Source organism: Triticum dicoccoides, chromosome 2A, assembly GCF_002162155.2.
Source record: "Triticum dicoccoides isolate Atlit2015 ecotype Zavitan chromosome 2A, WEW_v2.0, whole genome shotgun sequence".
Classification (NCBI taxonomy): domain Eukaryota; kingdom Viridiplantae; phylum Streptophyta; class Magnoliopsida; order Poales; family Poaceae; genus Triticum; species Triticum dicoccoides.
The window spans coordinates 544,786,316-544,855,016 of record NC_041382.1 but is presented as its reverse complement, the minus strand read 5'-3'; the positions used below and the strand labels follow the sequence as shown (position 1 = coordinate 544,855,016).

The following is a 68,701-nucleotide window of genomic DNA, read 5'->3' as shown; positions in this document are numbered from 1 at the left end:
CTCCACCCTCGTGGGCCTCCTGTTGCTCCACCGACGTACTTCTTCCTCCTATATATACCCACGTACCCCCAAACGATCAGATACGGAGCCAAAACCCTAATTCCACTGCCGTAACTTTCTGTATCCATGAGATCCCATCTTGGGGCCTATTCCGAAGCTCCGCCGGAGGGGGCATCGATCACGGAGGGCTTCTAAATCAACACCATAGCCTCTCCGATGAAGTGTGAGTAGTTCACTTCAGACCTATGGGTCCATAGTTAGTAGCTAGATGGCTTCTTCTCTCTTTTTGGATTTCAATACAATGTTCTCCCCCTCCCTTGTGGAAATCTATTCGATGTAATCTTCTTTTTGCGGTGTGTTTGTTGAGACCGATGAATTGTGGGTTTATGATCAAGTCTATCTATGAATAATATTTGAATCTTCTCTGAATTCTTTTATGTATGATTGGTTATCTTTGCAAGTCGCTTCGAATTATCAATTTGGTTTGGACTACTAGATTGATCTTTCTTGCAATGGGAGAATTGCTTAGCTTTGGGTTCAATCTTGTGGTGTCCTTTCCCGGTGATAGTAAGGGCAGCAAGGCATGTATTGTATTGTTGCCATCGAGGATAACAAGCTGGGGTTTTCTTCATATTGCATGAGTTTATCCCTCTACATCATGTCATCTTGCTTAAGGCGTTACTCTATTTTTAACTTAATACTCTAGATGCATGCTGGATAGCGGTCAATGAGTGGAGTAATAGTAGTAGATGCAGGCAGGAGTCGGTCTACTTGTCTCGGACATGATGCCTATATACATGATCATACCTAGATATTCTCATAACTATGCTCAATTCTGTCAATTGCTCAACAGTAATTTGTTCACCCACCGTAGAATACTTATGCTCTCGAGAGAAGCCACTAGTGAAACCTATGGCCCCGGGTCTATCTTTATCATATCAATCTCCTACTACTTAGTTATTTACTTTGCTATTTACTTTTTCTTTATTTTACTTTGCATCTTTATCATAAAAATACCAAGAATATTATCTTATCATATCTATCAGATCTCACTCTCGTAAGTGGCCCTATAGGGATTGACAACCCCTATTTGTGTTGCTTGCGAGGATTTATTTGTTTTGTGCAGGTACGAGGGACTCGCGCGTAGCCTCCTACTGGATTGATACATTGGTTCTCAAAAACTGAGGGAAATACTTATGCTACTTTGCTGGATCATCCCTTCCTCTTCGGGGAAAACCAATGCAGTGCTAAAATAGGTAGCAAGAAGGATTTCTGGCGCCGTTGCCGGGGAGGTTCGCGCAAGTCAAGATTTGACTCCCGATACCAAGCCATTTCTGGTGCCGTTGCCGGGGAGGTTCGCGCAAGTAAAGATTTGACTCCCGACAACGAGCCATTTCTGGCGCCGTTGCCGGGGAGGTCTACGCAAAAGTCAACATACCAAGTACCCATCACATACCCTTATCTCCTGCATTACATTATTTGCCATTTGCCTCTCATTTTCCTCTCCCCCCAATTCACCCTTGCCGTTTTATTCACCCTCTCTCTCTATCCTCCCTCTCTATTTGCCTCTTTTTGTCTGCTGGCTTTTTGTTTGCTTGTGTGTTAGTTTGCTTGTTTGTCGCGATGGCTCAAGATAATACTAAATTGTGTGACTTCACCAATACCAACAACAATGATTTTATTAGCACTCCGATTGCTCCTCTTACCGATGCTGAATCTTGTGAAATTAATACTGCTTTGCTGAATCTTGTCATGAAATATCCGTTCTCCGGCCTTCCTAGTGAAGATGCCGCTACCCATCTAAATAGCTTCATTGATCTGTGTGACATGCAAAAGAATTAAGATGCCTTTATAAAAGCATGTTCTTCTAGTTCCGATGAAAATAATGATGAAGATCTAAAAGTTATTGATGTGTCCCCTATTAAATCTTTGTTTTGCAATATGAATCTTGATAATGATGGGACTAAATATGATCCACCCTTACCTAGAAGGCGTTCCAAGAATTCTGAATCTTTTGATCTTGATGATAAATTTGATAAAAGTGGGATTGAAGAAATTAAAACTCTAGATGTTGCTAAACCCACTATTATGGATTTCAAGGAATTTAACTATGAAAATTGCTATTTGATTGATTGTATTTCCTTGTTATAATCCGTGCTAAATTCTCCTCACACTTATAGTCAAACTAAAGCGTTTACTAAACATATCGTTGATGCCTTGATGCAATCTTATGAAGAAAAACTTGAATTGGAAGTTTCTATCCCTAGAAAACTTTATGATGAGTGGGAACCAACTATTAAAATTAAAATTAAAGATCATGAATGATATGCTTTATGTGATTTGGGTGCTAGTGTTTCCATGATTCCAAAGACTTTGTGTGATTTGTTAGGTTTCCGTGATTTTGATGAGTGCTCTCTAAACTTGCACCTTGCGGATTCCACTATTAAGAAACCTATGGGAAGAATTAATGATGTTCTTATTGTTGCAAATAGGAATTATGTGCTCGTAGATTTTATTGTTCTTGACATAGATTGCAATCCTTCATGTCCTATTATTCTTGGTAGACCTTTCCTTAGAACGATTGGTGCAATTATTGATATGAAGGAAGGAAATATTAGATTCCAATTTCCATTAAGGAAAGGCATGGAACACTTTCCTAGAAAGAAAATTAAATTACCTTATGAATCTATTATGAGAGCCACTTATGGATTGCCTACCAAAGATGGAAATACCTAGATCTATTCTTGCTTGTTATGCCTAGCTAGGGGCGTTAAACGATAGCGCTTGTTGGGAGGCAACCCAATTTTATTTTTATTCCTTAATTTTTGCTCCTGTTTAGTAATAAATAAATTATCTATCCTCTGTTTTGGTTGTGTTTTTTGTGTTTAATTAGTGTTTGTGCCAAGTAGAACCGTTGGGAAGACTTGGGGAAAGTCTTGTTGAACTTGCTGTAAAAAACAGAAACTTTAGCGCTCACGAGAACTGCTGTCATTTTTATTTGGAAAGAGATATTTAGTTAATTATTTTTTCAGATGATTAATAGATAAATTCCTCACGTCCAGAAATTTATTTTAGAATTTTTGGGGTTCCAGATCTTGCGCTAGCTACAGATTACTACAGACTGTTCTGTTTTTGACAGATTCTGTTTTTCGTGTGTTGTTTGCTTATTTTGATGAATCTATGGCTAGTAAATTAGTTTATAAACCATAGAGAAGTTGGAATAAAGTATGTATAACACCCATATAAATAAAGAATGAGTTCGTTACAGTACCTTGAAGTGGTCTTTTGTTTTCTTTCGCTAACGGAGCTCACGAGATTTTCTACTTTAAGTTTTGTGTTGTGAAGTTTTCAAGTTTTGGGTAAAGATTTGATGGATTATGGAACAAGGAGTGGCAAGAGCCTAAGCTTGGGGATGCCCCTGGCACCCCCAAGATAATCTAAGGACACCTAAAAGCCAAAGCTTGGGGATGCCCCGGAAGGCATCCCCTCTTTCGTCTACTTCTATCGGTAACTTTACTTGGAGCTATATTTTTATTTACCACATGATACGTGTTTTGCTTGGAGCGTCTTGTATGATTTGAGTCTTTGCTTATTAGTTTACCACAATCATCCTTGCTGTACACACCTTTTGAGAGAGCCATACATGATTTGGAATTTGTTAGAATACTCTATGTGTTTCGCTTATATCTTTTCAGTTATATAATTTTGCTCTAGTGCTTCACTTATATCTTTTAGAGCACGGTGGTGGATTTGTTTTATAGAAATTATTGATCTCTCATGCTTCACTTAGATTATTTTGAGAGTCTTAATATCATGGTAATTTGCTTAAAACGCTAATATGCTTGGTATGCAAGATTAATAATAAAACTCTCTTATGAGTGTGTTGAATACTATGATAAGTTTGATACTTGATAATTGTTTTGAGATATGGAGATGGTGATATTAAAGTCATGGTAGTTGAGTAGTTGTGAATTTGAGAAATACTTGTGTTGAAGCTTGTGATTCCCGTAGCATGCACGTATGGTGAACCGTTATGTGATGAAGTCGGAGCATGATTTATTTATTGATTGTATTCCTTATGAGTGGCGGTCGGGGACGAGCGATGGTCTTTTCCTACCAATATATCCCCCTAGGAGCATGCGCGTAATACTTTGCTTTGATAACTTGTAGATTTTTGCAATAAGTATATGAGTTCTTTATGACTAATGTTGAGTCCATGGATTATATGCACTCTCACCCTTCCACCTTTGCTAGCCTCTCTAATACCGCGCACCTTTCGTCGGTATCATACACCCACCATATACCTTCCTCAAAATAGCCACCATACCTACCTATTATGGCATTTCCATAGCCATTCCGAGATATATTGCCATGCAACTTTCCACCGTTCCGTTTATGACACACTCCATCATTGTCATATTGCTTAGCATGATCATGTAGTTTACATAGTATTTGTGGCAAAGCCACCGTTCATAATTCATTCATACATGTCACTCATGCATCATTGCATATCCCGGTACACTGCCGGAGGCATTCATATAGAGTCATATTTTTGTTCTAAGTATCGAGTTGTAATTATTGAGTTGTAAGAAAAATAAAAGTGTGATGATCATCATTATTAGAGCATTGTCCCAGTGAGGAAAGGATGATGGAGACTATGATTCCCCCACAAGTCGGGATGAGACTCCAGACGAAAAAAAAGAGAAAGAGAAGAGGCCATAAAAAGAGAAAAGGCCCAAATAAAAATAAAAAAATGAGAGAAAAAGAGAGAAGGGACAATGTTACTATCCTTTTACCACACTTGTCCTTCAAAGTAGCACCATGATCTTCATAGTAGAGAGTCTCTCATGTTATCACTTTCATATACTAGTGGGAATCTTTCATTATAGAACTTGGCTTGTATATTCCAATGATGGGCTTCCTCAAATTTCCCTAGGTCTTCATGAGCAAGCAAGTTGGATGCACACCCACTTAGTTTCTTTTTGAGCTTTCATATACTTATAGCTCTAGTGCATCTGTTGCATGGCAGTCCCTACTCACTCACATTGATATCTATTGATGGGCATCTCCATAGCCCGTTGATATGCCTAGTTGATGTGAGACTATCTTCTCCCTTTTTGTCTTCTCCACAACCACCACTTTATTCCACCTATAGTGTTATATCCTTGGCTCACGCTCATGTATTGCGTGAAGATTGAAAAGGTTTGAGAATGTCAAAAGTATGAAACAATTGCTTGGCTTGTCATCAGGGTTGTGCATGATTTAAATACTTTGTGTGGTGAAGATAGAGCATAGCCAGACTATATGATTTTGTAGGGATAACTTTCTTTAGCCATGTTATTTTGAGAAGACATAATTGCTTTGTTAGTATGCTTGAAGTATTATCATTTTTATGTCAATATGAACTTTTGTCTTGAATCTTTCGGATCTGAATATTCATACCACAATTAAGAAGAATTACATTAAAATTATGCCAAGTAGCACTCCGCATCAAAAAATTTGTTTTTATCATTTACCTACTCGAGGACGAGCGGGAATTAAGCTTGGGGATGCTTGATACGTCTCCAACGTATCTATAATTTTTTATTGCTCCATGCTATATCTACTGTTTTGGACATTATTGGGATTTATTATCCACTTTTATATTACTTTTGGGACTAACCTATTAACCGGAGGCCCAGCCCTGAATTGTTGTTTTTTTGCCTGTTTTAGGGTTTCGAAGAAAAGGAATATCAAACGGAGTCCAAACGGAATGAAACCATCGGGAACGTGATTTTCTCACCGAATACAACTCAGGAGACATGGACCCTACGTCAAGCCAACTAACAGGAAGCCACGAGGTAGGGGGTACGCCTGCCCCCCCCCCCAGGTGCGCCCCCCACGCTCGTGGGCCCCCTGTTGCTCCACCGACGTACTTATTCCTCCTATATATACCCACGTACCCCCAAACGTCAGATACGGAGCCAAAACCCTAATTCCACCGCTGTAACTTTCAGTATCCACGAGATCCCATCTTGGGGCCTGTTCCAGAGCTCCGTCGGAGGGGGCATCGATCACGGAGGGCTTCTACATCAACACCATAGCCTCTCCGATGAAGTGCGAGTAGTTCACTTCGGACCTACGGGTCCATAGTTAGTAGCTAGATGGCGTCTTCTCTCTTTTTGGATTTCAATACAATGTTCTCCCCCTCTCTTGTGGAGATCTATTTGATGTAATCTTCTTTTTGTGGTGTGTTTTTTGAGACCGATGAATTGTGGGTTTATGATCAAGTCTATCTATGAATATTATTTGAATCTTCTCTGAATTCTTTTATGTATGATTGGTTATCTTTGCAAGTCTCTTCAAATTATCAGTTTGGTTTGGCCTACTAGATTGATCTTTCTTGCAATGGGAGAAGTGCTTAGCTTTGGGTTCAATCTTGCAGTGTCCTTTCCCGGTGACAGTAAGGGCAGCAAGACACGTATTGTATTGTTGCCATCGAGGATAACAAGATGGGGTTTTCTTCATATTGCATGAGTCTATCCCTCTACATCATGTCATCTTGCTTAAGGCGTTACTCTGTTTTTAACTTAATACTCTAGATGCATGCTGGATAGCGGTCAATGAGTGGAGTAATAGTAGTAGATGCAGGCAGGAGTCGGTCTACTTGTCTCGGACGTGATGCCTATATACATGATCATACCTAGATATTCTCATAACTATGCTCAATTCTGTCAATTGCTCAACAGTAATTTGTTCACCCACCGTAGAATACTTATGCTCTCAAGAGAAGCCACTAGTGAAACCTATGGCCCCCGGGTCTATCTTTATCATATCAATCTCCTACTACTTAGTTATTTACTTTGCTATTTACTTTGTCTTTATTTTACTTTGCATCTTTATCATAAAAATACCAAAAATATTATCTTATCATATCTATCAGATCTCACTCTCGTCAGTGGCCCTATAGGGATTGACAACCCCTATTTGCGTTGGTTGCGAGGATTTATTTGTTTTGTGTAGGTACGAGGGACTTGCGCGTAGCCTCCTACTGGATTGATACCTTGGTTCTCAAAAACTGAGGGAAATACTTACGCTACTTTGCTGCATCATCCCTTCCTCTTCGGGGAAAACCAACGCAGTGCTAAAAGAGGTAGCAGTCGGACGCCCAAGGACCCCTTAGTCCAGGACTCCCTCAGTGACCCTGCATGAACATGTCTCATGCTTATTCTTGAAGTGAGGCGTTCATCTAAGAAACGGTGAGCACCTGTTTGCTGGTGGCTGCAGGTACATGGAGGTGGACGGGAGCAACGACGCACACCTTTTCTACTACTTCATCCAATCGGAGAAGGACCCCGCGAGAGACCCGCTGGTGTTGTGGCTGCAGGGTGGGCCCGGCTGCTCCGGCCTCTCTGGCATGGTCTTCAAGATGGGTAACTAATTGCCCAGCTACCATACTAGCTAGCTTTGCTTCACACAAGTCACTAAAGCTACGAATTTGGTCTCCAATATATTACTCCTTCCATCTTATAGTATAAGAGCGTTGTTGACACTACACTAATATAAAAAACACTCTTATTTAGAAAACAAGTTAAGACATATTTCATATCACATCACATCTCTCAATTATCTTACATATGCAGCACTTTCATGCATAGTAAAAGAGCCAATAAGAACGCTTTCGTCTTCCAGCCTCTCATCCTTTTTTCAATCACATGGCAGATTCAATTGTGTCCAAATCAAAGTTTTGTATCTATGCTCATTCAACTTTCCGAGCCTAATTGGATGGTTGCATTTTCATAGGTTATATATGTTTTGCAATTGTGTCCAAATCAAACTTCCGATGTTATTTCTACAAAAATCCTACACCTATGAATAACCTACATAAGATTTACAAAATGTACCATGAATTCTCTGCTCTCCAGTCAATTTAATGGTGGATGTGCAAGCCGCAAGGGGAGGGCAGTCGCTAATCCTGTCTCAAGTAATTTCATTTGCAACACATAAGATTTATTGCCTAGAAACTCTATGTAGGTCCAGCATTGCTTTTTTATGATTGAGAACACGGTAGCACTAGACTTAAAAACCATCTTTTTTTAGCATCACTAGACTTGAGGTTTAAAAGTGGGTCTGGGAATGAGAGCTCAAAATAGTCCATTTCAAAAAAAGGAAAAAAACTCAAAATAGTCCTGTACTCGGCACTCTTGCCTCGACCTCTGTTCGAACCAAACCCTCTTACCACCTCTGTTCGAACCGGACTCCCTCCCCAGTCTGGCAGTTCCCCTTCGTATCTCGTCCCTCTTCCGGCCCTAGCGCCGCCACGGCCACGTTGAACCGGCGGAAGCAATCGCAGGACCCTGGCCAGCTGTGGAAGTCGTCGATGTAGAAGATACCCTGGGAGAGCGACAGGGACTCCCCGTCCATTCGTCGCGCCGCCGCGCCGAGGAAAGCGCCCAGCTTGTCTATATCGATGACGGCGTCGAGTCGCAATGACCTCTGTGAGTGATTACCCCCATTGGGCCACACCCGAGCGGGTGCCGCTGAGAATGCCGGAGGCAATGGCGGAGGCTTTGCCGACTGCTTCTGAGTTCTGACACAATCTCTCCAGTTCCGAGAGGCCTTCCTCTGTGATCCTTAACAGGTTCCGTCACATCCTTCGAAAGAAGAAGGAAAGTTGCAGTGATATTCAATCGATCCCAACTACTCCCTTTGTAAAGTAATATAAAAGCGTTTAGATCACTACTTTTAGTGATCTAAACACTCTTATATTAATTTATAGAGGGAGTGCATATTTGTCTGACTTTCCCAAAAGTAGAAAAAAAAGCATATACTCCCTCCGTCTTGTCCCTCAAATGGATGTATCTAGCAAAAAGTTGGTGCTAGATACATCCTTCAGGCACAAGCTTAGGACAAGCTTTTCCGGATGAAGGGAGTATGTGTTATAGTTTTCTGACGCGATACATGCCCACAGTCACTCCTGTGAATGATTAGATATCTAAGTATGCTATACTAGTGTTAAAAACATCTTACATTATGGGACGGAGAAAGTACTTTGTAAGACAATGCGCTAATAATGAATTAAATGTTCATAAGCGTACATGGCCTTCTAGTTTGACGTCCAAGGGTAGGTGGACTCCCTGCCTTGCTCTACCGACCGGGGACATGGACCAAGGTATGGCGCCAATGTTTCTCTTTTTTGTAATCATAACATTTGAAGAAGAATATGCCTAAATATTCTGCCTCCTATTCTTCTTTAAATTTGAACCTCATTGGGCCAAATTGTAGCCCTACCGAGATATCATCTGCTCAGTTTGGGCCTCACATCGGCCCACATCACCGCCCAACTCTGTCACCTCCCTAGCCTCACTACTCAAACAAACTCGGGTCACGCTCAAAAAATGGGCTCGCCCGCGCATTCCCGCCCCCCTTCGTGAATCTCGCTACAAAATTTCCATCTCTGCCCTTGATCACGTAGAAGAATCCAGGCCTCTCTCCCCACCAGAACAACTCACTCGTAAGATCATCATTTCTCTCCTAAAAAGCACCATTCTGGAAAAAATGTCTTACTGGAAATGGCGTGCCGAAGTGTCCCGAGCAATACACGGCGGTGAAAACTCCAAGTTCTTCCACATGTCTGCCTCACAACGGCTTCGTAAAAACAAAATCTTCTCCCTCACACGAGATGGCTCGGTTTTTACCTTGCATCAGCATAAAGCTGACATCCTGCAAGAGTTTTTTGTCATGCTCATCGGCTCTACTGTCACCACGCCTTGGCCTTTTGATCTCACGTCAATCTATCCTCACCCCGTACCTGGCCTTCATGCCCTTGACGCTCAATTCACCAAAGATGAGATCAAATTGGCCTTTTTCCAAATGAACCCACAACCAAGCCCTGGCTCCGATGGTTTCGGCCCCTCCTTCTATAAATCCTTCTGGCCCTCTATCAAACAGGAAATCCTCTCTTTTTTCGCACAATTTCACCAAGGTGTGGCAGAACGGAGCGCCTAAATTGTGCCCACATTGCTCTCCTTCCAAAATCTGCCTCCACAACTTCACATGACGCCTTCAGACCAATATTTTTGCAAAACTGCCCAGTCAAAGTTGTTGCCAAGGTCCTAACTTTGCGCCTCAAACCTTTCATCCCTCATCTCGTCCATGGTAATCAGACCGGTTTCATTATCGGAAGGAACATTGCTGAAAACTATGTCTTTGCAGCAGATCTTATCAGCACTTGTCACTCTCGCAAATGCCCAACCATGATATTCAAACTTGACTTCGGGAAGGCCTTTGATTCAGTTGCTTGGAACGCCCTAGACAAAATTATGGCTGTCCGTGGTTTCTCCCAAACTTTTCATAGTTGGATTCAAAATATTCTCCATACTGGCAAGACTTCCATCCTCCTAAACGGCCTTCCAGGTTGCTGGATTCCATGTAAGAATGGCTTGCGCCAGGGAGACCCGGCCTTTGAAGGAAATATGCCCTAGAGGCAATAATAAAGTTATTATTTATTTCCTTATATCATGATAAATGTTTATTATTCATGCTAGAATTGTATTAACCGGAAACATAATACATGTGTGAATACATAGACAAACAAAGTGTCACTAGTATGCCTCTACTTGACTAGCTCGTTAATCAAAGATGGTTATGTTTCCTAACCATAAACAATGAGTTGTTATTTGATTAACGGGATCACATCATTAAGTGAATGATCTGATTGACATGACCCATTCCATTAGCTTAGCACCCGATCGTTTAGTATGTTGCTATTGCTTTCTTCATGACTTATACATGTTCCTATGACTATGAGATTATGCAACTCCCGTTTGCCAGAGGAACACTTTGTGTGCTACCAAACGTCACAAGGTAACTGGGTGATTATAAAGGAGCTCTACAGGTGTCTCCAAAGGTACATGTTGGGTTGGCGTATTTCGAGATTAGGATTTGTCACTCCGATTGTCGGAGAGGTATCTCTGGGCCCTCTCGGTAATGCACATCACTTAAGCCTTGCAAGCATTGCAACTAATGAGTTAGTTGCGGGATGATGTATTACAGAACGAGTAAAGAGACTTGCTGGTAACGAGGTTGAACTAGGTATTGGGATACCGACGATCGAATCTCGGGCAAGTAACATACCGATGACAAAGGGAACAACGTATGTTGTTATGCGGTCTGACCAATAAAGATCTTCGTAGAATATGTAGGAGCCAATATGGGCATCCAGGTCCCACTATTGGTTATTGACCGGAGACGTGTCTCGGTCATGTCTACATTGTTCTCGAACCCGTAGGGTCCGCATGCTTAAGGTTTCGATGACAGTTATATTATGAGTTTTGATGTACCGAAGGAGTTCGGAGTCCCGGATGAGATCGGGGACATGACGAGGAGTCTCGAAATGGTCGAGACGTAAAGATCAATATATTGGACGACTATATTCGGACATCGGAAAGGTTCCGAGTGATTCGGGTATTTTTCGGAGTACCGGGTAGTTACGGGAGAAGCAATGGGCCTTGATGGGCTTTAGTGGGAAGAGAAAAAAGGGCCAAGGGGCTGCTGCGCCCCCCTCCCCTCTAGTCCGAATTGGACTAGGGAAAAGGGGGCCGTCCACCTCTCCTTCTCCTCCACTTCCTTCTCCCTTCCTCCCCTCTTGGTGGACTCCTACTAGGACTTGGAGTCCTAGTAGGACTCCACATCCTGGCCGCACCAATTGCCTTGGTCGGCCTCCTCCTCCTCCATCCTTTATATACTGAGGCAAGGGGCACCCCATAGACACAAGTTGATCTTCGTGATCGTTCCTTAGCCGTGTGTGGTGCCCCCCTCCACCATATTCCACCTCGGTCATATTGTAGCGGTGCTTAGGCGAAGCTCTGCGACGATAGAACATCAAGATCGTCACCACGCCGTCGTGCTGACGGAACTCCTCCCCGACGCTTTGCTGGATCAGAGCCCGGGGATCGTCATCGAGCTGAACATGTGCCAAGAACTCGGAGGTGCCGGAGTAACGGTGCTTGGATCGGTCGGATCGTGAAGACGTACGACTACATCAACCGCGTTGTCACAACGCTTCCGCTGTCGGTCTACAAGGGTACGTAGATCACACTCTCCCCTCTCGTTGCTATGCATCACCATGATCTTGCGTGTGCGTAGGAAATTTTTTGAAATTACTACGAAACCCAACAGCCTTCCCTACCTCTTCTTAATTGTCGTCAATCTGCTCCAGCAACTTATCCTCTAGAACTCCGATCCCGATCTCCACCACCCCATCTTTACCCACCTGCCCTACCATTCTCCAATACGCCGATGATACGTTGATCATCGCAGCCGCCTCCCCCGCCGCCGTTGTCACACTAAAAAAATCCTTCAGAATTTTGCTCAGGCTACTAGCCTCACCATAAATTTCTCCAAAACCACCCTAGCAACCCTGCACACAAATGAAAACCTAGCTGCCACCACTACACTCGCCATGGACTGCACGCGTGCTCCCCTTCCTCAAACCTACCTTGGACTCCCCCTTGCCCCGACCAAGCCTCCCTCCAATGCCTTCGCCCCGTTGATTGAACGATCCCGAAAACTTCTAACTGGTTGGCGTGCCAAGCTCCTAGACAGAGACGATCGACTCATCCTCATCTCGGCCGTCCTTGACTCCCTCCTTACATACTTTATGTCTGTCTTTTGCATCCCCCCAAAAACCCTAAAAATCATTGATTCCCTGAGAAGATCCTTTTTCTGGGCTGGTGAGGATGCCTGCTCGGGCGCAAAATGCCTGATTGCGTGGAAAAACGTTTGTACACCAAAAAAAATTGGTGGTTTAGGGCTGAAAAATCTACAGGTTCAAAAAATTATCTCCTAATGAAGTTTGCTGTCAAAGCACTCTCATCCATAGAATCACCCTGGCTAGACTGGCTAGACCTACAACACCCCAATGCCCTAGTCTCCTCGGGCCCCCAAACCTCTTTTCTATGCCGCACGATTTCTCAACAAATCCCAACCTTATAGTCAATTTCCTTTGTCTTAACAAACAGTGGAACACACACTTACTTCTGGTTAGACACCTGGCTCACCCCAAAACCCCTAGCTACCACCTACCCACACCTCTTCTCACAATCAACACTACAGCTGGTAAAAGTGGCTAACATCTTGCGTTTCGGTATCGAAACAAACCTCCGTAATCATCTCTCTCTCTCACTGAGGAAATAGAGTTGGTCTCGCTTTTGGCTGTTTTGCAGGACTTCGTGCCTTCGTCAGAGGAAGATCAACGGTTCCTCCTTCAGGGTCATGACTTCTCCACCAAGCAGGCTTACGGCTCCATTATGGCAAGGCCAGAAACGGACCTCATTGCTCCCCTCATCTGGAACACCAAGGCTCCTCACAAGACAAAGATCTTCGCTTGGATTCTCTTCAAAGATCGCCTAAGCACCGCCGTGAATCTTGCCCACAAGAATATAATCTCCTCGGACTTATGCACACGATATGCTATGCTACCGGAAGACTCCATTCACCTCTTCATCACATGCCCCCTCGCCAATAGAATTTGGCATCGAGTTGGTGTTCTGCCACAGGATGATGACCTTAATGAACTATGGGACGTCCCACTACCTCAACACCTGCCCAAGAAAGCATGACCCTTCGTCCTTCTCGCGCTACTCTCCAGCATTTGGGCCGCGCGAAATGACATGCTCTTTAGGAATGTTGATCAATGTTCTGTAATAACAATTAGAAACCTAGTATCAGACTTGGATCTCTGGTCACACCGTTTTGTTGATCCGGGTGACAAGGAGGATGTCTTCTCGTGGCGTACCTATCTCTTTGCACGATGCAACGTGCCTCTGTAATCTGGATCTGCTGTTTCTATAGCCGTTTTGAGCAATATATTCAGGTGGGGGAGCCCCCCCCCCCCCGGTGATTCTCAAAAAAAATGTTGTACATGATTTTCCAGGTGAGCAATGTAATCTTTATTGATAGCCCTACTGGGTCTGGGTTCTCGTACGCCACATCGGAGGAAGGGTTCATATCTAGTGATACCATGGCGGCTAAAAGGCTAGTCATCTTTCTCGAAAAGGTCAGGACCCTTCCAGTTTCCCATGGTACATATGATTTGTGAAAAAATTACTCGGGAGGTGTTTTGTTAGGTATCATACCCAACTACACTTGTAACTCATAAGTTCTCTATAGATTTGTTACTGAAAACCCAATTCATTGACACTTCATACTTTATTTAAACTATGCTTAATGGGCTCTGTCAAAAAGAAAATTGTGCTTAATGTGCCGAATACCTTCAACTGTTTTTTTGGAAATGGAGGCGTACCCCCGGCCTCTGCATCATGGTGATGCATGCAGCCATCTTATTAAAAAGCCTCAAAGGACCACAAAATCATGACCATATTACATCTCGCAAACGGAGCAAAACAAATAAAAAGAAAGTAATCGCTCCAAAATACAACCGGTAAGGCAAAAAGAAGGATAAGCTCCCTAGACTCCAAACCGGTTGAATATAGCCCGTGCTACCATCTCCCACTAGTTGCACCTAGTAACCAAAGACTCCCTGGAGTCCATAGGAGTGAGTAAGGACCATGTACGGATCCATGCGGTAGCTCTGAAAATAACCTGCAAGAAAGTTAAATTGTGTTGTTTGTTAAAAATCAAATCATTTCGACAATTCCATATAGCCCATAAAAGCGCACATATTCCAATCCAAATACGAGCTGCAGTAGTATATTCAAGCCCAGTTAACCATGTTCCAAACAAGGATTCAATATCAACTGGAGGCTTAATGTTGAAAGCTATATGGATGGTTCTCCAAAGCAATTTGGCAAGTGGGCATTCAAGAAATAAGTGCTATATTGTTTCGTCATGATCACAAAAACAACACCGTGAACTACCTACCCATCGCCTTTTGATCAAATTGTCCTTGCCACTACTAGGGAAAAGCCTAGCAGCAACACAGGTTTTAGGCCTATCAGTAGCGCGGGATGATGCACTACTGATAAGGCACTACAGCTAACGTGTAGCAGTGGCGCCTGTCGTCCCACGCTACTGCTATACATGGATAGCAGCAGCGCGCTTTGGTGAAGAGCGCTGCTGATATTATATGCAGCGCTTTTTACAGGGAAGCGCTACTGGTAAGGCGACGCTACTGCTAACTTTGTTCCCCTCGCTACTACTAGTTTTATTAGTTTTTTTCCTGCATATTTGTTTTGTATTTGAATAGGCTTTATACAATAATCTTTAGCATATCATACACATACAAATGTAATCATAGCATATACATACAACTAGTCTCATCAAATCATGTCATCATCATAATCATCATCCAACACAAAGTGGTCTCTCGTTATCATCTCGAAAATAGCGATACAAATCTCGATTACTTGCAACTACATTGTCATCCATCTAAACAATGATATACGCGAGAAGAGCCATCACTTTTAGTGAGAGCGGAACTATGCAGTACATGAGTTCGTATCCCTCTCTCGCATTAGCGTGAACCTAAACTAACTACTGCCCATTGCTCGGAAACCGGAAACCGGTACACCTGGGCCTGACACTCCGGCCACTCGTCGTATATATACTCCCGGCGTAGCACTTCTTCGCCATCGATGATCTATGCACCTGCATCGTCACATTAGTCGATGATATGCAACATATATAGTTGAGCAACAAAAAGAGACAGACATGGCAAAAATAGAAGCAACATATCATAAGTATAAATAACAAAGTTGATCATACCCAAAATGCCCTAACTAGAGTGATCGTCGCTAGTTGTGGAGGACGGTTTAATTACATCACAAATAAAGTTTTGTCATCCATAACTCAAAGTTTCGTCATACAGAAAGTATGGACTAAACGGACACATTGTCATATATCGACAATCACTCCAACATGTCGTGCAATCCATCCAAGTCAAGGAGATAGTCCCCGAGCCTAGCGAAAGGCTTCAGGTCGAGACGCTGAGAGGCTACCCGTGTTCGGACATCTTCCCACAACATTTGTCCTTCTTCGTAGAACATCCCTATTTTTCTGACGACCTCCTTCATGATGATTTGGGTAAGTTCGCGCTGGATGTGATAGAAATCAACTCGAAGTCGACGATCCTCGATATCTCCCATGTTCTTTGCCCATTGCAGAATATGAGCATCGCCGGATGTAGGTGACATGCGAAGGTTCTGGTGATCCCATCTGTACTCCAGCATGTGGTGTAGGACAAAGAATCCATCATTAAGAGAATCACTCGGTTGCTGGATGCAGCAGAAGTCAGTCTTATGGCCGAAGGCGAGCCTGCCGCCCCTTCTCTTCTTGTCCTGGACCTCTCCACCCCGTGCTTCGTAGTAAAACATAGCACTGTCGAGAACATCCTTGATGTGGGTGTAATCCTTTTTGTTAATGTTCTTCGACGAGTCCAAGTAAAGAGCGTGAGAGTATCGGGGGTAGAGGATGATGAGGACGGCGCGCCTGCCGCTGCGCAAAATAAGTACACCTCAAATTAATTAGCCTCCACCGTGCAAATGAATGATTGAAATCGAAGGAAGGATATCCGCGCAGATGACTTACAGGGGATGATAAGGCACGAGAATCGCCTCCTTGTCCTTATTGGCGAGCATGAAATTGACTATGTATTCCCTCGCGTATTCATGGTGCTTTGCGCAGACTCCCAAGAAGTCCTCGTGCATGAAGTACGGGTCAGCGACACAGATATGAGGTATCTGCTCAACCCCGATGATGTAGTTCATGTGCAAGGCATATAGGCGGACAAACGTAAAATCCAGCTTCTTCACATGAAACATGTTGAATATGTAAACGAATAAAAGGAAGAACTTATCCGCGGGGAAGAAGTCGACGTACGACAATTGCGTGGAACGTTAACCACGTAGAGTGGGTATCCTGGATCTTTCGAGGCGATGAGGCATTTCTCTATCCGCAGCACATCGTCATGAAGTCTCCTTAGATCACCGAAACTAGTCCCTAGCGCTGCTGCAGGTAGGATTGGTTGACTGGGGATATGCAATTTATCCGCACCGGGAATATCTACACGATCTTGAACCCGAGGCTGCTGAGGCGGCTGGATCATAGAATCGTCTTTCTTGCCTTTCCTCGGTCTCTTCCTAGGCTTCTTTGCTGGAAGGTCGTCTATAATACGTTGAGCCTCCGGAGGCGGCAATTCAGGCACCGACTCATGACGCTCAAACCCTGAGTAGGCGCCAGTAGAGACATACTGTTGAGTGCCATCGTCATCCTCATCCGCATCCATGGCGATGTCATCAACGACTAATGGAGCCTCTTCCTTACCCCGTCTGCTATCACCCAACCCGACACCCGACGCTAATTGGGTAGGTGGGGTGTTGATGTTCATACCTTGCTGAGGCTGCGTGCTCATGGGTGTGCTCTCGGCCGCCTCCAGACGAAGCAGACTCTTTGGCCACAACAGGACCCACCCATTGCAACAATCACCAAGCCACCACGGGGTCTCGTCGTCATCCCCCTAGTACCAGAGGAGGCAAATTCTCGTGGCCCGGTTTGACACTGGCCACGGAAACCTTGAAGACGTTCGGGGGATCGGCCGGCTGTGGAACAATGGCTCCTTCGACTTCATTATCGTCGCCTTGCACACGTCCTTCTTCTAGTTGTCGATGGTGTATAATATGGTGCACGGGGTTTCGTCGGCCTGTAAAGAAAAGTCTGCGACATGAGACATCCGAAAGGCAACGAAAACGGGAGATTATACATTTATTGAAGGGGGCCGGTGTGACAGATACCGTGAGGGCGTCGAGCTCAGCCAAAGACGAAGCACCGCCGAGCATGTCCGGTGCGGGAGCAGGTGCAGGAGCAGGTGCAGCTGCAGGTGCTGGTGCAACGCTAGTCGAGCTGCTCCCCAAGAAGTCAGCAAGGGGAAAGTGCACTGCATTTTTTTCTGGATTTTGCCTGGTCCAATTGAAAATGGTCGGAACCAAGGAAGTAGACATATCTACAACCATCTGTTTTGCGGCAGCTACCACTGTTGCGACTGTTTGAGTTGATTTCTTCTCAACCGCAATCTCAACCTTCTTGTCGATGTTTTCTTCGGTTAACCTCTGTCTTTTCTTTCTCTCCTCCGTGGTCTCATTGTAGTACTTCTTCCACGTGGCGCCGTCTCCAACACCGTGCACGCGTCCATACGACGGTCGAGTATCCACCGGGAGTCGTTTCAATATGTTCAACGCCCGGTTAAATGGAGTGTCCCACTTGGGCCTCGCGAACGCCGCAGACGGCGAGTCGCTTTCGGCCGCAATCCTGTGCTGCTCTCTCTGCAAAAGGAACAATAATTATTTACAAATTTGCATGACTAACGTGTAGTCGAATTGATCAGAAACTAAAATTACCAGAAGTCTCATGAACTCTGTCGTGAGCGCGTTCGTCTCGAAAACCTTCTTAACTGGGTCCCAATGGTGCCGGGCCCTGAGGACGTCACGCTCCTGCGGGACGGTGAACTCCGCCAAGGGGTCTGGGATGCCCAGACTCGCGGCTTTCGCGTCCTCCTTGGCCCATATGGACCTCTTCCCGCCGTAACCACGGCTTCCGAGGTGGTGGCACCCAATGTTCCTCTGTTGAAGCCCCTTCATGTACTTCGACTTTTTTTGGCATCTTCGGCCTCGCAAGCCGCCTTGAATATTTCAAATTGCTCTGTCGTGATTGTCGGATTATCCTTTACAATCTCGGAGTAGGGTTCCTTTTTGTCGATCTTTGCTTCCACCCTTGTTTTCTAGGCGGCCAACGCGTCGCTAAACTTGGACATGGCGTGTTTGTTTATCTTCTTCATTGTCGGGTCCTTATCTAGATCTTTATAATCCTTTTCATTCCGGCCCGGGAACAAGAATATCTGGTGCAGCTTCTTTAGGAGGGAGGGCCTCATATTATCTATCTTCTGTAGTTTCTCATCGTTGATGGTGGCAGTTGTCCGTACGATGCAGCCTATTTGATTGTCGTAGCATGCGCGCGCTTCCTCGGGCGCGGTTGGCTCAAAATTGTTGCCGTCCACCGACATGACCACCAGTCTAGTAGTCCTGAGTTTGTTAGGAAGCTGTTGCCTCTTTGCTTTTAGTTCTACACTGGCTCCGCTCCCCGAGGCAGCGTCGGCCTCAGTCTTAGCGCCGGTCTCGATGTCGGTCTGAGTCTCAGCGCCGGTTTAAGTCTCAGCGCCAGTCTCAGTCTCAGCACCGGTCTGCGTGTCGGTCTCAGTCCCCGATGCGACCGGTGGGCCCAGCAACAACATCGGTTGATCGTCGGCAAGGCTCAAAAATTCGTCTGCCGCCAGGTAGACATCGTCGCAATAACCAGAACCCTGTCCTTCATCGTTGCTAGCCATGTTTCATACGATTAGATCTAGTCAATTAATTCTAGGCCTAATAAAATGAATAATGACATAAAAAAGGCCTATGTTTTGCAGGAACGTTGACTCCTTCCCGGTGCGGCAAATCCCGGGCACTCGATATGTCCTAGTTTGTAGCACAAGTCATGCCGAAATTCACAGAAAATTTCGGCATGACCTTTGCTAAAAAGTGGACAAATCGAGAACCTGAAATTTGCCGGAACGGAAATGAATCAACATTCTGGAAAAACATAGGCCACTCAGCTTCATTCCCTGGAAACAACAAAAGCCACTTGGGCACAATCAAAACATGGGCAAACACAATTGAGGAATTTGCATATATCCTGACCACTTCAAATTTGCATGTCCTAGCGTTTGACACTTCAAGAAAATCTACATAAATCTCATGCTCTCTCAAACTCAATTCAAAAACCAAATATAGATTATATTTAGTTAACTACTGAACTAAACTTTACTCTAAACTAAACCCTACTGCCCTAATTAACATCTAGTTAAACAAACTCAATTCAAAAACTAAACCCTGCTGAACTAATTAACATCTACATTATCTACTACTTAACATCGTCTATTATTACCCTAACTAAAAAACATCAACATTATCTACTACTTAACATTAACATCTATTAACTAAAAAAGATGGGTGGGGGGGCTTACAGAGAGGGGAGAGACGGTGGCGGGGAGGTGCTCGGCGACGGAGGTAGGGGCGGCGAGGGCGGGCTCAGGATCGGGACGCAGCGGTCCTGGCGGGCTCGGGGGCGGTGAGGTCGAGGGCGGCGGCGGTGAGGTCGAGGGAGGCGACAGTGAGGTCAAGGGCGGCCCGAGAGGCGGCGGCGATGAGGCTCGGTGGCCTCGAGCGGCGGCCGTGAGGATGAGCGCGGCGTCGACGCCGGCAGGAGATGGCGGCGAAGTGGGGGCGACGGCGAAGTGGGGGAGATGGCGGCAAAGTGGGGCAAGGGATCGATTTGGGGGAGAAGTGATGGCCGGGGGGAAACCGTTTTTGGTTAAGTCAAAAGTAACGGTAGCACGTTACAGGAAACGCGCTATAGCTAAGTTAGCTATAGCGCGTTTCAGAGAACACGCTACTGCTACGTGTTCATCATTTTTTCCCTTTTTCATTTATTTTTCTCTACATTTTATATTTTTCCTTTCTCCTTTTTCTATTTCTTTCATTTTCATTTACTTCTCTATTCGTTTTTCATTTTATTTTATTTTTGTTAGCAGTAGCGATTTACGCATAAACGCGCTGCTATAAGTTTATTAGCTGTAGCGTGGTTTTTGGAAGATCGCTACTACTATGTGTAGCCCATCGGCTAAGTGATTGGAATTTTAGTAGTAGCGAGTTTTCGGTGAGACGCGCTACTGATATATGTCCATCTGCAGCGCGCTTATTTTGCACGTGATACTGCTGTCTAGCAATAGCGTGCTCTTTTAACAAGCGCTACTGCTAAAGTTCTGTGTATAACGTTTTTTCTAGTAGTGTTGGTGAGGATGACTTGCTTACGGACAAACCACATAAAAATTTTAATACGCAAAGGGATCTTAATCTTCCAAATATGCAACGATCTTGAGATTGGGCCGTAATGATTAACAGATGAGATGTTTAATTATTCTCGGGAGCTACTGCCGTATTAAAGGTACCTTTATGAGTAAAATATGTTAGCTTCAAGCGTTGATCTCGGAGGATAACTTAGTCATGGGAGTTTTGTAAATTTATAGCCATTGTGAACAAATTCATGCGACTGCATATTTCTCCTCCCTGTTATTGATTCTGCCCAAATTGAATCACAAGGTTTACCTCTAAGCTTCATCCGTAACATGGGAATCAAATTGTTAATGTCAAATTCCTTCTAAGTTTTTGTTAAATTTCTGTCTTGCAAACAAGTTATTAATTAATTGTGTGGCATGGTTCATTATTATTCTACTCATTCAAACAAAGATAAAATGAGCTTAACGTAATACTTCATTCAGCTGGGCCCCACCCCATGATCTAACCAAAACTAATTGGAGTGGAATTTTTATTTGTGCTATGAGAAACAGAGATCAATATTGAATCTCTATATCTGCTTTTATATCTATTCTAATTTATCATTTTACATGCAGTGGTTACGTGGACACCCCCAGTTCCTCTCAAATTCACTTTATGTTCACCCGCAAAAAAAAAATTCACTTTATGTTGGCGGTGAATCATATTGTGGTATGATCATACCCACTCTTGCCCTAGAAATCCACATATCAAGTAAGACTCTTTATACTTATCTATAGATGATGAACTGCTGCCATGGAGCACATTTATGTTTTCAATCTTAAAAAGTTAAGACATAAAATCTAAAGCTAGTCATACTATAATGGGGCAATAAATTTAGTCATACAAGGACTTGTCTTACTTTAGTTAAGTGTTTTGCTAGCTTTATACCAAACAATATCTAGTAAATCTAAACCAGCAATTTGGTATTACCCCAAATGTTGTAGAAATGAGTTGCACAATTGACAGACATTTGTAGGCTTACTGACAACACTATTCAATATTTCAGGTTTGACTTCTTCTTAGGGAGTTTTGAGTCTTTTGCTGGACCAAAATTGTACAGATAATATGATTTTGCCGCACATAATACACATCATTATTTTCTTATAAATCTATTGAGGTTGCCCATCATATTCTATTGTTCGAGTACCATATAATTTCCACTTTATTTTAATATTTTTAGAACTTTGCGGTCAAATTAGTTTAGTTGTTCAAAACAAATTTAATGATGATTACTTATTGTACATGTGCATCACTGTTCACTAACACACACACATATTTGTTTACCACTTTCAGATAAAGAATCTGGCGAAGAACCGCTTCTTAACCTCAAGGTTTGTTGAAGTCCGTTTATATTTAGTAAAATAAGCTTTCATTATGAGTCTGGTTAATACCATGGACTAGTCCATGCATCATTTGGTTCTTGTGTTTACTCTTGTTCTGTACAATATACATTGGTGTGTCACTGAGCCATTGCTTTCCGTTTTCCCTTGTGATCCTAGAATCATGAAGGTATTTCTTTACATTTATTCCTTTGTTTGGGAACAGTCTTTGGCTGCTGACACCTAAACAATTGACCCCTGCTTGAATAGTCTATCTAAACCTTCTAGACTCACTCGAAGGATGAACTGGAATGTGGGTCCTTGCTGATTTCTGACTAGTCAAACTTGCGAACGGCTGCAAGCACCATTTGTAAGGGGTTCCATACGCGACTGGAAAAGTTATGGAAAGAGAAAAATAATAATTCCTTGGTTTTTTTAAGAAAAACAGGAAAATACATAATGCTCTTCTTGGAATCTCTAGAATTTCAACACACGTACAGTTAGCGAGGAGCCTATGTAATTTAATACAAAATTGAATTATGAGGTCACTGCAGTAAACAATTTTTTATAGTAGTGTTCTTCTGATGAATATTTTGTATTATCTGGGTTAGGTGGAAGAACCTTTTGAGTCTGGTTAGCAATTGAGACCTGTTAAAGGCTAAAATAGATGACTTGTATCATAGCGCGAACTTGGGCAAATTGGTCAACCCAACTTAGTGTCTCTACCCAGAATCAAACCAAATGCAACTAGGACCAATGCTAGCCTAGCCTGAATCCAGACTACAACAAAATATGCTTAGGCATAATGTTCATCTAATTTATTTTTGCATCACTTAACAAGAATATTACAGGGGTACTTTGCCGGGAATCCAGTGACTGACGACAGGTTTGACACCGCTGGTAAAGTCCAATTTTTTCATGGCATGGGATTGCTATCGGACGAACTTTACGAGGTGATCCACCATCTCACAAAAAATACTAACAGTAGCAGCAGTAGAAATTACAGTGGTAGTACAGTACTAAAGCAGAGGACCGTATATACAGTTGAAGTTTTCATGAGTTGTATCGCACTCAGAATGCAAAGAAATTTTATCCACAGTTTGCCAAGGAGAACTGCGGAGGAAATTACAGTGATCCACCCAATGCGTTATGTGCCGAGTCCATCCAAGCTATTGACGATGTAAGTTTCCCCAAAGTAACTATTAGTTATAATACGACCGTTTAAACTGGGAATTGCACAGTTCTCAACTGGAGGCATCCATATTTGAAGCTCCCTGAAGCAAAAATCATCTTAAATTGAATTTATAATCATTTTACACACGCACATATATTATCTTTTCCTGTCAATCAGCAAAGGCAGAAGATAAAACATCTTTCATTCAAGCTGCCATGTTTGGAACACGAGAAGTTTTGGTTACTAATTTCTAGTAACAATGGACATATAGTGCACAAAAGATATCAACTTGTCCCACATCCTGGAGCCCAAATGCGAGGCGATATGGAGCCCCAGGATTCAGCAAGCAACTGCACGAAATGTTACAAGTGAGCTCACGGTGCGGTACCCCGCTGGTGATGATCCCCTGTTTCCCTTCAAGTGTAGAGTTGAGTGCCGACAAAAACCTGTGCATCCAATTCCTATAAACTGCATTAACATCCCATAGTTTTACACTGTATCCACTCTTGCTCACAGAACTAATGTTGGTTAATTTCGTCGCAGAGCGATGCCCAACAGCTATCTTATATCTGGGCAAATCATGAGGGAGTAAGGGAGAGTCTTGGCGTTCGCAAGGTACTAGTTCTACTGCACTACTCTACAGCTGTACTGAATCCTTTTTGGGGTCTAGTTGTGCATGAACGTTGTCACACTACAGGGAACAACGGGGGAATGGAAAAGATGTGATCGCGACCTACCGTACACTAGAGATGTCACTAGTACAGTAGAGATTCATTCGAGGCTACGGAGAGAAGGATATCCAGCGCTGATATACAGGTAACCAGCCCACAGAACAAAATTAATCTAAAACTGTTCTGAGAGATCACAGTGGGTCTTTATTGCAATATGTCCGGAAAATCTGATTCTGATGTAATTGATGTTGCAGCGGCGACCATGATAGCAAGTTTCCCTTCGTTGGCACGCAAGCATGGATAAGATCTCTTAACCTGTCTAACACAGATGACTGGAGACCATGGTATGTTGATGGCCAAGTTGCAGGGTAAGTTGTCCTATGACCTGTGAAAGTTCTTTCTTTAGGGGTCTATTCCACAGTATTAACATATTTTCTCCAACACATGGGAAAAAACGATATTTGTATGTTCAGAAAATTCCTGAACATATCTTTCGAAGTGTTACGACAATATTTTGGAGCTTAAACATCTTTGCCTATGACAACATTCAGTACAACTACATAACCATTTTTTATCTGATTGAAGTCTTCAACTAATTTTAGAGCAAAATGTCTTCACCTAATCAACATTGGCAGGTTAGCGTTGCCTAAGGGCCTGTTCTGATCTCCTCCAACTTCACAAAACTTCACAAATCCAGCTTCCCTAGCCAGCTTCACGCTTCATCTGGCGATTCCTGGAGCGTTCTGCGTCGTGTGCAGCTTCTCCCATCGCTGCAGCCCAGCTGGGAGGTTGTGGGCCTATTTGGCGCTATTGGGCCTGCTGGAGGCAGCCCAGTATGGGCTAGTCATCGAGGGAAGCCGCCCCTGTACCGATTCGATGGAGAGCGAGAGGAGCGTTATGTTTCGAGCGAGCGTACCGGTTCGCTGGCTTGGACTTGGCGGTGGCACTTCGGTTGTAATACTGGCCAACTCCAGCTTTTCCCATCGGTGGAGCTGGGCCGACGCTGCTCCAGGATTTTGCACTGCCATCGGACAAAACTTCGAGAAGCCAGCTTCTCGTAGCAAAACTGTTCGGGACAAATTCATATGTGAAGTTTGTGAAGTGTGGAGCTGGAGGACTTCAGAACAGGCCCTAAGTCTTACACTGCTAAAAATAAATTTGATTTTTCCAGATTCACAAGAAGTTACTCGACTGACCTAACATATGCAACTGTGAAGGTAAGTGCTTTAGACACTTAATATTTTCTTTTCCATAGCATAACTAAACCAGGATAAACCCTACTGCCCTAGTCAGTGGATGTATTTCAATATCATAAGCATATATCTGTGGATTACCATGTAGGGTGCTGGGCATACTGCTCCAGAGTACAAGCCCAAGGAGTGCCTCGAGATGTTCGCAAGATGGCTTTCGGGTGACCCTCTGTGAATGGCGACCTCCGTTTGGATGAGCGTGTGTCAGTACGTGTTTGTCGCATCTAGAAAATAAATAAGGTTCCTAGGTAGAACCAACATTGTTTTGCTTGCTTGGATGTACACTCCTTGCACATTTTGGTCATGTTAAGTTGTGCAGCTTAAAAAAAATCTGTGTGAGAAATAAGTCATAAACAGTATTACTTCGCTGGGTAAATCAAATTAAATGTACAGTATTTATATTTTGTTTTCATCTTTTTTTTACTCGAAGACGCATGAGAGTGTGTATCTTTCATTAAAGAAGAAAGGGGGAGAGAACCCCAAGTCCACCATTACATTATTATTTACATGCCGAACACGTCTGGCACACCTATGCTAGCAACCTATGAGGACTACTCGTTTCCAGCCCACATCGCCTCCTCCACGTCGAACCCTCTTTCATCACCCTTAAGTAGACCCGCCTTCACCCATAACCTACCCTCGTCTCGTATATGTTGGATGATCCGGGTTATTGACGGATACGCCCCATCGAACACAATGGTGTTCCGGTGCTTCCATAGCATCCACATGCCGAGTAGGCATTTAGCACGCAAAGACTTGTGGTGGTGGCACGCGTTACCGTCCTCCCTGGCACACCACTCACCCAGGATTTCATCTTACCGTGGTTCCAATTCCATCCTCGCAGTGATTGTTCCTAGCCAGTGCCAAACTTGTTTTGCGAACACATAGTTCATTAGTAAGTGTTGCATAGTCTCGTCCTGCTGGTTACACAGCAGGCATGAGTCCTGGTGGGGTAGTCCACGTCCAGCAAGCCTGTCAGACGTCCAGCATCGATTTTTGAGCGCTACCAAGCAAAAAAGTGGCATTGAAGGGGTGCCTTGCACTACCAAGTGAATGAGGCCGTCGGGGATATCTCAAGTCCCATGGACCTGGCCGCATACGCCAAATGGGCCGAGAAGTTTCCATTCTCTTCCCAGGCCCACGTGACCGAATCCTCCACTCCATCAGTTAGTTGCCAAGTTGTGATCAGCGGCCACAATCGTAGGAACTGTCCCAGAGTGTCCTGAGTAAGGTCTGGGCCAATGTCTCATGCCCAATTTATCATACGTAAGTGCGTCTGCGACCAACCTGCTTCTCTTGACTCTCCTCGGGATCCTTTCATAAACATCCGGTGCTATCTCAGAAATCCATAGTCCGTTGATCCACCGATCTTCTCAAAATAGTGTGGATTTCCCATTGCCCACCGTTGTTCGTGAAGCCGCCTGGACTAGGGCACATGTTTCTGGCGAGACACTGATATGAAGTTTCGTCCATGGTCTGTACTTATCAACCTTTTGCAGCCATGGCCAACGCGCTTGCAGCGCCTTGTTTAGCAAGTGCAAATTGGGGATTCCTAAGCCACTGGCTCACTTCGGCGTGCGGACCATCTCCCAAGCACTGGTACAGCAAGGTGCTATACAAACGGTTTTTAACCCCTTTCCGTGATGATGTTTGAAGCTGTCACCTAGTGAGTGACTGCGATAGGGGGGTCCTTCCCACACGACCCAGAAATCGTCGGGAATATGCCCTCCTGGTACACACGCTCGGCAAAATGAGGTCGTGTCCGAACGGCGACCAACCAAATACGGTTATACATACAATAGTGCTAAAAAATACAATTATACAGGCGAAATCATTTCGGTCGTAAGTACATCCCACATAGTCAGTCCCCACTAAATGTTTCCGTTCGTATATACATCCCACACAGTCGCTGCAAGGAAAACATTTGTGCAAGGTGGCCTAACGCAAACAGTTTTCATGAGAATGCGTGTGTGATTGTTCATTGATCCAACACGGTTTATTCCTAGAAACTATGTGCGTTGCCTAAGGTCATCGCCCACGGTGTTTTCTCAATAACCGTTTGCAATAGGAAAACCCAATTAGCAGGCTAATTCGCTAATTAGCAGACTAATTGCCCTATTATTAATAATGCATTTATTAGTCTAATTGACATTCATATTAAGCACATAATATATTTCATTTCCATATTAAGGAAGCAACATTTCATAATTGAAATATATCCGAGTACAACATGATATAACTTCAGCACTCAACTACCTCATTACACAACTGCACCAACACCAAGTTTCACATGCAACATCTAGAAGCTTTCGAAATTAGCATCATAGACGGCACATAGACAAATGCATCTCATCTGGAAAACTGCTGAAGCGGAAGGCGAATATTGAGCATTCATTCATGTTGAAGGTCTTTGCAACTTTAGGCCAGTGCATGTGGATGATTGACCTTCCATCCTTCATCCTCTTCAGGAACACTTCAATATTGAACCGTGGGTGTTGTATGAAAACTTTCCTTGCCTCCTGACTATAGAGGTGGTTTGAGAGGTAATCATCAGTGAACTGCTTTGGAAAGGCCTAAAAATAAGGATGTGCATAAAAATCTTCTCTATATTGGAAATGGGGCAAAGGAATAAAAAAGGCAAGGTATAATAGTTAGTACCATCTTGTAGTGAACTAATGTCTTTTTCTTTGTGCAGACAAAGATTTTGTTGTTTTTTGCCGCTAATTTATTTATCCTAACAATCTTTCTGAGTTTCTTGACTTGATTGATATTCATGGACAACTCATTTCCCCATATGCAAAAAGGATCAAACAGTGGGTCAAAACCTCTGGCAGCAGGACATACATGTGCAAGACCAAATTGTTAAAACTAAATATTATAATGGTTCCTGCAATTGCACAATAATGTGCTATTAGACAACAGATCATGCACGTGCTAACCCCGATTGTAAACCTCAGTGCTTCTTATTGTTTCCCTGCAACACATATAAGGTAGTTAGTCATCAGGTTAAGTAAGGGTTCGCATGCTATCAGTAAAATATGTTGATGAAAAATAAGCACATTGCAGATTCATCAGATTAATTCAAGCCACATGGAAAACCCATTTATCCAAACAAAACATGATTAAGAACTAGGAAATATAGCACTTGTATATGTTTCTCATGTATTAAGTGCAGCCAAATTCGATTTACTCCTCACATGCACATCAATACAAAATTCTACCCACGACAATTGAACATCGCATTGCAGAACTGAACCAAGCAGTTGTTGGGGAACACAGTAATTTCAAAAACATTCCTACGCACACGCACGATCTGTCATGGTGATGCACATCAACGAGAGGGGAAGAGTGTTGTCCATGTACCCTTGTAGACCATAAGCGGAAGCGTTATGACAATGCGGTTGATGTAGTCGTACGTCTTCACGATCCGACCGATCCTAGTACCAAAAGTACGGCACCTCCGCGATTTGCACACGTTCGGCTCGGTGACGTCCCATGAACTCTTGATCCAGCTGAGTGTCGAGGGAGAGCTTCGTCAGCACGACGGCGTGATGACGGTGATGATGAAGCTACGGGCGCAGGGCTTCTCCTAAGCACTGCAATGATATGACCGAGGTGGATTATGGTGGAGGGGGGCACCGCACACGGCTAAGAGATCAATGATCAACTTGCGTATCCTAGGGTGCCCCCTGCCCTGGTATATAAAGGAGCAAGGGGGGAGGCCGGTCGGCCCTTGGGGCGCGCCAGGAGAGGAGGAGTCCTCCTCCTAGTAGGAGTAGGACTCCTCTTTCCTAGTCCTACTAGGAGGAGGAAGGGGAAGGAAGGAGAGGGAGAGAAGAGAAGGAAAGGGGGGCGTCGCCCCCCTTCCCTAGTCCAATTCGGACTAGAGGTGAGGGGGCGCGCGGCCCTGCCATGGCCGGCCCTCTCTCTCTCCACTAAGGTCCATGTGGCCCATTAGTTCCCCCCGAGGGTTCCGATAACCCCCCAGCACTCCGATAATTATCTGGTGACCCCCAGAACTCATCCGGTGTTCGAATATAGTCATCCAATATATCAATCTTTATGTATCATGCATTTCGAGACTCCTCGTCATGTCCGTGATCATATCCAGGACTCCGAACTACCTTCGGAAAATCAAAACACATAAACTCATAATACCTATCGTCACCGAACTTTAAGCGTGCGGACCTTACGGGTTCGAGAACTATGTATACATGACCGAGACTCATCTCCGGTCAATAACCAATAGCGGAACCTGGATGCTCATATTGGTTCCTACATATTCTACGAAGATCTTTATCGGTCAAACCACATAACAACATACGTTGTTCCCTTTGTCATCGGTATGTTACTTTCCCGAGATTCGATCGTCGGTATCTCAATACCTAGTTCAATCTCGTTACCGGCAAGTCTCTTTACTCGTTCCGTAATGCATCATCCCGTAACTAACTCATTAGTCACATTGCTTGCAAGGCTTATAGTGATGTGCATTACCAAGAGGGCCCAGAGATACCTCTCCGTGTCGGTGGGAACGACACCTATGGGATCACAAGAATCCCTACTACGGTTGCGGGGCGCGGGGTCGTGAGAAGAGCGGATCAAACAGATAGCACACGGTTCGTTTATCTAGGTTCGGGTCGCGGGGATGCGTAAAACCCTACTCCTGCTTTGGTGGATTGTATATCTGTGTTCTTGAGCTAGCTATGGGGCGTGAGGAGCTCCAAAAAGCCGAATCCTCCTTCTGGTCGCCTCGGGCCTCCTTTTATAGGAAAGCGGTTGCCACAGTGGCACACATGAGGTGGAAAGGGTACAGTGATGTGAGGTTATCCCTCGCAGTACATGACAAGGCGCATTTAATGCGTCTTGCCCAGGTGTCCTTGCTTTATCGGGGACGGGGGAGAGCCCTGTCTCGTCCGTCGCCGCTCCCTCTCGTGTCGACACGCGCCCTGGCCAGCGGCGCCCGTGGTGCCATGTAGGCAGGCAGGCAGCTGAGGTGGCGCAGTGGTGGGTCTCCATGAAGATCCGCATGCCGCCACGCAGGTGCCTGCCCACCTGGTTGGGTCGGCAGCTGCATGCGAACGGCGGTGGAGGTTTGACTGGCGTGGACCTAATGGTGGCCCTACGGGTGTTCTTGGTAAGGGCCTTGCCGGGGCCCCGGCAAGGGTCTTGCCTTGGTGCCTGTTGTCATCCCCGGCAAGGCTCTTGCAGGGGGCCTTGTGGTCCTCCTTGGCTGGGATCCCGCCAAAGATCATCATCTTCTAAAGGGTGTATCTGATCTTGAATGTCTTCACAAAGATCTGCATGCCACCACGGGGATGTCTCCCGAATCCTTGCCCCATGGGGGCAATGGACTCAGGGGTGACTCACTCCGTAGGTGTGGGGCGAGCTGCCACGGCAAGGGTCTTGCCGGGTTTTCTAAAACCGCCTCCTGGTAAGGATGTTGCCGGGGGGGTCCGCTTCATCCCCTTCACGCTTTGTGGTCTTGGTCTTGGCGTCGTTCTTCTTCTCCTGAGCTTCGGCCTTACCTTGGCTCACCTCCCTTGCCTTGCTCAGTGTGGTGGTGCCTGTGGCTCAGACTTCCCGTGCACAGTTATAGGGGTACAAAAAGTGTACCCCTCTTTTTGTACACCGACAGGAGCCCCCGGGCCTGGGCCACACGTAAACGCAATCGCGTCGTTGGGCTAGGCCCAAAAACGGTGCGCGGGCAGGCGGGGTGGTTTTTACCGCGGTAAGTCTCTTCGCGCGCTGTGTTTCCCATGCTTCCCGCGCATGGCGCAGCGTGGGGAGGCGTGTGTGACGTGGGCGGCATGCGTGGGGCTGAGCTCTGCATGCATGCGTCACGTCGTAGTAAAGGGGGCGGTTCGCGCCTTCCCCATAAACGGAGGGAGGCGCGGAGGCGTGACCCATTTACTGAATGGGGCCGAGGCATGGTCTTCAAGGCGTCCACTCCCCACGATCACAGGGTGGGGAGAGGTCGCCTCACCCGTCGCCTCGGTCCTGCACGCCTGCCACGTGGCTCTCATGCGCTTGGGGTGGCGAACGGTGGAGGTGGGAAACCGGGCCGCCGCGGGCTGGGCGGCGGGTCGGTCCCAGTTCCCTGCGCCTTCCGCGCCTTGATTGGTTGAGTAGGGCGGCCGAGCCCCCACCCTGTTCCTTTATAAGGAGCGGGAGGGGGGATGGCGTCCCGCATTCCTTCATCTCCTCCTTCCTTCAGCTTCTGCTCCCCCCTTCCATCCGCCATGGAGAGAGGGAATCCTAGTCCTTCAACGGTGGCGGCGAGGGTCGCCGCTCGACAACGCGTCCCTCCTTCTCCTGCACCCGCGGTGGCAGAGCCAGCCGCGAGGGGAAGGGGGAGGGGGCGAGGTCGTGGGCGAGGCCGAGGCACTCGGGGAAGAGGAAGACGGGGCAGCGCGCCGGCCTCGCCTCCGCCGACAGTTCCTCCCCCCATGGAGGGCCATGTTGGGGCTGACCCTTGCGAGTTCTTCGTCAGGCTGCGCCGGCCGCCTCGTCATCGCCTTCGTCTCCCGACCCCATTCGCGCGGGAGATGGAGCTGGATCCACCGGAGTCGTTGTGGCTGCACATGAGGGGCTGCGGGATCAGTGGCACGCGGGCCCGCGTCGACTTCCCTGCCCCTCACATGATGTATCTCCGTCGGGGATGGAAGACGTTTGCCCATATCCACCGCTTGACGGAGGGGATCACTCTCCATTTTAAGCTGATGGAGGGTGGCCTTCTCTCCGTCAAGGTCTTCGAGTGCTTTGGGACCCGTGCAAGGTGCTGCGTGGAGAGCTCTTCTGATAGTGAAGACTCCTCCTCGGGCGGGAATGATGAGGAGGACAGCGGCAGCAACGATGAGGGTAGTAGGCGGCAGGATGACGGGTCCGATTAGGTGTCGGGCGCCGCTCCGTGCGGCACCGGTGACCCCATCATCCGCGTCGCCGGCTCCCTAAACTTCTCGGGGTCGTCTCCTTGGGCGGCTGGCGTTGGGAGGCTGCGGAAGAGGAAGAGGGCGGGCGGCAAGGCCGTGAAGTCGGAGTACACGGGCACCGATGCCTTCGACGCGTGCTGACGTCCTGCCGCCTCGTCTTCGAGCTCTGCTTCCAGCGCCGCCATCACCATCCAGCCTTCGGACGGCCACCGAGATGTTCTCTCGATGTCTTCTGCCACCCGTAGCTTGCCTATGCGCCCCTTTTGCCCTTTTCGCCTCCTTGACCTGCCTCCTGAGGAGAGGGACAAGAAAGGGATTACGGGCACCTTATCTCTTTTTGGTTTGTAAGCCTTCGGGCCTTAGCTGAATTTAAAACTTGTAATCCCATCATTCATGTTTTTCATTCCCTATGGACTGTACCTGAGTGGAATGTTTTTAATGAAAAAGGGATGCTTGCCGGGTCATTTGTTTATGGGTAGAACCCACAACAAGGAGTAAATCCTTGATATCCTTAAGATCAACATTTCCTTGCCCGGCAACAGGCCTTGCCGTCTCCCCACTTCGCTCGACCTTTCTCACACCTTTGGCGGAGGCAGGGATGAGGTGGGTTTAGGCTCCTTGTTTCATCCTCTCGCTGCCGCGACTACTACCAAACTTGGCCACAGGAACGAGCCCTAGGGCCTTGAGTTAGGTAAGCACGGTAGTTTTAGGAAAAAACGAGGTTTCACATACCTCAGTCCATAAGGCAATGCATGATAAGGGATGAAGAACTTATCTGAAGCTGTATCCCCCGGCAACTCTGGTTTGCCGTGGGTGAATCTTTGCTCTTGCAGCCCCCGGCAATACTGGCTTGCCGGGGTCTAGATGCTGGTCTGTCCCTCTTCTCTTTTTCGTCCTCAAGTGATCCGGCAAGGATACCTGTGAGTCCTGTGAACCAAAGAAGACGAAAGAACAGCAAAGAGACGCACACTCGACCTCTAAGCTAGGGGTTAGTCGCCGCTAAGCACTATCAACCTAACCAATGACGAGACTCGACCTAGCATGCATGCTATAACTTAGGGCGCCAGCGCTTCATTTATTTATGCTCAGGGTCTGCGCCTGGCTTTGTACAAAGGGTTACATGCATCATCGGCAATGCTTGTTCAAAAGGTGGCTTGCCGGGGGGCCCGGCAAGCCGCGCCTCATGGGTAAAACTTGCGAAGATGCTTAGTGTTCCAGGAGTTACTCACCGGAACAACATCTTCGGTCTCCAGGCGGACTGCGCCGGGCCTGGTGACTCGTATTACCCGAGAAGGGCCTTCCCACTTTGGCGTCAACTTGTTGGAATTCTTGGCCGACTGAACGCGCCAAAGGACAAGGTCGCCTTCCTAAAGGCTTCGGGCATGAACCTTGCGGCTATGGTAGCGGCGCAAGGCTTGCTGGTAGCATGCTGCTTTCACAACCACCCTAAGACGATCTTCCTCAAGGAGCATTGCGTCATCTTGCCCCAGTTGCTCTTGCTCAAGCTCATCATAAGCGAGCACTCAAGGTGACCCGTATATGAGTTCAGTGGGGAGAACTGCTTCTACCCCGTATACCACGGCAAAAGGTGTCTGGCCGGTGGCTCGATTTGGTGTCGTCCTGATCGACCAAAGAACCGCCGGCAACTCATCAATCCAGCGCCTTACACTCTTGTGCAGCCTGTCAAAGGTCTTGGTCCTTAAGCCTTGCAGTACTTCAGTGTTTGCCCTCTCAGCTTGACCATTGCTTCGTGGGTGAGCAACGGAAGCGAAACAGACTTTGCTGCCGAGGTCTTGGATATATTGCATGAAGGTGCGGCTTGTGAACTGTGTGCCGTTGTCGGTGATGACCCTGTTGGGTACACCAAAACGGCACACTAGTCCCTTGAAGAACTTGACGGCTGACTGAGCTGTGACCTTCCTCACTGCCTCCACCTCCGGCCACTTTGTGAACTTGTCGATTGCAACGTACAAGTACTCAAAGCCCCCGACGGCGCGAGGGAAAGGGCCCAGTATGTCGAGCCCCCAGACCGAGAAGGGCCAGGAGAGAGGAATGGTTTGAAGGGCTTGAGCTGGCTGATGAAGCTTCTTTGAATGGAACTGACACGCTTCACACTTGGTGACTAGTGTCGTCTCATCTTGGAGGGCGGTGGGCCAGAAGAAGCCTTGCCGAAATGCCTTGCCGGCAAGGGCCCTTGACCCGATGTGGGATCCACATATGCCTCCGTGTATCTCCGCCAACAGCTCCAGTCCTTCCTCCCAAGGGATACACTTCAATTTCACACCGTTCGGCCTCTTTCTATACAGGACGTCATCGACGAACTGGTACATGGTAGAGCGATGGGCTACTTTTTCCGCTTCTTCCCGCTCTTCAGGAAGTTCCCCTGTTTGGAGGAATCGGACGGTATGTTGTGCCCACGCCGGAGCCTGAGGCTCGACGGCGAGGACTAAAGGCATTTCCTCCGCTATAGGAGCGGCTGTCTCGACGGCAAGAGCTTGACGCTCCGCCGGAGCTAGCCGTCCCGTGGCGGGCTCAGTGTCCCCGGCAACATCCTTGCCGGCGGCTCCGGGGAGCTCGGCGGGAAAGTACTTGCCGGGTCCTGATTTCCTCCTCTTGTTCTGCTCTGTTGATGGATCAACGGATGGCTGAGTTAGCTGGAGCACAAAGGTACCTGGTTCCACAGGTAGCTTGAGGGCAGCGCGTTTTGACACGTAATCGGTGATACCGTTCTCCGCTCGGGGAACGTATTCAGCCTATATACCGTCGAAACGCTCTTCCAGCTTTCTCACTTCATCGACGTAGGCCTTCATCAATGGGCTCTGGTAGTCCTTGTTGACTTGCTTGACGACGAGCTGCGAGTCGCCCCTGACGATGAGCTTCTTGATTCCGAGGTCCGCCGCGATCCTAAGACCGGCAAGCAGCCCTTCGTACTCTGCCGTATTGTTTGTTGACACCTCCGTGGGGAAGTGCATCTGGATCACGTACTTGAGGTGCTCTTCGGTGGGCGCGACAAGCAGTACGCCAGCCCCGGTGCCGTGTAAGGAGAAAGCTCCATCAAAGTACATGATCCAACTGCAACTTGCCTCCTTGCCGGGGAGAGCAGTCTCTTGGGCTTCTTCGTCAGGCGTTGCGGTCCATTCTGCAATGAACTCCGCCAGGACTCAGCTCTGAATCGTCGAAGTACTTTCAAACTTGAGGCCAAAGCTGGACAACTCCAGTGCCCATTCCACAATTCTTCCCATTGCATCTAGATTGTGCAATATCCGTTGCAGAGGGAGGCGAGTGACGACAGTGATATCATGTGCCTGGAAGTAGTGACGCAGCTTCCTTGAGGCCATAAGAAGGCCGAAGAGCAGTTTTTTCATGCCAGAGTACCTTGATCTAGCTCCCCGCAGGAGGGAACTAACAAAGTAGACCGGGTGCTGCATCATTTTCTTCTTCGGCGGCACTTCAATTGGCTGTGTCATCTCTGTATTGGTGGTGTCGGGCTCTGTCACTGCCATTACCTCGTCGTCAACCTCTCTCTGCGCCACTAGTGCGGCGCTGACCACCTGGTATGTTGCCGCTAGCTATAGCAGCAACGGCTCCTGTGGCCTAGGCGCAACTAGTATTGGCGCGGAGGAGAGGTACTTCTTCAAATCTTGCAATGCTGCTTCGGCTTCTGGCGTCCACTCCATCGGGCCCGCCTTTTTCAGGATCTTGAAAAAGGGAAGGGCGCACTCGGCAGACTTGGAAATGAATCTGCCCATGGCGGCGACGCAACCAGCAAGCCGACGCACATCCTTGATTCGCTTGGGTGCTTCAATCTGCTCTATAGCTTTGATCTTGTCTGGATTGGCCTCTATCCCACGCTGTGATACAAAGAACCCGAGAAGCTTGCCGGACGGGACGCCAAAGACGCACTTCTCAGGGTTCAGCTTGAGATTGATCTTGCGCAGGTTTGCAAATGTTTCTTGCAAATCCGGTATGAGGGTTGCCCTGTCCTTGGTTTTGACCACTATGTCATCCATATAAGCTTCCATATTTCTATGGAGCTGGGGTCAAAACCAATTTGGACCACCCTTGCAAACGTTGAACCAGCACTCTTCAGCCCGAAAGGCATCCACATGAAACAATGCGTACCACATGGGGTGATGAATGCTGTTTTCTCTTCGTCTTCTCTTGTCATGAAGATCTGGTGGTAGCCGGAGTAGGCATCGAGGAATGACAACAGATCACACCCAGCTGTGGAGTCAACAATCTGGTCGATGCTCGGCAACGGGAAGGGGTCCTTAGGACAAGCCTTATTGATATCTGTGTAATCAATACACAGCCTCCACTTCCCATTAGCCTTGCGCACTATGACCGGATTTGCCAACCACGTTGGATGGAGCACTCCTCTTACCAAACCCACTGCTTCCAGTTTCCGGATCTCCTCTGTGATGAACTCTTGTCGTTCCAAAGCTTGCTTTCTGACCTTCTGCTTGACGGGCCGTGCATGAGGACATATAGCAAGGTGGTGCTCAATCACCTCCCTGGGAATGCCGGGGATGTCGGAAGCTTGCCATGCAAACACATCGACATTCGCCCGTAGGAAGGTGACGAGCGCGTCTTCCTATTTGTCGTCAAGGGTGGAGCTTATGGTGAAAGCCCCTCCCGTGTCGTCCTCATTGACAGAAACCTTCTTGGTTCCCGGCGGTATGGCCCTGGGCTTCTTGTTTCCGCCGATGGAGCTCTCTGGCACGTCCTCGACGGGAGCGCTACACTCCTAAGTGGTGCGCTTGCCGGAGTGGGTGTACGAGGTCTCACCGGTCTTCTTCTTCTTCTTCCCTCTCGGGGTCCCAGCGGCAGGAGCAAGTGCCCTAGTGGCGGCAGCTACTGCAACTGCTTGCTGGTATAGTTGGTCAGCACAAATCAGCGCATCTTTCTTATCGGAGGGGATGGTGATGATCGTCACAGGTCCTGGCCTCTTCAGGGTGTTGTAGGCGTAGTGTGACGCCGCCATGAACTTGGCCAGCGCTGGGCAGCCAAGGATCCCGTTGTAGGGCAAGGGGATCTTGGCAACATCAAACACGACCCTCTCCGTCCTGTAGTTCAGATCACTTCCAAAAGTCACGGGCAGCGTGACCTTTCCCTTAGGTTGGCTTCTTCCCGGGTTGACCCCCTGAAACGTGCCCGTCTCCTCGAGGTCTCCATCAGGAATCTGCAGTTTCTCGATCACGGCAGGCGAGATCAAGTTCCGACCGGCCCCGCGATCGACTAGCATCTTTGTCACCTTGAGGTTGTGTATTGTTGGTGAAACCAGCAATGGCAAGCACCCGACCGCAGTAGTGCGATCAGGGTGATCCTCAGTGTCAAAAATGATAGGTGTGTTGGACCACTTCAGCGGCCTTTGGGCATCAAACGACGGCTCTGCCGCTGTAATCTCTCGTGCCCACTGTTTAAGCTGGCGGTGAGAAGTATGCAGCGAGGCGCCGCCGTCGATTCACATGGCCTCTGTAGCTTTCTGAAACTCTTGGTCACCGAATTCGTCGTCCTCTTCGTGATCGTCGTCTTCTGGCTTTTTGACACAGCCCTGGGCGGGCCTCTCCTGTTGTTTATCCTTGCCGCGATGGCCCGCCTGGCCATCACGCTTCTAGCCGGACCCCTCAGCACCGTCTTGGCCCTTCTCCTTGTCCCGCCTCTCATATTCAGCCCTCTGCTTCTTAGCGAGGAGCTCAACCTGTCGACAGTCTTGGAGAGCATGGCCTTTGGTGCGATGGATCTTGCAGTATCGCTTGTCGGAGTTCCCTGGCTTCTCGGCAACCGCCAAGGCCCGACAGCCGACACATCTGGCAATTTCCTTGCCGGGGTCACCTCCCTTGGTTTTCTTGGTGGAGCCGGTGTCACCAGATCCCTCGATGGCAAGCACGGCTTTACCTTTGCGCTTCCTGTTGTGGCGCCGACCCTTCTTCGCCGGGGCGGCAGTATCTTCATCTGAGGAGTCGGTTTCCACGCCGGCATCTTCGCCGGGGTACTTCCTTCCCTCTTCAGCCCGGGCACATCTGTCAGCAAGAACATAGAGTTCTGCTACATCTTTCACCTTGTTCATTGCCAGCTCTTCGCGCATCTTGCGGTTACGCACGTTCTGATGGAACACGTTGATGATGGCGGCAGGGTGAACATCAGGGATATTGTACTGTATCCGGCTGAACCTCTATATATACTTGCGGAGACTCTCGCCTCCCTTCTGGGGAATGACGTGCAGGTCGCTCGCTTGGCCATGGGCTTGGTGGCCTCCAGTAAAGGCGCCCACAAACTCATGGCACAAATCCGACCAGGAGGAAATAGAGTCTACCGGCAAGTGCATCAACCATGACATGGCGTTGGGTTTAAGAGCCAACAGAAAGTAATTCGCAAGCACCTTATCGTCGCGGGCTCCGGCAGCTTGCATCGCAATGGTGTAGATGCTGAGGAACTTGGACGGGTGGGTCTTGCCGCTGTACTTTTCACCCACGTCAGGTTTGAAGGTGCGGTGAGTGGGCCACTGGAACTGCCGCAGCTCACGGGTAAAAGCCGGACAGCCTTCCTCGTAAGGTAGGCCTCCAGGACTCTCCGGTGCCGGGTGGTTCACAGCAGGCCCTACTCGCCTGTCTGATTGGTGGCGCGCTCCGCGCCGGCGCTCGATAGTGGTCCGAGCGTCTTCATGTTCTCGTTCCCGAAGGACTTGGCGCTGGTCACAGTGGGTCCGCGGGTCGGACGACGCTATGGAGATTTCGTCGCCCGCAACGTCGCGACGGGCTGGCGTCCGCGGTACTGGGCGAGGAGGAGGCGAGTGCACCGTGGTCGCGGCGCCACTGGCTTTCCTGCCATTGGTGCGTGGGACTCCGTCGGAGCATCGACCCGGGGGCTCCACCGGACTCGGTTCGTCTTTGTTGGCCACCACAACAAGGCTTCGGATAGTGGCTCTCCATTCGTCGAGTTTCCCCGTAGTGGGAGGAAAATCGAGGAGCAACTGCGCGCGCGCCAGGGCTTCTGTTGGCGTTGGTGGCAGCGAAACCTACACGGATCGCGACGCGCTTCGACTTCTGACCATGTTAGAAGGAGCTCTATCACGACCCCGCGGTCGCATGCCATCTTCACCAGCGCCTCGGCGAGCGGGCAGGTCTTCTACCTCCCGGGAGTGGCGCTTGGGGCTCTTCCCGCGGCGACGCCCGCAGGCCCCGTTACACATTTTCAAAATCCTCAAAAACCTAACAGAAAAAAAGATACGGGGCTTTTAAGATCTGGAGAGGCAAAAAAATTCAAAAAAAATTCAAACTTACTAATGGCGCACCTGCCCATGGTGCACCATTAGTATCTTCCCGCCTTCAAAATTCAAAATAAGTCAAAAAAATAAAAATAAAAAGTTACTAATGGCGCACCTGCCCATGGTGCGCCATTAGTATCTTCCCGCCTTCAAAATTCAAAATAAGTCAAAAAAATAAAAAAAAGTTACTAATGGCGCACCTGCCCATGGTGCGCCATTAGTATCTTCCCGCCTTCAAAATTCAAAATAAATCAAAAAAATAAAAAAAAGTTAGTAATGGCGCACCTGCCCACGGTGCGCCATTACTATGTCGTATATATGGCTGGGCGCACCTCCTCCACTCCACCTCTCCTCCACTCCACCTCTCCTCCACTCCATCTCCTCCTCTCCTCCACTCCATCTCCTCCTCTCCTCCACTCCATCTTCCCTTCTCTCCTCCACCATACTACCCTCCTCCTCTCCGGCGACCTCCTCCTCCTCCTCTCCGGCGACCTCCTCCTCTCCGGGGACCTCCTCCTCCCTCCTCTCCTCTCCTCCCCTCCCCTCACGGTTTCTCCTCCCTCATCTCCGGTGAGCTCCTCCTCCCTCCTCTCCTCCCATTCCCTCATGGTTTCTCCTTCCTCCTCTCCGATGCTTCGGTGAACTCCTCTCCGGCGACCTCCTCCTCCTCTCCGGCGATGTAGGCGAGCGCCTCTCCGGTGACCTCCTCCTCCTCCTCTCCGGCGAACTCCTCTCCGGAAAAAGAACACGGCAAAATAACGTACAAGATCCAAAAACAGGAACACAATTTGAAATAATATCGTGCCAAAAAACGAGCAAAAAAACTAGCAAAAAATGGGCAAAAAATCACGATCCAGATCCAAATTCAAAATTCAAAAATAGCAATGGCGCACGGTGGGGGTTAGACGGTGCGCCACTACTATTTTGCCGCCTTCAAAATTCAAAAATACTAATGGCGCACCGTGGCCTATACTAATGGCGCACCAGTGGCCTATACTAATGGCGCACCGTGGCCTATACTAATGGCGCACCAGTGGTGCGCCATTAGTATACCAGATACTAATGGAGCACCAGTGGTGCGCCATTAGTAAAAAATACTAGTGGCGTGATACTAATGGCGCACCAGTGATGCGCCATTAGTAGGAAAAACTGGTGCGCCATTAGTAGCCCTTTTCCTAGTAGTGTGTACACTAGAGCAAAAGATTGCATGGTAAAAGTAGATAGCACAATTCACTAGAATTTGTTAAGGAAAGACGGTAGCTAGCAAGCTGAACATGGGTCCTTATAATGAGCTAATAAGACAAGCTACTCCTCATTGTCGGAGATATTCAATGACGATTGGCTCCTTGGACATGGAAAAGGGCGAGGCCTCCGCATCATGAGTGCCCTCGTCATAGTGGTGAGTTGCCTGAGCCGCTCCGGGCACCAACCTGCTGGCTCTCGAGATGAGGTAAGCACGTGCACGCTGAGAAAACACCTCGTAGTCTTTGTCGAAGGCACCGAGGGTGGCCTCGAGAAAACGCCACGAATTGTCGTTTAAAGCAGCCAACCACATCACGGCGTCGGCGCGTGAGGCGTCGATGGTGGCCTTGACGGCAAGGTGCTCCTCCAAGATCTGGGAGTCGGCACGAATGGCAGCCATCGCGACCTCATCCGCGCGTGCGGCCGCGATTTGCTTCTCCGCTGCAAATGCTCCTTGAGATCCTGGCTATACTGCGTGCACCATGGCTTAGGGCGGCGCTTATTTGATGGAGGGGTCAGTGATTTTGGTGGAAGGTGTCGAACCAGCGGTCGGGGCATGTGGGATGTGGGAGGAGGAGGATGGGGGTTGGGTGTGGATTACCTGCCTGGATAGGCGAGGCCGAGCAGCGTGAAGGAGGGTCGCCGGCGAGGAGGCGGCGCTGCAAGCAAGGAGTGAAGGTTTCAACTTGGAAAGGAAGATGGAAATAGGGGAAATGTGGCTTTTGGTAGGGAGGAGGGGGAGGGGAGGTAGATATTTCCGAAAAAGCCGAAAATTTGGAATCGCTTCAACAAAAAAACTAGCGCGCAAAGTGTCATCAGACACAGTCCCTTATTCAGAGCGGGCTGTGGACTGTAGCTATTGCACCTTCTTGCGTAAGCCGTATGCGTACTATACTTCGACGGTGCTCCAAGATATTTTGTGCTGCATCTCACACGATGGTGATAATAAACTGTGTGGGATCTACTTAATTTTTCGTCTTGATTTGAATTACATAATGGGGTCACAACGGCAATGGACGGTGTTTGAATTGCTAGACCTTTTATCTGCAGTGAACATGCAACTATATGTGTGTCATAAAAAAATTGGAATTATTCAGGGTTCATTGGAAATTTTATACATTAAATCGGTTTTCTAGCCATTTCTGGTGCACAATTCAAAATTAGAGCACATACACATGCTCCGGTGCACCAACATGGGTTGTAAAATCATATATGTGTCCATGGGTTTATACTTATGTCCCATACAAGAAATGGGGATGAATTTCAAACACCACGACACCGTGGCTCTCCGGCAAATGTTGAGGTACGTGCTTTTGTAATTCTAGTAAATCCAAAGCCCGTCTGAAATTCATGAACCTTGGCATGCTATCATGGAATGGCATCAACATGCTGGGGTAAAAAATATTCTCCCATTTGGGGCAGGTTGCGGTATAAGCTTCTCACAAACCAGAGCTTCTCACAAGAAAGCCTCATGGTTCCGTTACGGAAACGTGTCTCCTTTGTGGACAAAACGATATTCGTCGCCTCTTCTTCCTTTCAATTTTTTTCCTGGTGTCAACATAGAACAACAGGAGTGTCGTGTTAAATTTTGGATTTTTTTCAGGGATCGTTTGGATATTTTTATACGTTAATTGAGTTTTCTAGGCATTTGTGTGCATAATTCAAAATTGAACTACATGCACATGCTCCAGTCCATAAAAACGGGTTGCAAAATCAAATGTTTGTCCTTGGTTTGCAAGATTAGGTCACATGCAAGAAATGAGAACGAATGTCAAACACCTTGACACTGTCGCTCGGCTGCTAACATTGAGATACATGGTTTTAGAATTCTAGTAAATCGAAAACTCGTCTGAAATTCATGAAACTTGACATGATATCATGGAACGACAGCGACATGCTGTGGTAAAAATATTGTCCCATTTGGGGCAGGTGTGGGTATAAACTTCTCGCAAACTAGAGCTTCTCTCACATGCCTGATGGTTTTGGTAGGGTATGTGTCACCTTGGGGAACGAAATGATATATGTTGCCTCTTCTTACTTTCAAAATGTTTCTCGTGTCAACATAGAACAACATGAGTGTTGTGTCAATTTTTAAGATTTTCCAGGGTTCGCTTGGACACTTTTATACATTAACTGAGTTTTCTATGCATTCATGTGCATAATTCAAATTTGAACTACATGCACATGATCTAATGCATATAAATTTGTTGAAAATTCAAATATGTGTCCTTGGTTGCATGCTTAGGTCCCATGCAAGAAATGAGAATGAATGTCAAACACCCTGCCACCGTCACTCGGCCGCAAACATTGAGATACCTGGTTTTAAATTCTAGTAAATCCAAAGCTCGTCTGAAATTCATGAAACTTGGCATGCTATCAAGGAGTGGCATCAACATGTCGTGGTAAATTTTTTGTCCCAGTTGGGGCAGGTTTGGCGATATGCTTCTCACAAATCAGAGTTTCTCACAACAAGCCTGATGGTTTTGGTAGGGAATGTCCCACCTTTGGGGATGAAATGATATCCATTGCCTCATATTGCTTTCAAAAAAATTCCCGTGTAAACATAGAACAATAGGAGTGTTGTGTCAATTTTTGGGATTTTTGGGGATTCGTTTGGACATTTTTATGCATTAATTGAGTTTTCAATGCATTTATGTGCATAATTCAAATTTGAACTACATGCACATGCTCTAATGCATATAAATTGGTTGAGAATTCAAATATGTGTCCTTGGTTGCATGCTTAGGTCCCATGCAAGAAATGAGAATGAATGTCAAACACCCTACCACCGTCACTCGGCCGAAAACATTGAGATACCAGGTTTTTAAATTCTAGTAAATTCGAAACTTGTCTAAAATTCATGAAACTTGGTATGCTATCATGGAGCGGCATCAACATGTTGTCGTAAAATTTTTGTCCCATTTGGGGAAGGTTTGATTATAAGTTTCTCACAAACTAGAGCTTCTCACAACAAGCTTGGTTGTTACGATAGGGAACGTCCCACCTTTTGGGACGAAATGATATCCGCTGCCTCTTAATGCTTTCAAAAAATTCTAGTGTCAACATAGAACAACAGGATTGTTGTGTTAAATTTTGGAATTTTTCGAGGTTCGCTTGGACATTTTTATACATTAACTGGGTTTTCTAGGCATTTTATGTGCATAATTCAAATTTGAACTACATGCACATATGTAGGATCGAATGTATGTCTGGAGGGGGGGGGTGATTAGACTACTTGACCAAATAAAAATCTAGTGTCGGTGTCAAAACTGGCGGATCTCGGGTAGGGGGTCCCGAACTGTGCGTCTAGGACGGATGGTAACAGGAGGCAAGGAACACGAAGTTTTACCCAGGTTCGGGCCCTCTCGATGGAGGTAAAACCCTATGTCCTGCTTGATTAATATTGATGATATGGGTAGTACAAGAGTAGATCTACCACGAGATCAGAGAGGCTAAACCCTAGAAGCTAGCCTATGGTATGATTGTTGATGTGTATGTTGTCCTACGGACTAAAACCCTCCGGTTTATATAGACACCAGATAGGGTTAGGGTTACATAGAGTCGGTTACAATGGTAGGAGATCTGAATATCCATATCGCCAAGCTTGCCTTCCACGCCAAGGAAAGTCCCTTCCGGACACGGGACGAAGTCTTCAATCTTGTATCTTCATAGTCCAGGAGTCCGGCTGAAGGTATAGTCCGGCCATCCGGACACCCCCTAATCCAGGACTCCCTCAGTAGCCCCTGAACCAGGCTTCAATGACGACGAGTCCGGTGCGCAGATTGTCTTCGGCATTGCAAGGCGGGTTCCTCCTCCAAGTACTTCATAGAAGATTTTGAACACAAAGATAGTGTCCGGCTCTGCAAAATAAGTTTCCACATATTGCCATAGAGAGAATAATATTTACACAAATCTAATCCACTGACGTATTCTGTAGTGTGACATCGCACCACGGCCAAGCTTTTATTTGAACCATTTTACTGTCCCATCTTAGCACGTTATGCGAGGCGGTTTCCTTGGCACGTCTTGTTAAAGCAGAGATCATGTCCCCTTATTCCGGGATTCTCATCAATACGGGCGTGGGTAACCCAACCGCGCCATTGATTGCGGCGCTTGGAGATAAGCGAGTTTTACTAGGCTGGTGGGGACACGCAGTTGCGTCCACCCATATAAGGGGATAAGGATCCACCTTTTTACCCATGCCTTCTTCCTCCTTTGCCTATCCATTCTTGCGCACCCGAGCTCCAGCGCCCAAGTCCGCACTACCACCTCAACCTTCTCCAGTCATGTCCGGAGCGGGAGGCAAGTGGATGGTCTCCTCTGTCATGGAGGGACACATCAAAAAGCTGAGGAAGGCCAGATATCTGGCTAGCGACATTGCGCACCGGCTTCCCAAAAAGGGGCAGCTCATCCCCACTCCTAGGCCCCATGAGAGGGTGGTATTCCTCCCCCATTTCTTCCGCGGACTGGGCTTCCCTCTGCATCCATTTGTCCAGGGGCTCATGTTCTAGTACGGCCTAGATTTCCATGATCTGGCCCCGAACTTCGTCCTCAACATCTCGGCATTCATCGTCATGTGCGAGGCGTTCCTCCGCATCCGCCCCAATTTCGGCCTATTGCTTAAGACTTTCAACATCAAGCCAAAGGTGGTGCGCGGCAGCCAGGCGGAGTGCGGCGATGCCATGGTTGGCAAGATGGCGAACGTCCTTTGGCTCGAGGGCTCCTTTGTGGAGACCCTGAAGGGGTGGCAATCATGGTGGTTTTACGTCACTGAGCCGCGCGACGCCGAATGGGTCGCACCCCCTGAGTTTTGATCCGGCCCCCCTATGCGGCTCACCTCCTGGAAGGAGACAGGCCTGTCTTGGGGTAAAAAAGGAGAGCCGACCGGACTCCAAACATGCATCCAAACCCTGGTGAACAAAAAGCTCAAGCTTGTCAACGTAGTCCAGGTTATGCTCATCCGCCTGATCCTCCCGTGTCAACGACGGGCCTTCAATATGTGGGAGTTTGACCCGGCGCAGCATCAAACTCTGAACAGGCTCTTCAACACGATGTACGAAGATGCCTGGAGGATGCTTTTTAAGGGCGCCGAGGCTCCCGCATCCGCTACCAAGGATTGTGGATTCAGCGCGCAGCGTCACGCGCTCGTGGTAAGCTATTTTTTCCTTTTACAGGGTATCAGTTTTCCATAGTTTGACTCTATGCGGGATCTAAACTCCCTTACCTTTGACAGGATTGGCAGGTGACGTCCGGACAGATCAACTGTCCGGCGCCTTTGCCCGAAGGCCCAACGGACGCTCAATTGGCGAAGCTGCTGGTTCCGGCACCCTATGTGGTGCCGGAGAAGAGGGCCAAGAAGAAGGCCACGGGGACTCGAAAGAGTGCCCGACGCCCGGAGGTGTCGGATTCACCATCCGACGAATCCGAGGCGCACTCCTCCCAAGAAGACGAGGAGGAGGAAGAAGAGACCCCTCCCCTTCCAGCGGGGGAAGGGAAGAAAAGGAAGGTCGCCACAACCGGGGAGGCCGAAGGGTCCAAGAAGGGGAAAACCCTTTCTCCGGACTACTCCACCGACACCGATGACGGCAGAGAGGAGTGGGCGCCCAGGGCCAAGCCCCTGGCGAAATCGTAAGTATCCAGATACCAAAGTAATTCATAGTATTCGTTTATTGCACAGCTTTCCCTTATGTCGAATGTGTTTATGCAGCCCACCCAAAGACCGGCTCGACGCGGCATCGAGCGGCTCACTGGACTCGCCGGACGTGAACTCACTTCCGACGGCTTCCTTCCCCCGCCCTACGGACGACACCGAAGTGTTGTCCCAACAGGTTCCAATCTGGGAGGAGGTGGTCCTGGAGGCGCCGCAAGGCTACCTCCCGGACTCCAGGAGTAAAGGGAATGAAACCCCCCAGGGCTCCAAGTCCGGCTCTAGGCCGGACACCGCTCCGGAACCTTCAAAGGTTCCAGAGTCCGGTGGGGGACCTCCTTCCAAGAGGAGCAAGTCCACCGTGCCAGCGGCCTCCGTCCAACCGGAGGCGCCGGACAATATGTTGGAGGTGCTCCAAGGCGCCTCCATCAACGAGGAGCACCGCGCTATTATGAGTGCGGTGGTCCAGAAGGTTGAGTCTGCAAAAAACGGACTGACTGAAGCTTGTACTAGCCTTTTGACAGGCTTCTAGGTAAGTAAAGAAAGTGTAAATAATAGTACTGCATAGACAGTAGCCCCTGATGCTCTGTTTGGCGTTCGGGAAGAAAAGCCGAATAGAGGATCAAATAGAATTCGCAGGAGTCTAACAAAAATGAGTCAATATGCATGTGCAGGCTACCCTGCTTGCGTCCGCCGCTCTGACTGCGGAAGTGGACACGCTAAAGCAGGACCTCGAAAGTTCCGAGCAAGAGCTCGAGCGTGCCAAGAAGCAGCTCGAGGACAATGAAGGTAAGAAATACCTTGTTAAAAATATATATATGAAAAAAGGTGCAATTGCGAAAAATGACAGGATTATCATGGCTATTGTAGGGGCCACGTCTGAGGTGGCGACCCTTAAGCAAGCGCTGGACGAGGCCGAGAAGAATTCGGCCTCGGAGTGCACCGAGCGGGAGAAGTATGAGGCCGAGGTTGGCAAGGTGTGGCAAGAGCTTCAGGCTCTCATGGAAAAACATGAGAGTTTGGAGCGTGACTCGAAGACGCAAGCATCCGAGCTTGCGGTGGCTATTGAAAATGCCAAATCTGCCAAGGCCGAATCCCAGAAGACCCTCCAGGAGTTGGATGAGGTGAAGAAGGTTGTGGCGGGTAAGGCATTATTTATGCAAAGCAAACACATAAACACGAGTTACCTGATACTTACCCGAATCCGGAGCTCTCCAGGAGCGTTCGCAGATCTTCCCCGGAGTGTATCCGATGCCGCCGCATTCTATCGAGCTAAGGAGGGCAGCTCGACGGAGAAGGTGTTCTGGTCTCAGTATGCTGAGGCCGGACACCCCGTGCCCCTGAGCGACCAGCTGAAGCAACTGGTCGAGCTCCACAAGGCGGCCGAACAGGCCATGAAGGGCCTCCTAGTTCGGCTGTGGCCTGAAGAGGCTTTGCCTGGGAGCTATTTCAGGCTGGTGCGGTGGCTGGTGGAGGCCTGTCGGAGGCTTGAAGACATCAAGCATTCCGTCTGCATTGAAGGTGCCCGTAGGGCCCTTTCCCATGCTAAGGTGCACTGGGGCAAGCTGGATGCGGAGAAGCTTGTGAAGGACAGGCCACCGCCGGGGAAAGGGAATCGCAAGCCCGAGAATTATTATAAGGATGTTCTGAAGGCTGCCCGCCTTGTTGCGGATGAATGTACCAAGGATGTATTTTTTGAGTAAAACCCGCTCATGTTATCCTGTGCGCTGAAAACTTGTTCATATGCGCTAAGCAATGCTGCTTGAATTTAAAATATTACCTTCTGTGCGCCTGTTTATCAATACTGAGAGATGGCGAGTCGTCGGCTTCTGCCCCCTTGCCGCTAGTGCTGGGGTGTTCGGGGATAAACCTGGGCGCTCTTTTTCCCATATTTGGGTCCTTCGAGGGAGGCGCTCAGCCCAACGAACGAGGCAATCGGACTATAATGCGTGAACACTCTCACTTAGCCATAGAATTCTATAATTTTAAATTTCGGCAAAGCCCCTAGTATTCGGAAGACCGAGTTCGGGGCGCTATCCACGCCTTGGCCGGATAGAGCCGACTCGTCTCCCTAAGAGGCATAAGTCTTTAAGGACTCGAAAAGACCTCTCGAACAGCGACCAACTCTTGCCTCATCATGATGGTCAGTTTTAGCTTTCTCCACTGAGGTGCTTGACCAAGCTCAACCGGGGCACAATCGCAGTGGTTCTCCTAGCGCTACCTTAGCTGATATAGCGGAATGTAAGGCACCAAAACATAGGATCCGGGCAAACCCAACTATTGACCCAAGACATGATTCGGAGCCGATGCATATAATGCTATAAGTTCGGGGTGCCGCACTTGTGAAAGTGTTCGGACTTCTCACACCATATTGAGGGGTACTAAAGCCCCTGGCGTATTTTGGCTGTACCAACGTGTACGGGTGCAACATGTCGTTAAGGAACATATATAAAAAAAGGTAATGCAAAAAATAGACAAAAGCTATGCATTGTTTATTAAAATAGCTGCGATCAAAGCAGAATGATACAAGTAATGCGATAAACGAAAAGTTGGACTATTTAACATGTCTGCTCCAGAGGTAAGCTGCGGAATAGTATGCAAAACATGTATACTCCTCGTGATAGAGTCCACCTGGGATTTCCGTAATGCGGGATGGCTTGTCTGCTTCCCTGGTCCTTGCATCGTTTGTGCGGCAATTGAACTGCCGAATAGGCCTTCCAAAGAGTAGAGTCCTGGAAATAAGAGAAAAGTAAAAAAATCGGCAGCCCCTGGTGCGGTTTAAGCCGTGTTTTGGGCGTGACGTGATGGTGCCCCTCCCCCTATGCCCATGGTATTTCCAGGGCGTAGTTATGGACGTGAAGTACTGGCGTCGCCTTTTTGCGAGGGTTGAGGTTGGGGCCGCATTGCTACGCCTGCTCGGAACGTGCCAGGCGATCTTGTTGTAGGTTACTCCGGGCGCGCTTAATGGTGTCTGGACATTTAATGGCCGGACTGGAGAACTGCCTGGAGAGGTTGCTTTGTACTTCCGCTGCAAGGGCCGCGTGTGCTCCTCCGTTCGAAGGGAGCGTTCGGTGTTTCCATTGACCGTAATTACTCCACGAGGGCCTGGCATCTTGAGCTTAAGGTATGCGTAGTGCGGTACCGCATTGAATTTGGCGAATGCGGTTCGCCCGAGCAGTGCGTGATAGCCACTTCGAAACGGGACTATGTCGAAGATTAACTCCTCGCTTCGGAAATTATCCAGAGATCCAAAGACCACTTCAAGTGTGACTGATCCTGTACAATTGGCCTCTACACCTGGTATTACGCCTTTAAAGGTCGTTTTGGTGGGCTTAATCCTCGAGGGATCGATGCCCATTTTTCGCATTGTATCCTGGTAAAGCAGGTTCAGGCTGCTGCCGCCGTCCATGAGGACTCTAGTGAGATGAAATCCGTCAATAATTTGGTCTAGAACCAATGCGGCAAATCCGCCATGACGGATGCTAGTGGGATGGTCTCTTCGATAAAAGGTGATCAGGCAGGAGGACCATGGGTTGAACTTTGGGGCGACTGGCTCTACCACGTATACATCCCTTAACGCGCGCTTCCGCTCCCTTTTGGGGATGTGGGTGGCGTATATCATGTTCACCATCCGCACTTGTGGGGGAAAACCCTTCTGTCCATTGTTGTTCGGCGGCCGGGGCTCCTCGTCGTCATCGCTATGCAGCCCCTTGTCTTCGTTGTCGGCGCTTAGCTTGCCTGCCTGCTTGAACACCCAACAATCCCAGTTGGTGTGATTGGCCGGCTTTTCGGGGGTGCCATGTATTTGGCACAAGCGGTCGAGTATTCGGTCCAAGCTGGACGGGCCCCTAGGATTCCTTTTGAACGGCTTCTTCCGCTGACCGGATTTAGAGCCTCTGAATCCGGCATTAACTGCCGTATCCTCAGCATTGTCACTGTTAATGCGGCGCTTCTGCTTGTTGCGACGTGACCTGCCACTAATGTCCCTGGTGTCCGAACTACCAGGGTTGTTGGTCATATTGTTGCTACGAGTGAGCCAGCTGTCTTCTCCCGCGCAAAAGCGGGTCATGAGTGTCGTGAGTGCTGCCATAGATTTCGGCTTTTCCTGTCCGAGGTGCCGGGCCAGCCACTCGTCACGGATATTGTGCTTGAAGGCTGCTAGGGCCTCAGCGTCCTGATAGTCGACTATTTGATTTTTCTTTGTTAGGAACCGTGTCAAGAATTGTCTGGCCAATTCCTTTGGCTGCTGGATTACGTGACTTAGGTCATCGGCGTCTAGGGGTCGCACATAAGTGCCCTGAAAATTGTCGAGGAATGCGGCTTCCAGGTCCTCCCAACAACTGATTGATCATGTTGGCAAGCTGTTGAGCCAATGCCGAGATGGTCCTTTAAGCTTGAGTGGGAGGTATTTGATGGCGTGAAAATCGTCGCCGCGGGCCATGTGGATATGAAGGAGATAATCCTCGATCCATACCGCGGGGTCTGTTGGGCCATCATATGATTCGATGTCTATGGGTTTGAAACCCTCAGGGATTTGATGGTCCATTATTTCGTCTGTAAAGCACAGTGGGTGTGCGGCGCCTCTGTACTGGGCGATATCATGACGTAGCTCCAATGAGCTTTGTCTACTGTGTTCGGGCATGCCGAATTTGTGGCCGGCGTGACGGTTACCGTCTCGAGCCGTGGGGTGCCCACGCGATCCGTAGATCGATCGTGTTTGCCCTACCTTATCCTCCAACATGTCTCGTAAGTCCGGCGCATATTCCCGTGCCTTGGTACGGGGTGCGGCTTGAGTGGAGGGCCGGGAGGCCTCTCTGTCATGGCCACGAGGTGGCCGTTCGGCCGCATCAAGTGCTTCCTCCTCTAATCGGGGTAGCAACCTGCGCTTTGGGTAGCTCTTGGAGGGGCGTTCGAGTTTAAGCTCTTCGGCCGCAAGGACTTCAGTCCATCTGTCAACTAGCAAATCTTGATCAGCTCTGAGTTGTTGCTGTTTTTTCTTGAGGCTTCTTGCCGTGGCCATAAGCCTGCGTTGGAAACGCTTTTGCTCAACGGGATCCTCTGGCACGACGAATTCGTCGTCGTCGAGGCTTGCCTCGTCTTCGGAGGGAGGCATATAATTATCGTCCTCGACCTCTTTCTGCCGCTCTCTCATGAGGGCTGGCTTCTCCATCCTCGTGTGCTAAACCTTGCTGGAGGGGGTTTTCTTCGGCACTCTCCAGAGTATTGTTATCTCCCGTGCTGGAATCACCGTTTTTGTGTTGGCGGGATTTTGAGCGGCGCCGCTGACGTCGGCGCTTGGGCTGTTTCTTGGAGGGGTCATCCTCCGCTGTTCCATCGCCCTCTCCCTCTTTTGGGGTGTCCACCATGTATATGTCATATGACGAGGTGGCTTTCCAGGGCTTAGTAGGCGCTGGTTCTTCATCATCTCCTTCATCGGCGTCCATACCGTCGATGTCTTCGGAGTCGAAGTCGAGCATGTCGGTTAAGTCGTCGACATTGGCTACAAAGTGGGTGGTGGGTGGGTTTTGAATTTCTTCATCGTCCGTACCCCAACCTTGCTGACCGTAGTCCGGCCAGGGCTCTCCTGATAAAGAGAGAGACTTCAGTGACTTCAGGATATCGTCAAAAGGCGAGTGCTGAAAGATGTCTGCGGCAGTGAACTCCATGATCGGCGCCCAATCGGATTCGACTGGCAGGGGCGCGGAGGGTTCGGAGTCCGGAGAGGAGTCCGGCTCCTTGGAGTCACGAGCCTCGCAAAGTACGGGGCTGGCGTTCGGCTCAATCGTCGTTTGGATCGCAGCCCCCGAGGCGACGTCCAACTGCCCATCCTCGATTGGCGTGGTCGGCTCCGAACTAAGGGTCGGAGCCGATGCGGGTGCGGCCTCCAGGGCACTATTCGGCGGCATAGCTAGATCATGCTCGTCGCGACAGTGTGGCGCTCTTGGCAGTGGTTCGAATCCGTCGAGGATCAAGTCCCCGCGGATGTCAGCCGTGTAGTTTAAACTTCCAAATCTGACCTGACGACCAGGGGCGTAGCTTTCGATCTGCTCTAGATGGCCAAGTGAATTGGCCCACAGTGCGAAGCCGCCAAAGACGAAGATCTGTCCGGGGAGGAAGGTCTCACCCTGGACTGCATCGCCATTGATGATCGTAGGAGCCATCGGGCCTGACGGCGACGGCACAGAGGAACTCTCAATGAAAGCACCAATGTCGGTGTCAAAACTGGCTGATCTCGGGTAGGGGGTCCCGAACTGTGCGTCTAGGCCGGAAGGTAACAGGAGGCAAGACACACGAAGTTTTACCCAGGTTCGGGCCCTCTCGATGGAGGTAAAACCCTACGTCCTGCTTGATTAATATTGATGATATGGGTAGTACAAGAGTAGATCTACCACGAGGTCAGAGAGGCTAAACCCTATAAGCTAGCCTATGGTATGATTATTGATGTGTATGTTGTCCTACGGACTAAAACCCTCCGGTTTATATAGACACCGGATAGGGTTAGGGTTACATAGAGTCGGTTACAATGGTAGGAGATCTGAATATCTGTATCGCCAAGCTTGCCTTCCACACCAAGGAAAGTCCCTTCCGGACATGGGACGAAGTCTTCAATCTTGTATCTTCATAGTCCAGGAGACCGGCTGAAGGTATAGTCCGGCCATCCGGACACCCCCTAATCCAGGACCCCTCATCTAGCCTTTTCCCAATTTTAAGTCTTAGCAGATTTTAGCAACTTAGCACAAATCAAGTAATCAACCTACACATGCAATTCTAAGAGTATAGCAGTGGAATGTAAAACAATTGCATATGAAGGTAAAGGAAGGAGTTTGGAGGGAGCAAACACAATGTAGACATGGAGATTTTTGGCGTGGTTCTGATAGGTGGTGCTATCGTACATCCACGTTGATGGAGACTTCAACCCACGAAGGGTAACGGTTGCGTGAGTCCACGGAGGGCTCCACCCACGAAGGGTCCACGAAGAAGCAACCTTGTCTATCCCACCATGGCCATCGCCCACGAAGGACTTGCCTCACTAGGGTAGATCTTCACAAAGTAGAAGATCTCCTTGCCCGTACAAACTCATTGGTTCAACTCCACAATCTTGACGGAGGCTCCCAAGTGACACCTAACCAATCTAGGAGACACCACTCTCCAAAAGGTAATAGATGGTGTGTTGATGATGAAATCCTTGCTCATGTGCTTCAAATGATAGTCTCCCCAACACTCAGCTCTCTCTCATAGGATTGGATTTGGTAGAAAGATGATTTGAGTAGAAAGCAACTTGGGGAAGGCTAGAGATCAAGATTTATGTGGTTGGAATGGGATATCTTGACCTCAACACAAGTGTAGGTGGTTCTCTCTCAGAAAATGTATGTTGGAAGTGTAGGCATATTCTGATGGCTCTCTCTGTGTATGAAGAGTGGGTGGAGGGGTATATATAGCCTCCACACAAAATCTAACCGTTACACACAAATCACCAAACTCGGTGAGACCGAATTGTAGAACTCGGTCATACCGATTTAGCTCAAAATGTGAATGTTAGGATTTTCGGTGGGACTGACATGTCAACTCAGTGGGACCGATTCCATTAGGGTTAAGGCATAACGTAATCTTGGTGAGACCGATTACACAAACTCGGTGGGACCAATTTTGGTAATAGACAAACAGAGAGTTGGTCAGGCAAACTCGGTAGGACCGATTCGCTCATCTCGGTTAGACCGAAACGTTACGAACGGGAAATAGATAGTTTGCATTGCAATCTCGGTGGGACCGAGCGCTGATGTCTACTACACAACATTCTTCTTGTAGACGTTGTTGGGCCTCCAAGTGCAGAGGTTTGTAGGACAGTAGAAAATTTCCCTCAAGTGGATGACCTAAGGTTTATCAATCCGTAGGAGGCGTAGGATGAAGATGGTCTCTCTCAAGCAACCCTGCAACCAAATAACAAAGAGTCTCTTGTGTCCCAACACACGCAATACAATGGTAAATTGTATAGGTGCACTAGTTCGGCGAAGAGATGGTGATACAAGTGGTATATGGATGGTAGATAATAGTTTTTGTAATCTGAAAATATAAAAACATCAAGGTAACGAATGATAAAAGTGAGCGTAAACGGTATTGCAATGCGTTGAAACAAGGCCTAGGGTTCATACTTTCACTAGTGCAAGTCCTCTCAACAATAATAACATAATTGGATCACATAACTATCCCTCAACATGCAACAAAGAGTCACTCAAAAGTCACTAATAGCGGAGAACAAACGAAGAGATTATGGTAGGGTAAGAAACCACCTCAAAGTTATTCTTTCCAATCAATCCGTTGGGCTATTCCTATAAGTGTCACAAACAGCCCTAGAGTCCATACTAGAATAACACCTTAAGACACAAATCAACCAAAACCCTAATGTCACATAGATACTCCAATGTCACCTCAAGTATCCGTGGGTATGATTATACGATATGCATCACACAATCTCAGATTCATCTATTCAACCAACACATAGAACCTCAAAGAGTGCCCCAAAGTTTCTACCGGAGAATCACGATGAAAACGTGTGCCAATCCCTATGCATAGGTTCATGGGTGGAACCTGCAAGTTGATCACCAAAACATACATCAAGTGAATCACGTGATATCCCATTGTCACCACAGATACGCACGGCAAGACATACATCAAGTGTTCTCAAATCTTTAAAGACTCCATCCGATAAGATAATTTCGAAGGGGAAACTCAATCCATTACAAGGGAGTAGAGGGGGGAAGAAACATCATAGGATCCAAATATAATAGCAAAGCTCGCGATACATCAAGATCGTACCACCTCAAGAACACGAGAGAGAGAGAGATCAAACACATAGCTACTGGTACATACCCTCAGCCCCGAGGGAGAACTACTCCCTCCTCGTCATGGAGAGCACCGGGATGATAAAGATGGCCACCGGAGAGGGATTTCCCCCTCCGGCAGGGTGCCAGAACGGGTCTAGATTGGCTTTCGGTGGCTACGGAGGCTTCTGGCGGCGGAACTCCTGATCTATTGTGTTCCCCAATCGTTTTAGGGTATATGGAGATATATAGGAGGAAGAAGTGCGTCAGGGGGGGCACTAGGGGCCCATGAGGGTGGAGGGCGCGCCCCCTGCCTCGTGGCTTCCTCGTTGATCCCCTGACGTGCACTCCAAGTCTTCTGGGCTTCTTCTGATCCAAAAATAAGTTCCATGAAGTTTCAGGTCAATTGGACTCTGTATGATTTTCCTTTTCTGCGATATTCTAAAACAAGGAAAAAACAGAAACTGGCACTAGGCTCTGGGTTAATAGGTTAGTCCCAAAAATAATATAAAAGTGCATAATAAAGCCCATAAACATCCAAAGTTGATAATATAATAGCATGGAACAATCAAAAATTATAGATACGTTGGAGACGTATCAGCATCCCCAAGCTTAATTCCTGCTCGTCCTCGAGTAGGTAAATGATAAAAACAGAATTTTTGATGTGGAATGCTACCTAACATATTTATCCATGTAATTATCTTTATTGTGGCTAGAATATTCAGATCCATAAGATTCAAGACAAAAGTTTAATATTGACATAAAAATAACAATACTTCAAGCATACTAACAAAGCAATTATGTGTTCTCAAAATAACATGGCCAAAGAAAGCTATCCCTACAAAATCATATAGTCTGGCTATGCTCCATCTTCACCACACAAAATATTAAATCGTGCACAACCCCGATGACAAGCCAAGCAATTGTTTCATACTTTTGATGTTCTCAAACTTTTTCAATCTTCACGCAATACATGAGCGTGAGCCATGGATATAACACTATAGGTGGAATAGAATGGTGGTTGTGGAGAAGGCAAAAAGGGAGAAGATAGTCTCACATCAACTAGGTGTATCAATGGGCTATGGAGATTCCCATCAATAGATATCAATGTGAGTGAGTAGGGATTGCCATGCAACGGATGCACTAGAGCTATAAGTATATGAAAGCTCGACAAAAGAAACTAAGTGGGTGTGCATCCAACTTGCTTGCTCACGAAGACCTAGGGCATTTTGAGGAAGCCCATCATTGGAATATGCAAGTCAAGTTCTATAATGAAAAATTCCCACTAGTATATGGAAGTGATAACATAGGAGACTCTTTATTATGAAGATCATGGTGCTACTTTGAAGCACAAGTGTGGTAATGTCACACCCTGCATTTTGTAACATTTCATTTTCATTATTAAAGCATGAAAGTTTGGACCAACAAAAACTTTTTTTTTGCATTATTTGGCTTTTATTTGGAGTTGGTTTCCTCTCTGTGTTTCTTTCAAGTGCTTCTTGAAGTCAACTACTCTACCCTCTAAATTCCATCTCCTTACCCCAAGCTCCTGACCAATGACCATGCCAGGTGAATAGTGCTATATAGAATTTTCTTACAAAAATAATTTGGCCAGAAAGTATTTTCTAAAATTAGTTTTCCAAAAACCCCTGAATTGAGGTTTGCACTGCAAGTACTTGATTAAGGGCAGTAAAAATCATTCCAAAAATATATTTGACTCCTATTAGATATAGGATGCCCAGGAACCACAAACCTATAATTTTAAAAATTGTTTTACTATTTTATTTAAAGGCTTTTTCTTAAGGCCAGAAATGGTCTTTAATAGGGAAAAATTATTTTATTGTTTTAAAAATATTTGACAAAATTTATGGAAACTCATAGGACATATATTGTCCATATATAAGAGTTTCAACACCTGGTCATGTTCAAAATATTGGTCAAATCCCTCTAAAACCCTTCCTAGATATTTCAAGCTTTTGAAATATTTACAAAGGAAATATTCTCCAAAAATTCCAGGAAAATTCTATCATGTCACATATGACATATTAGATGATCTTGCCAAGCCTCAGGACTTGGAGAACATGATAACACCATCAAAACCCCTCAAAACTATCTCTGTCCATTCTGAAGTTTGATCAACTTTACAATGCCAAGTATGTCCAAATGTTCTCAAACTTGGTGGACATGCTTCATTGGTCTAATGATGCATCTGGACCAAATGGCACAGGTTGGAGAAGAGGAAGTCTTGGTCAAAGTGCCCCTCAAAACCCTCTCTGACCAGAATCAAGTTTGAACTACTTTGCACTACCAACTTTTTCTCCAAGACCCCAACTTTGGTGAGCCTGACCATGTGACCAAATAAGGCCACCACACCAAGTGGTACATCAAGGAGAAATGATTTACTCCACTGGATCTACACAAATCCATTTCTGCCCATTTCTAGGGTTTGCAAAAGTTGCATTGGCAACTTTGTTCAAATAAGCTCAAAATGGGTGGAAGGCCCTAAATATATGTGAAATTTCACCCCTTGGAGTATCTTGGCCAGTGGGAGTCATTAGCTTACCCAAAACTCCATCAAACACCTTCTGGCAGAATACTAAAAGGCCTATTTTTGCCACTTTCACTAATCTCCTTGAGTTCATCTTTTTGCCACAACCCCTCCTCACTCCCCTCTGTCACTTAGACACTTTTCTACCCGAGGAAGCAATGTGGAGGAAGGAGGGAATCACGTTTGTCCTCTCTGGACAACAGCTTCCCTTCTCTCTCCCAGCCTCTCTCTCTCCCCTCTGCACCCCAGAGCATCCCGGGCTCTTTCCAGGTTTTGCCCCCTTCCACTGTAGCCTCCAGACAGAAAAGGACGCACGCGCGACGCGGAAAACCCGCGGATGCCGGCCAAAGTCGCGCTCTGGAGCGCCTGCCAGAGCGCCGACCGTTGACACCGCGCCTCCCGACCGCCTCGTGCCTTCCCATCGCGCCAGTTGATGTGTCTCGACGTCTGCGACACGCCGCCGTGCCGTCCCCATTGTCTCTCCCTCTCTCTCCCCTCCTGCAGCGCGTGCCCGACGCCGCCCGGCTCGGCCAATGGCCGGCCTCACACGCGCGGGCGCCAGAACCCTCCCCCGCTCTCTCTCCTTCTCACTGGCGCCCTACTCCATCCCCACGAGCGCCGTGGACAGCTCCAACTCCTCTCCCATGGTCTCCAGAGCCGATCCCGCGGGCGCCCGTAGGCCACGCCTACGGTGAACCGCGGCCAGCCTATATAAGGTGCCCCCGAGCCTCTCTCTTCCTCCCTGTCGCCCCTCCACACACCCAATCGGCCTCCCGCACCACTCCTTCCTCTCCAGAACCACCCGAGCTCGAGATCGAGCTCGAGCTCCGCCGCCTCGGCTCGTCGGCGTCCGCGCGGTACAGGCCTTCTCCACCCCAGCTCTCTCTCGATCTGGAACCGCGAGGCACCACTGATTCTTTCCCCCCTCGTTTCCCCTTGTTTTGCAGCCGGAACCGGCCGGAGCCACTGACGCCGAAGCGCCTCCGCCGCGGGACCTCGTCGCCGGCGAAGCAGGCCACTCCGGCGACCGTCTCCACCACCACCAGAACCGCGACTCGCCCCTGAGTCCGACGGTAGTCTCCGCATCCCTTCCCGTGCCCTGTACCGCCGCCGGCGAGCTCGCCGTCGCCTCTGGCCGGAGGTAGACGACGGCCGCCGTGGGGCCGGCCCGTCAGCCACACGCCCTGACGGGTGGGATCCACCCGTCAGGTTTAAAACGTGCGCGCGCGCGCGCACCGATCCGCCGTCGGCCGAAGGCGTATTCAGCCTTTACGCCTTCGACGTGGCGGCCGCGTGGGCTGGGTTTCCCCCCCTGGGCCTGCTGCTGCTGTGGCCTCTCTGGCCCAGTGGCACAGCGCCGTTTTTCTTTTTCCTTTTCTGTATTATTTCCAAATATTCCACAGGGCAGAATATTAATCCAAATGCATTGATTCCAATTTCTAAATTCCTAGAATATTGCAACCTATTTAATGGTGCAACTTTCACTCAAATCCAACCACCTTTTCTTCTCTGTAAATATTTAAATGTGGTTTTTAGCATTTAAATAGGCCTTTGAAAATCCATAACTCCTATTTTGCTGCTCCAAAACCAAAACCAAAAGTTGTCCCCTTCCTAGCCTTCCTCCTAGTATTTTACAAAAATAAGTTGACATTTTTGTGAGCACTTTGACTTTTCTGTTTTTATTATTGCCTTATTTTCCCGTTGTTTTCTTGCGACGTTAGATCCCGTATTTGACGAGGTAGCTGAGGAAGGAGGAGCAGGGCCTGAAGACTTTGAAGATCAAGCCAACCAAGGCAAGCAGCCCTTTGACCATGACTATGATACCCCTTTATATGCATGTCATTTTTAGCTCTTTATTATCGATGCATCGGAATCATGATGAGATGGTGAACCACGTGGGTTGGTTACCACGATTACTTCCTCGTTGATACTTGCAGTGTGCATGGCCCTACCTTCTTATGAGGGTTATGCCGGTGGGAGTAGATAGGATGCAAATGTAGATGCTACGCAAATGGGGTGGGTTTGTGCATGGTGAAGGAGGCAATGTGATTTCAAAAGTCTTTTCGAAAACCCCGTCGGGTGCCACTTATGCCCGAGGGAGATGATGAGATGGGTGACCACTTGATGACGAAGTGGTGTGCCAAGGAAGGTGTGTGTTGTTTTCAAAACGGATTGGTCGGACTTGCGACCGTTATTCCAACCTTACATGCGCGACCACTCTACCCTTATATGGGAAAGGGCATTATTGAGTACCTAGACCGATACTAGCTTGGAGCCCGCATTACTAGTGACGGGGGAGAGTTGGTGCTCTCTCTTGGGACGGGGTCGTGCCAGGTAGGGCGGCCATGACTGTTTTCACAGGGCACCGGACACACCGTTGGTACCCCGTGCTTGTGGTATATGATGAAAATGGGAGCGAGGCTCCACAACTTTATGATGTGAAATGTTCGGCACGGGGGTTACTACCAATCAAGTGGACTCCATGTTAGTGTCGTCTAGGGAAAGGTAGTGATCGGGTGCTTACCCCGGGTACTTGAGGTACCGCGGGTCGTGGATGACACGGAAGTTCCCCGGATCTAGTGGGTAAAGTGTGCAACCTCTGCAGAGTGTAAAACTATTCGAATAGCCGTGTCCACGGTCAAGGACAGTTGGGTAACCGCTCTTGGGCTACGTCCACTTGTTTCCAAACCCGGTGTGTGTGAGATGATGGTGTTGTCTTGGATCAAGTCAGAGGACTTGACACGATTGAGATGGGTTGGTGCCCTCTCTGTTTATGATAAATGGGTTGGTGCCCCTTTCTATTTATGTTGATATCTGTGACCAGTTCTTATGGATACTTGAATTCTCTTGATGCATGCTTTATAGGATGTTGAACATGTCATTGCACTCAAAACTAGCTTTATGCAAAACTTTACCTATGTTATGCATTACTGTACCTTGAACCAAATCATGGGTTGCTTGCGAGTACATTCAAAGTACTCATTGGCTTGCCACTGGTTATTTAATTAACCAGGCATGGAAGAACCGGAGTTCGGAGAAGAGTTATTTGGAGGCGATCATGCGAACTAGGGCGTTTTCCCAGTCAGAATGCCTGTAGGGTTAAGGCAGATGGCATGGGTTCTACTTATCGACGACGTTTTCCGCTGCTATGTTTCATTTGATGTTCAGCCCTTAAGGCTTTATTGATGTAAGACTTGACCATGTTGGTCACTATTTGTGTAAGACGGTATGTATGGATGTAAGACTCTTGTTATTCAGCTTCTGTGTGTTCAGTGAGCATTGATCTCTGGGATCACTGTACACGTGCATTCGGTGATCACGACTTGCGAGTCGGGGTCCCCACAGAGCTGGTATCAGAGCCATCCTGACTGTAGGAAGCCTTAGTTAGCATGGACGTTAGTTAGAGCGAGACTATCCACGTGCACTCGAGTCCCCACCTTCTCCTACCACGAGCACTAGGTCGACAGCACCAAGAGGGAGTATCACGTGGAGGTAGTCGTGAGGGCGAATGACGCCCCGGCGAGCTGGTTCTTTGAGGGACCCCAGATGGCGACACTGCTCCTCGCCGTGGAGACTGCTGCCCTCAAGGCGCTGACTCGCCTCCGGGATCTCCTGCCAGAGATGGCGAGAGAGCCAGCCACTCGTTACCTGCCTTATCGTAAGGAAGGTGATGACGAGAGCAGCGCACCAGCACCACCCATGGACGAGGGACTTTCTCTCCGCTTCCAGACCTACTTCAGCTTGTGTGCTGACAGTCGGGCACAGCACCTGGCCTCGGAGTCGACGGAGCTTCGAAAGGAACTCCGCGAGACCAAGGAGCTCCTCCGCATAGTTCAGATGAAGGCAGACAGGATCAAGAAGGATGGAGCACCCCCTGGACAGCCCGCAGTAGCTTATCGAGGCGGACGACCCCCACAGGTCGCACCTGCCAAGGGAACACCTCAGCCACGCCGTATGACGGCAAAGGAGTACCGCAACCTCTTCACGACGCCACCAACAAAGCAGCGCCGTGTTCAGCTCCTTCACTCCCCCGCTTCCTCAAGCGATGAAGAGACCAAGACAGATGAAGATGAGGAGGAAGACCCAGAGGAGCCAGAATACCCGACCGAGCATTCCACCACTTAGACTCCGTTCAGGACTAGGATAGGCTAGCTCGTAGCCTATGGTTGGATAGGTCGTGTACCCCTTTTGCGAAGTCGAGTCCTTGTAATGGTTCTTATGAAACCATGTTAGGTTGTGTTTGCTTTCAACTTGCTTTGATGAAGTCGTACTTTCCCTTTGGGAGCTTGTAAACGACTACATTCCCCATTTGGTTTTAATGCATGAGTTTGGCCCTTCTGGCCTTTGTTTTACTTAATTTGTGTCACACCACCCCCTTGCTAGGCATTCCATCTCTACTGCTTTCCCTCATTGTTGTTCCCAATCATGAGACCTTGACCGCTCCAACAGGATGCCTGTTGTAACACGTACTGGTACCTCTACCCAGCCGCAAGAAGCCGGAGGTTCTGCTGAGGCCGGAGCCAGCCAGGACCAAGCCCAAGGACAGACTCCACCACCACCACCTCCTCCAAGCATGGATATGGCTCAGCTTCTCCAAGCCTTTCGAGAGGAGCGCCAAGCCAACACTGCAGCCCTCCAGATGATTGCTCAGGCTGTCAACCGCCAGCCGGCGGGGCACGGCCATGGACGTTCCACACTGGTGGAATTCAAGAAGCATGCACCACCCACTTTCATCGAGACTGCTGAACCCCTGGATGCAGACGACTGGGTCCGCACCATTGAGGATCTGCTGGCACTAGTCGGATGCACTGAGGACCGTGATAAAGTGGCGTATGCTGCCCACTGTCTCGGGGGGACTGCTAGAGCTTGGTGGGATGGATTCAAGGCTATGCATGTTGAGCAAGACATCACTTGGGACACCTTCAAGACGGAATTCCGCAAGGCCCACATCCCTTCTGGAATCATGGCCATCAAGAAGCGTGAGTTCCGAGCCCTGAAGCAAGGTAGTAGCACTGTCAAGGAGTACATGCAGAAGTTCAGTGTTCTCTCAAGGTATGCCCCTGAGGATGTCAGCACTGATGCTGCCAAAAGGGAGCGCTTCATGGAAGGCCTTAACCAGACTCTGCAGTACTCGCTTGTTGTGTGTGACTGCCCAACCTTTCCTGATCTGGTGAACAAGGCACTCATGCTTGAGGACAAGCGGCGTGCCTTGGATGACACTCGTAAGCGCAAGATGATCAGCAAGGGTAGCTCCAGCAACCAGAAGCCTCGCCCGTGGCAGCCAGCCCCGGTCAAGCCAGCCTATCAGCAGCCAAGAGCTCCTGCACCTCGCACCAACTATCCACCTCAGCAGTATGCCAACCCCAGGCCAGCTTACAACAACCCCAATAACAATGCTGGCAAGGGCGTCGTCCCCAATCAAGTCACTTGTTTCGGATGTGGACAGCCAGGGCATTACTCCAAGAATTGCCCCAACAAGAAGCCTGACGCCCCGCGCCCCAATGCGCAGAACCCGGGACAAGGCCGTGGAATGCCACCAAGGAACCAAGCTCCCCGCAACTTGCCCAACAATGGCAGGGGTCGTGTGAATCATGTCACCGCGGAAGAAGCCCAGGAAGACCCGGACGTCGTGCTGGGTACGTTCCTTGTAAATTCAGCACCCGCAACAGTTTTGTTTGATTCTGGAGCCACGCATTCTTTTGTCACCCAAAGTTTTGCATTAAAAAGTGGCATGACCCCTACACCCCTGAATAACCCTATGGTGGTACAAACCCCCGGAGCAGAGATGAGAGCCAAGATAGGATGTAAAGGAGTCGGGATTACCATTAACGGGGTAGACTTCCTAGCAGACCTTATCATCCTAAAATCACAAGGCTTGGATGTGATCTTGGGAATGGATTGGCTCAGCAAGCACCAAGGCTTGATTGATTGCGCCAACCGGACGGTCACTATGACCAATGGCCGAGGAGTCGAAGTTAAGTTTGCCTCCAATCCCTCCTCTGCTCAAGCCAACCAAGCCAACTGTCTAACTGAAGTTGGATTGGAACAAGTGCCGGTAGTACGCGAGTATCCCGATGTTTTTCCTGATGAGCTACCAGGAATGCCTCCTGATCGGGACATTGAGTTCATCATCGAGCTCATACCCGGAGCGGGACCCATCTATAAGAAGCCTTATAGAATGGGATCGGAGGAGTTAGCAGAATTGAAGAAGCAGCTGGAAGAGCAGTTGAGGGAGGGATTTATCCGCCCTAGTGCCTCCCCTTGGGGATCACCTGTTCTGTTTGTGGCAAAGAAGGACGGTACCATCCGCTTATGCATTGACTACCGCTCCCTCAACGAGGTTACAATCAAGAACAAGTACCCACTTCCCAAGATTGAAGATCTGTTTGATCAACTCAATGGGGCCAAGGTGTTCTCCAAGATCGACCTCAGATCTGGGTACTACCAACTGAAGATCAGACCCCAAGATATTCTGAAGACGGCATTCGTAACCAGATATGGCCTGTATGAATGCACGGTCATGTCCTTTGGGTTGACCAATGCCCCAGCTTACTTCATGTATCTCATGAATAAGGTCTTCATGGAATATTTGGACAAGTTCGTCGTCGTCTTCATTGATGACATTCTTGTCTTCTCGAAGTCGGAAGAAGAGCACGAGCAACACTTGAGGATGGTCCTAGACAAGCTTCGAGAGCACCAACTGTATGCCAAGTTCAGCAAGTGTGAATTCTGGCTGCGTGAAGTTGGATTTCTGGGACATGTTCTAACTGAAGAAGGATTGTCAGTCGACCCTGCTAAGATTGAAGCCGTGACTGAATGGCAATCCCCGAGCAATGTGAAGGAAGTCAGAAGCTTCCTCGGACTCGCGGGATATTACCGCAAGTTCGTTGAAGGGTTTTCGAGCATTGCCCGACCCATGACTCAGCTCTTGAAGAAGGACAAGAAGTTCAAATGGACGCCGAAGTGCGAAGAAAGCTTCCAGGAGCTGAAGAAGAGGCTAACCACCGCTCCAGTTCTGGCCACACCAGATATACACAAGGAGTTTGTGATATATTGTGATGCGTCAAGAATCGGACTGGGAGGTGTTCTGATGCAAGAAGGCAGAGTCGTGGCCTACCTTTCAAGGCAGCTACGACCTCACGAAGAGAACTACGCTACTCATGACCTTGAGCTAGCAGCAGTGGTTCATGCCCTGAAGACTTGGCGACATTACCTCTTGGGGAAGCGATGTGAGATATACACGGATCACAAAAGTCTGAAGTATATTTTCACTCAGAGGGAATTGAACATGAGGCAGAGAAGATGGCTGGAGTTGATAAAGGATTATGACCTCAGTGTTCAATACCACCCTGGAAAGGCTAATGTGGTAGCAGACGCGTTGAGCAGGAAGGCTTGCTCCTTGAATGCTATGCTAAAGCACAAGCTACCCGCCTTGTATGAAGAACTTGAAAACTTCGGGTTGGAACTGGTTGCACCAGGATTCTTGGCCAACCTCGAAGTTAAGCCTACCTTGATGGATGATATCAAGAAAGCTCAGAAGGGGCATGAGAGTATTGAAGGCATCAAGAGGAAGAACAAGGCAGGCAAAGCCTCAGGATTCTCAGAGGATGAGGAAGGAATTGTGTGGTTTGGGAATCGCATCTGCGTGCCCAACAAGGTTGAGCCCAAGAACCTGATCTTGCAAGAAGCTCATGATAGCCATATTCCATCCACCCTGGAGGCACCAAGATGTATCAAGACCTGAAGGAAAATTTTTGGTGGCACGGGATGAAAAGGGAGATTGCCACCTATGTTGCAAAATGCGACGTATGCCAGAGAGTCAAAGCTGAGCATCAGCGACCCGCTGGATTGTTGCAACCCCTTAAGGTGCCTGAATGGAAGTGGGACAGACTCGGGATGGACTTCATCACCGGTTTACCCAGGTCAAGCAAGGGACATGACTCAATATGGGTCATCGTTGACCATTTGACCAAGGTGGCCCACTTCATTCCCGTCAAGACGACCTACAAGGGGAACCAGTTAGCCAGTCTCTACATCAACCGAATCGTGAGCCTTCATGGTGTTCCCAAGGAGATTGTGTCAGATCGAGGAACCCAGTTCACCTCAAGGTTTTGGAAGAAATTCCAGGAGGCTATGGGGACCAAGTTGTCCTTCAGCACTGCTTTCCACCCATAGACCGGAGGTCAGACCGAGCGAGTGAATCAAATACTCGAAGACATGCTCCGAGCCTGTGTCTTAGCTTATGGAGCTAGGTGGGAAGATTGCCTCCCTTTCGCCGAGTTCTCTTACAACAACAGTTATCAGGCCAGCCTTCAGATGGCACCATTTGAAGTGTTATACGGGCGGAAGTGCCGTACACCTCTCAACTGGTCGGAGGCCGGAGAAGGACTTGTCTTTGGGCCTGATATCCTTCGTGAAGCAGAAGAGCAAGTCCAGCTTGTCCGAGAGCGTCTGAAGTCTGCCAAGTCAAGGCAGAAGAGCTATGCGGACTCACGTCGCAGAGACATAAACTTCCGAGTTGGAGACCATGTCTATCTCCGGGTCACCCCTCTCAAAGGAGCCCAGCGCTTTCATGTCAGGGGAAAGCTCGCTCCGAGATACATTGGGCCCTTCAAGATCACTGAGCGACGAGGGGAGGTGGCTTACCAGTTGGAACTTCCACCTGAACTTTCTGATGTGCACAACGTGTTCCACGTGTCACAACTCCGGAAGTGTCTCCAAGTTCCAGACAAGCCCGACCTCTACAAGGACGTCAATCATCAAGCCATTGATCTTCAACCTGATTTGACTTATCGTGAGCGGCCCATCTGCATTCTGGATGAGGCTGAACGACGCACTCGAAGCCGCACCATCAAGTACTTCAAGGTCCAATGGAGCAACCACACTGAAGCAGAAGCAACTTGGGAGCGTGAAGACTACCTTAGATCCGAATTTCCGTATCTCTTTTAAGCCTAGTTTAGGAATCTCGGGGACGAGATTCTTGTAAGGGGGGTAGGTCTGTCACACCCTGCATTTTGTAACATTTCATTTTCACTATTAAAGCATGAAAGTTTGGACCAACAAAAACTTTTTTTTGCATTATTTGGCTTTTATTTGGAGTTGGTTTCCTCTCTGTGTTTCTTTCAAGTGCTTCTTGAAGTCAACTACTCTACCCTCTAAATTCCATCTCCTTACCCCAAGCTCCTAACCAATGACCATGCCAGGTGAATAGTGCTATATAGAATTTTCTTACAAAAATAATTTGGCCAGAAAGTATTTTCTAAAATTAGTTTTCCAAAAACCCCTGAATTGAGGTTTGCACTGCAAGTACTTGATTAAGAGCAGTAAAAATCATTCCAAAAATATATTTGACTCCTATTAGATATAGGATGCCCAGGAACCACAAACCTATAATTTTAAAAATTGTTTTACTATTTTATTTAAAGGCTTTTTCTTAAGGCCAGAAATGGTCTTTAATAGGGAAAAATTATTTTATTGTTTTAAAAATATTTGACAAAATTTATGGAAACTCATAGGACATATATTGTCCATATATAAGAGTTTCAACACCTGGTCATGTTCAAAATATTGGTCAAATCCCTCTAAAACCCTTCCTGGATATTTCAAGCTTTTGAAATATTTACAAAGGTAATATTCTCCAAAAATTCCAGGAAAATTCTATCATGTCACATATGACATATTAGATGATCTTGCCAAGCCTCAGGACTTGGAGAACATGATAACACCATCAAAACCCCTCAAAACTATCTCTGTCCATTCTGAAGTTTGATCAACTTTACAATGCCAAGTATGTCCAAATGTTCTCAAACTTGGTGGACATGCTTCATTGGTCTAATGATGCATCTGGACAAAATGGCACAGGTTGGAGAAGAGGAAGTCTTGGTCAAAGTGCCTCAAAACCCTCTCTGATCAGAATCAAGTTTGAACTACTTTGCACTACCAACTTTTTCTCCAAGACCCCAACTTTGGTGAGCCTGACCATGTGACCAAATAAGGCCACCACACCAAGTGGTACATCAAGGAGAAATGATTTACTCCACTGGATCTACACAAATCCATTTCTGCCCATTTCTAGGGTTTGCAAAAGTTGCATTGGCAACTTTGTCCAAATAAGCTCAAAATGGGTGGAAGGCCCTAAATATATGTGACATTTCACCCCTTGGAGTATCTTGGCCAGTGGGAGTCATTAGCTTACCCAAAACTCCATCAAACACCTTCTGGCAAAATACTAAAAAGCCTATTTTTGCCACTTTCACTAATCTCCTTGAGTTCATCTTTTTGCCACACCCCCTCCTCACTCCCCTCTGTCACTTAGACACTTTTCTACCCGAGGAAGCAATGTGGAGGAAGGAGGGAATCACGTTTGTCCTCTCTGGACAACAGCTTCCCTTCTCTCTCCCAGCCTCTCTCTCTCCCCTCTGCACCCCAGAGCATCCCAGGCTCTTTCCAGGTTTTGCCCCCTTCCACTGTAGCCTCCAGACAGAAAAGGACGCGCGCGCGACGCGGAAAACCCGCGGATGCCGGCCAAAGTCGCGCTCTGGAGCGCCTGCCAGAGCGCCGACCGTTGACACCGCGCCTCCCGACCGCCTCGTGCCTTCCCATCGCGCCAGTTGATGTGTCTCGACGTCTGCGACACGCCGCCGTGCCGTCCCCATTGTCTCTCCCTCTCTCTCCCCTCCTGCAGCGCGTGCCCGACGCCGCCCGGCTCGGCCAATGGCCGGCCTCACACGCGCGGGCGCCAGAACCCTCCCCCGCTCTCTCTCCTTCTCACTGGCGCCCTACTCCATCCCCACGAGCGCCGTGGATAGCTCCAACTCCTCTCCCACGGTCTCCAGAGCCGATCCCGCGGGCGCCCGTAGGCCACGCCTACGGTGAACCGCGGCCAGCCTATATAAGGTGCCCCCGAGCCTCTCTCTTCCTCCCTGTCGCCCCTCCACACACCCAATCGGCCTCCCGCACCACTCCTTCCTC

The 68,701-nt window shown here is 48.1% G+C and overlaps 1 pseudogene; it reads left to right on the top strand.

Moving 5' to 3' along the window:
• Positions 1–9,012: 9,012 nt before the first annotated feature.
• On the top strand, positions 9,013–25,531 carry LOC119357939 (annotated as a pseudogene).
• The last annotated feature ends 43,170 nt before the right edge of the window (positions 25,532–68,701 follow it).